Raw genomic sequence first — 72,089 nt, forward strand, 5'->3', positions numbered from 1 at the left:
TCTCTTTCTTGTCCGTTTTACTAGATTCTTCTAGGGAGACTTGAGGCTATATTTGATATAGGATGGCAAAAGATAAAAAAATAAAAAATAAAATAAATTCCTTTTGTGTTTTCCTGTTCATTGGCCTCTCTGTGCCATTGGAGGGCCTAGCCGGTTATAAAATGTTTGCATGGACATTAGTGCCAGAGGACATTCTACAACCAGAGCAAAGCCTGAGGCGTAATTTTAGGTGAGTCTTCATTTGGTCTCTCTCATTTAACCTTGTTTGAAATGAAGTCATCTTGCCATAATGCTCCTTTTGCTAATTTCTCATCAATTACTAACATTTTATATCTGTAACCTCTGAAACATGAGATGAGCTTTGGACACAGATACATGTATCACAAATACACCAATTCCTGCCTCTAGTGCTCGGGGATGTCTGGACTTCTGATGAGAGAAGTGTGAACCAAGGATAAAAGTCTGATTGAGGGGCACCTGGGTGGCTCAGTTGGTTAAACCTCTGCCTTCGGCTCAGGTCATGATCTCAGGGTCCTGGGATCGAGCCCCGCATTGGGCTCTCTGCTCAGCAGGGATCCTGCTTCCCTTCCTCTCTCTCTGCCTCCTTGTGATCTATGTCTGTCAAACAAATAAATAAAATCCTTTAAAAAAAAGGGCTGATTGAGCTCAGATTTTTTTTTTGGACAACTGAAAAAGGCTGACTTCCTCTTTTTATTCTGGGAAGAGAGCTAATTGATAAGTCCAGAATACTTGGACAAAAACTTATAATTTGTATTTTTACTTTGTGTTTTATTTGCAGTTGGGCATGAATACTTTTACTGGATGCTTAGAGTACCGATCTTGCCATAAATAAAACTGTAGAGAATTGTTTATTTTAAAAATTTGAGTTTCAAAATAGCAAATTGACTCCATTTAAATTTTAAAATTATTTTTAAAGGTGGACTATTGTATTGTACTTTAAAATTATAAATATATTATATATATATGTGGTATATCTATCTATATATATAAATGTGGTAGACAACTATGCTATCTTCAGATTTTTTAATTAATTATTTTTATTAACATATAATGTATTATTTGCCCCGAGGGTACACGTTTGAATCATCAGGCTTACACACTTCACAGCAATCACCATATCACATATCCTCCCCAATGTCCATAACCCAACCACCTTATCCACAAAATTTTACTTTCATAGACATTTTTTTAAGAGTGAGTGAATGCGTGTGTGTGTCTATGTCTATCTGTCTGTCTGCTCAGAGGGCTGTGTATTCAGATATTAATAAGGCATAAGCCCAAGACCTATGCCTCTTGGAAAGGTCATCAGAGCTTCCTGAATGAGATGCAGCCTGAGGTGAGTTTGGAATGATGAATATGGGGCTTTCCAGGGAGACAAGTTGGGGAGGAGGGGACTGCACAGAGAGGAGCTTATCTGAAGGTAAAGGTGTGGGCACCATGGAGTTAAGTGTCCAGTAGCTTTTATCCTGTGGTGTGGGTAGTTTTTGGGAACCAGGAAGACCAAAGTAGAGGGCAGGGGCCATATCTGGTTTTGCCCCCTTGGTGATTGGCCTGAGAGTCTCAGACTTTCTGAGATTTGAAAACATGAGTGCCAGGGGAGTGTGAGCTCCCACCTTTTGGATTGCAAACCCTGAGGGTGTAGAATGGGATGCCAGCATTCATCTTTCCCCAGCGTGGAGGGAACCTACCTCAAATGGAATCCATAATGAGAGGGAAGCGGGGCAGAGAGATGGAGGGTGAGAGGAGTGCAGCAGACCCTTTGTGAGCCAAGAGGTCTGGCTGTGTCTGTGCCATCTCCAACTCTGAGTTTCTTGGTTGCAGGTGCAGTAACACCCTGTTTTTGCTTCAGCTAGCTTGAGTCATAGTTCTGGGTCTTGAAATGGAAAGAATACAGATTCATATTCCAGAAAGAGAGGGAAGAAATCCCAGGTCAAGGATGGGTGGGTGGGTGGGTATGTGTGGGTGTGCTTTTTCTATTTTTTAAGAGCTGAGCTGATTTGAGTTTATATATATGTAGAAGAAGGAACTAATGAAAGAGCAAAATTGAAGAAGCAGTGCAGAGAAGAGGAATACAAATGGAGAAAGGTGGGGTCTTCAATGGGGTGAAGGGTGTGGGGCTGGGGATCAGGCTTGACAAGAGGGACATCACTTCCTCTAAGGCCACTTGGAGGAACTAAGAATGGGATCCTAGATGTGGAGGGAGATCTCATGCCATGGCTTATGTTTTCTTTGTGAAGGGGAACGCCCTCAAAATGCATTTAACTTATGCATTCAGTACTTGGAGAGAAGCCAGGAAATGCATATTTATAAAATGAGGACAGTTAGGGAGTGGGAGGAGATTTAAGAAGTGCTCACATTGTCTGGCCTTCTACTTGGTGACCATGTGCCCCAGAATAGCAGCAGGTGGTCCCAGGGAAGTGCTGTGCTCCCAGTGGTCATCTTTCCTTCATGCCTCTCATCTGTGGGACCATCTGTCCTACTGGGTGTGGCTGTAGTGGTTAGGGGTAATTTTGATCTCCATTTTTGCCTTGAATTCCACTTAAGCTCACATAGGATGTAGCATGACTGAACATATTCACGTGGCACCTTGCCCTTTTGTGATATGTTTTCTCATATTTTCATCAGATCAATATGCTGCCTTAAGCTACCAGTTCAGAAGGGATTTAGCTTTTAGATTCTTAGTCAAGCTTTGTTTCTTAGTTCTGAATGCCCATTTCAAGTTTTTATCTGTGATTTTTATAAAAGAGATATTTCATAACCATTTTTTAAAAGATTTTATTTGGTGAGTGCTGTGAAGTGTGTAAACCTGGTGATTCACAGACCTGTACCCCTGGGGATAAAAATATATGTTTATAAAAAATAAAAAGTTAAAAGATTTTATTTATTTATTTCACAGACAGAGATCACAAGTAGGCAGAGAGGCAGGCAGAGAGAGAGGAAGGGAAGTAAGCTCCCTGCTGCGCAGAGAGCCGATGTGGGGCTTGATCCCAGGACCCTGGCATCATGACCTGAGCCAAAGGCAGAGGCTTTAACCCTCTGAGCCACACAAGTGCCCCTCATGACCATTTTTATGTCTTTTATATTGTTTTAGAAATTGAAACCACATCTGAAAGATATTTTCAAAGTAGTTGTAATTTTCAACAGTAAATATGTCATTTTGCTGCTACAACTGCGGTTTAGGTTAAAAAGATAAGGGGCAAATATCTTCTCCCATTCTGTCAGTTGTCTTTTGATTTTGTTAACTGTTTCCTTTGCTGTGAAAAAGCTTTTGATCTTGATGAAATCCCAATAGTTCATTTTTTCCCTTGCTTCCCTAGTGTCCAGAATCTATAAAGAACTTAGCAAACTCAACACCCAAAGAACAAATAATCCAATCAAGAAATGGGCAGAGGACATGAACAGACATTTCTGCAAAGAAGACATCCAGATGGCCAACAGACACATGAAAAAGTGCTCCATATCACTCGGCATCAGGGAAATACAAATCAAAACCACAATGAGATATCACCTCACACCAGTCAGAATGGCTAAAATCAACAAGTCAGGAAATGACAGATGCTGGCGAGGATGCGGAGAAAGGGGAACCCTCCTACACTGTTGGTGGGAATGCAAGCTGGTGCAGCCACTCTGGAAAACAGCATGGAGGTTCCTCAGAATGTTGAAAATAGAACTGCCCTATGACCCAGCAATTGCACTATTGGGTACTTACCCTAAAGATACAAATGTAGTGATCCAAAGGGGCACATGCACCCGAATGTTTATAGCAGCAATGTCCACAATAGCCAAACTATGGAAAGAACCTAGATGTCCATCCACAGATGAATGGATCCAGAAGATGTGGTATATATACACAATGGAATACTATGCAGCCATCAAAAGAAATGAAATCTTGCCATTTGCGACAACATGGATGGAACTAGAGCGTATCATGCTTAGCGAAATAAGTCAAGCAGAGAAAGACAACTATCATATGATCTCCCTGATATGAGGAAGTGGTGATGCAACATGGAGGCTTAAGTGGGTAGGAGAAGAATAAATGAAACAAGATGGGATTGGGAGGGAGACAAACCATAAGTGACTCTTAATCTCACAAAACAAACTGAGGGTTGCTGGGGGGAGGGGGTTTGGGAGAAGGGGGTGGGATTATGGACATTGGGGAGGGTATGTGCTTTGGTGAGTGCTGTGAAGTGTGTAAACCTGGTGATTCACAGACCTGTACCCCTGGGGATAAAAATATATGTCTATAAAAAATAAAAAGTTAAAAAAAAAAAAAAGATAAGGGGCTCTTTGATATTGTCTTGCGTTTGATTTTCAGTGATGGCACATATTTACTGAGGACACATAGGTACTAGTGACACTGTGCCCCACTGTGGGAGCCATGAGAATGTGCCACTCAGGCCTCTGCTGTGGGGGTCATGACTGACTGATGGCCCCAGCTGCTGCCCTCCGGATTCACCACCACTTCTTAACCAAAGCTGAGCTTCCCTTGGGCTACTTGCTGAGCAAGTGGGGATACTACTGTGGTCCACTCATGCAAGATCCAGATGCCTCTGAAGAGTGACTTTGGCTTGAGGACTCCCCATGGGTTGGTCAAGACCTTCTTAGGACTGAGTTGGGAGTCTGAGACCCTTCCTTCCCTGTCTCCTTCACGGAGGGTCAGACCTGCATTGTGGTTCGGTCTCTCCCCATCTTCTCAGGTCTCTCCCCATCTTCTCAGGTCTCTCCCCTTTACCCTTCACAGACAGTTCCCCCAATAAATTTCCTACATGTGTCATCCTGCCTTGGATTACACAGGGAGCCCAAACTGACACATCATCCCTTTTCCCCAGAAGGTGTTGTATATCCTACCATCTAAAACTCTTCCAGAAGGCAGCATGAGCACACTACATTTTCCACATAAACTTTCTTTATCCCTCTGCCCTGAAATGATATTTCCTCAGAATGCCCATGGCATTTTGAACTTCACATTTGTCATTTATGGCCTTTGGCTTTGTATCTGCTGGATCTCCCCTCCTGGATGATAAATACATTGAGAACATGAAGAGCTTATTGTTCATCTTGATTCGTTTTGGTAACATACTTCCTTAGTTATAATCATAATAATTAGCATTTGGTCAGCACTTTCCATGTGCCAAACACTGAAATACTTTTATGTGAATTAACTCATGTAGTCTTCTCAAATAGGATAGATAATATTATTCTCCTCATTTTATGGATGAGATCCAGAGAGGTTAAGAATCTTGTTCAAGATTACGCAGCTGGAAGTGACAGAGGCAGGATTTGAACCCAGGCAGCTGGCTCCCATTGTTCATTTAGCAGTTATTTTTTTGTTCAGACAGAATATGTTCCAGGCACTAAACACAGTGTTGGGGTTGCCAAAGCTTGCAATCCAAGTCTAGAATTAACAGCTATTTAAAAAGCAAACCCCGAAATGTGATTTCCAAATAGATTAAGTCCCTGGGGTAGTAACAGCACCCGATGTTTTCAAAAATTTCCAAAAACCTTCCTGCCCCAAAAATGATTCTCACTAGCCAGATGTTCCTAGCATGAAAGTAATGATTTGAGACTAAGAATTAAGGTCTCCTGAAAGAGTATCTCCCTTGTGTACATGCACTCATTATCACACCCACCCCTCTGATCCCAAGGAGAGTAGCTGTAAGAAGGACTATTTGTGTGGACAAAGGGAGAAGAGGTTGGGCAAAGAGGTTGGGGGAGAGGGGCAGCCGGACCAGAGGGCATTGGGAAGGATAGGCTTGGGAAGCTTCTTTCATGGAAACAAAATTTCAGATACGCTACTGTAAAATTTTGAATATACAGAAAGCAAAACTGAGTCAGTATATCCCCAAAAGGACTGGCACTAACTAGTAAAAACTCTTTCAATGAGATCTTTGATAGTATTTTTAACTCAGCCTGGAAGAGAGAGGAATAGATGACATATGTTGCTTCTTTACAACTTTTGAAGGGGATTAACGTGTTTTATTTCTGTACGGTCATATTTCTGGGACAAACAGTGTAGACCTATATTTTCCATGGACTTTATGTCTGGTAAGAGAAGAAGGATCTGTTTGGGTTGATTAGGCTTGATGTAGGAGAACTTATGCTGAATTTTGGGGTAGAAGCAAAATATCACCGTGTGTGTGTGTGTGTGTGTGCATGCACGCATGTGTCATATTACAGCTCTTTATTTTGGAGAGAATTGTTCCATTCCTCTCTTCCTGCCCCTCATATAAATATGTACACAAGCAGACACATCATTTTGACTGAAGTAAAATGTAAATAGTGGACTGGAAAAATATTTGAAATTTATAGGACAAGATAAAGTCATATTCTCAGTACATAAAGGGCCCCTATATTTTAACAGGAAAAATCAGAACACATGTTTAAACTATACATATACATATCACAAATGAAAAAATGACAAGAACCAGTGTCTTAAATGTCACTTCAGTTATCTAGGATATATAAACTTACAAATAAAAATGTGTTTACCTCTTATTTTAGCAAAGTTGCTGTTGTGTTTGATTTTTTTTTTTCCCAGAATGATTCCTCCTGGTTATCTGTGTTTGCTTTCCAATACACCTCTGATAGGATTCTAATTTAGTATGATCTCTCTGGAAAGTAATTTGTTGGTGTGTGCTAATGGTCTTAAAAATGTATATATCACTTGACTCAATTTCCTTTTCTCAGAAATGATGATAGGTATACTAAAAGCCAATTAAGAAAGGCATTGCAGCATTGTTTTCACATTTGAAATGTTGTTTATTGAGGTAAATTTCACATAATATAAAATTAATTATTTTAAAGTGAACAATTCAGTGGTGTCTAGAACATTTACAGTGCTGTGCAATCATCACATTTATCTAGTTCCAGAACATTTTCATCACTCCCAGCAGAAAACCCTACCCATGAAGCAGTCTCTAGTTCTCTCCTCCCTCCTGCCCTGGAAACTCCCTGTGTGTGTCTGTTTAACCAGCTGGGGGCTTTTTTTTTTTTCCTTTGTAAATAAAACCTCTTTATTTTTTTAAATTAATTTATTTATTTTCAGAAAAAACAGTATTAATTATTTTTTCACCACACCCAGTGCTCCATGCAATCCGTGCCCTCTATAATACCCACCACCTGGTACCCCAACCTCCCACCCACCCCCTGCCACTTCAAACCCCTCAGATTGTTTTTCAGAGTCCATGGTCTCTCATGTTTCAAGCTGGGGGCTTTTTAAAATTTAATTTAATTTCTTTTTTTGCTTTGCTTTTTAGAATCATTCTGCTCCACCAGAGTAATAGTACAGTTGACCCTTGAAAAAATGGGTTTGAACTACATGGGTTCACTTACATGTGTACTTTTTTTTTCTTTCATAATAACAGTATAGGATTGTAAATATATTTTCTCTTCCTTATGATTTTCTTAATAGCATGTTCTTTTCTCTAGCTTACTTTATTATAAGAATACAGTGTATCATGTGCATATTATATATATATACAACATATGTGTTGTTTATGTTATTGGTGAGGCTTGAGCATATTTGTACGAGTCAAGACTCTTGGTTGCCAGTGGCAGAAAGTCTAACTTCAAAGGGGGGGGGGTTAATGATGCACACAACTATTCTAGGGGTACATTTGGCTTTAAGTATGCATGACTGTTGACAGGGATGTAAGTGGAGTCTAGGACACCCACCCATTCTCATGTCCACTCTCTTTTTTGACCTCCATCTTGGTGAAAAAATACTCCTTTCCACTCTTGGTTCTGTGTTTGTATCTTTTCTGTGCTTCTGCGTCATTGTCAGGCTGACTCTTCCAGGTGCAGGAGAGATGGTCCCTGAATGCTAGTGACCCTTGAGAAGAGTGTGGCCCCTACTAGGGCCCCAGGTCTTGAGACCTTGCTGATTGGCTTTCCATGGGTCATGAACTCATTCCTGTAGGAAATGGGGTACTCTGATTAACTGGCCTGGTTATCATTTGTCCTGTTCCTAGAGACTGATCTCATTCCAGCTCATATATTTCTGAGAAAGTAGTTCTAGAAAGCCATTCTGATACCTTCCCACACAAAACAGTACTGCTCATATCTCTGTTCATGCCCATGTGTATCACGAGAGCATTGACTTTTGTGTTGATAATCCTAGGTCATTGATAAAAATATTCAAGACTGTGGGAGTTATAGTGGAGGATTTATCTAATTTGAGAGAAGTAAGGGTTTCCCTTTTAATAAATGGATTTCCCACTCTTTGAGTTTATGTTAAACAGTATACGTTTTTGGGAAGTCATTCCACAAGTAGATACTGAGGGCTTGCTGTGGGCCAAACGAAGCTCCAGTTTCATGAGGTTTTCATTCTATTAGGGCAAATGGACAATAAACAAATGACAAGTAAATGTATAGTTTCATATAATGATTATAGAAAAATGAAGCTTGATTGGGTGTGTATATGCTAGTCTAGACAACAGGGTCAGGGAAGGCCTCTCTGAAAAGGGATTTAGAGTCAAGATCTGGGTTAAGCAGGGAACAGTTTGGTGATTATTTATGGAAGTACTGTTCCAAACAGAGGGAACAATAAGTCAAAGACTTTGAATCATCAATAGGCCTGAGAATCTAATGGAGGTTAATAGAGTTGGAGGAGTTGGGGGTGGGGGAGGAAAGGGTAGGACCAGGTGGGGCTTTTAGGTCTCACTGAGGACTTGGGATTTTTTTTTTCCTAAGGTGAGATGGGGAGCCCCAGAGGGAGGATGAGCAGGGGTGTGAACCAAGTTTTTCAGGACCTTTCTTTGTAAAGAAAGCCTCTCTTATCTTTTGGCTTGCTTTATAAAAAGTCTGATTCTTGACCCCAATATTGAGCAGTGACTAGAGACAGAAAAAGAAAGAGGTAAGGAGAAGGAGTGGCTGTGAAAACCATGGCAGGAGCAGGTTTTACGGAGGGTGGGCACACATGGCCTGTGTCTGTCCTTATTGTGACAGTAAGGAGTGATGAGAAGACAGGTTCAGAACACTGCAGCCCATGGGACAGGAAAGCTAGACTGCCATGGGCCATGTAAAGGGGCCCACACAGCAGCCCAGGCTTGTAACAGTATGGAGGCAGGCTTGCTATGTTACCCCAAATATCAATAAGAGGCAAGAAGAAGATATATTAGACAATACCCTTGGCATGCCTGGGTGACTCAGTCGGTTAAGCATCTGACTTTTGGCTTAGGTCATGATCTTAGGGTCATGGGACTGAGTCCTATGTCAGGCTCTGTGCTGGACATGGAACCAGCATAAGTTTCTTTCACTCCCTCTACTCCTCCCACTCTCCTCTCCCTCTTAAAAAAAAAAAAGTTCCCCCGGGTGTTGACCAAAAATGGAGATAGATCTGCCAGCTGCTAAAAAAGAATGAGCACGGAAAGCATTGAATCATCAGGTTAGTATTAATTCAATTATATAAATGATTGCAAAGAGAAGCCAATGGTTGGCTTCATTTCAGGAACCCACTAAATTAGGACCCATTTGTACTTTATATTGTGTTTCTTAATGGAAAGACCTGAGGGAGTCTTGATCTCTGGTTCAGTAACCTGAAAGATCTGATTTTTTTAAACCGTTGTTGCTAGCTGAGAGTGTGCCAATTCAGATTCTGTTCTGGTGGCTGCTTGTTGGTGCCAGGTTTACACAGAATGAAGAAATGTGACTGAATGTATGTGAAGGCCACCAAGTCTTATAAATGAACCTTATCATTATTGGTGATGTCATCACCTTTTCCATGCAGGGGTGTCACACATGTGCTTGTTCCTAAGTCAGTGCCAGTTATTGAGTGGCTGGGCAGAGATCATTTCTTTCTGCCTGACTCTATTCTACACTTTCTGGTGAATGACAATTAGAGAAACACAGCTTTCCCTAAAGGCAGCAAAAGTCCTCAGTAATGAGGTCATTATAAGGCATTATCTACAACATACATGTTATTATATAATAAGGTATATAAAGCACATTTGATTTAAACATTGTATATCATTGGTGTACATTTATGTTTTGTTATATAGGTACTTCATATTGGATAAAAAGAAAGTCTTAGGATCCTATACTTGAGGATTGTATTTCAAAATATTTAAATAACTATACTTTTTAAAATGTTAGTGCTAGATAATTGGGTTACATCTTTATGTAGAATTACTTTTACATGGGGATTATCAGTCAATAACAAAATGTTAATATCTTCTAATTTGTACGAATTTTACTTTCTACATCTAGTTTACCTTCTAAATATAAAGAAATGAAAATAGGGCGCCTGGGTGGCTGAGTGGGTTAAGCCGCTGCCTTCGGCTCAGGTCATGATCTCAGAGTCCTGGGATCGAGTCCCGCATCGGGCTCTCTGCTCAGCAAGGAGCCTGCTTCCCTCTCTCTCTCTCTCTGCCTGCCTCTCTATCTACTTGTGATTTCTCTCTGTCAAATAAATAAATAAAATCTTTAAAAAAAAAAAAAAAGAAAAAAAAAAGAAATGAAAATAATCCATTTGAGTAGGATGGATATCTTTTACACCCTCTTCATTCATACTGATAATTGTTTCCTGTTCAACTGTCAGATTTTATTTTGGTATTTACAAGGGTGTTTCTGGATGCAGATAACAGAAAACCCAAATACAAATAATAAGGATTTTTTTTTCCTCCTATAAAGCAGCCCCAAGGCAGGATGAGCCTGAAACCAGTTAATTCATTCAGCAGTTCTGTGATGTTGACAGTCCAGACCCTCTCTGCCTCCCTGTCTTGCCATCCTTAGTGTCCTCAGTGTGGCAGGCTTGTCTTCAAGGTGACAAAATGCCTGCAGCCCTTACCAGCATTGCACTCAGATAGAACAACATCCAGAGGCAGGAAAAGAGGAAATGCTTTGTGTCTCTTAAAAACAATGAATATTTTCCAGATATCTCCATCAGAATTCCTCCCATTTCTTATGGAACAGTGTTGGTTCACAGGTTTGAGCCTAAACCTGTCACCGGCAAGGGGCGTGTTGCAGTGTAACTGGCTCAGCAGCATCAGGTCTTCCCCTGCTAGGGCCAGGGATAGGCCAGCCTCTCTGAAGTACATGACTTTGTGGGGGGAGAATGAGCCCTAAACAGATAAGGAGTATGATAGGAAGAGGAAAGGTCTGACTGTGGGGTGGGGGACTGGAGGGAAACCAACAGTTTCTCTCTAGGACACTCTTACTTTTTTGTTTAAATGCTGTGGAGAGTATCTATGGAAGTAAATCATTAATCATGGTAAAATTTTGGGTATGTGTATATTTTTAGGGAAGAATTTAAAATTTTTCCCTCTAACATGGCTATAATGTACACAAGAAACAAAACTATGAGCAAAGCTAAAATATGAGTTTCGTTCAGTTTTGCAAGTAGGAATATATATAGTTTAGGACCCAGTATGCTTCCAAAATCATTATGCCAGGGCTCTAGGGGCCTTTTCCTTCTCTTGGGCTGGCCTGGTGGTGTTTGGGCATACAGGCACAAGTGTATCTACTGTTGGCCCTGGAGAGGACTGAAAATTGGATGAACAGTGCGGATGAGGCTCACTTGAATGGCTGGGCAAAGGCCTGATTCACTTTGATGCTTGGTTGGGTGGATGGGTTTAAAGTGATTTTAGTTTTATTATCTATTACAAGTTACATATTTATGAAACTTATTCTAACATATGTATTCCAAATTTAAAACAGTTTAAAAAATCCTTTATTATGTCTAGCATATGGCCTGTATGCACATAAATACATTAAATTGATTGAAGGTCTAAACTGAGACTGGGATTCTCTTGAGGAAATATGGAAAGGGGAAAGGGAGGGCATTGGGGGTCAATATACAAGGGCTGATTAAAAAGATGGGCTGTGGAAACCAAAGAGATGAAAAAAAAAGTGAAGACTTAAGGAGCATTTCTAGATAATAACCAGATGGTGGGGTCTTTGGGTTTAAGGACCTGGTAGGATTGAAGAGTTGCTAGAATTAGCTTTCTAGCAAGGCGAGCAGAGACAAGGATACATGGTAGGTGACAGGGGAGAGAAACGAAACTGGGACCCCAGATGTGGAGAGGTGACAAGCAGTGCCTGGATATAGACTATGCTGTGGGCATGCACGGTGGGAGAGGGGTGGAGGTCAGCATTGTTGGGGTGTGGAAGTCAGGCATGACCTTTGTAGATGCTGAAATCAGTGCTAGTCACAAGAGAAAGAGTGAGCCAGACACTGAAATCTTCTGAGAGCATGCTGGGGTGAGTGAAAAACCCTATGCAGCTCAGGTGAGTAGGCTAGCTGGCATGCAGACTGGTTGTGTGAATAGCAAATAAGTGTTGGTGTGCATGAGGGGAGCACTGCCATGGTCTGGATATTGCAGTGGGGAGCAGGGGGGATGCCGACCTCATCTTAGGCACAACAGTATGTGCTGTAGGAATAATGAAAGGCTTACCTGGCAGTCTATAGGGAAAAAGTCCCCCCTAGGGACTCCAGGTTGTAGGTGGAGCCAGAAGAGATGTGGTGCAGGAGAGGGGATTTGGGAAGATTTTTTGGATCTAGACCATGGAAGTATTGTGGTTAGGAAGCTGGGGTGATATTAGGTGATGCCCAGAGCCATATGGAAGTGACAGTCAGAGATAAGGATCATGTGGGAAGCTTGGATTTCTAGGGACATGGGTGAAAACCAGGGTGGAAGACCAGAAGGGACATCCCTGGCATGTGCCTCATCTAATGGTTGTTTATTTATTGAGTCTGGTGTCAGGCATCTTGTGGGGAGGTGAGGAATAGGGGCTGGGTATTGGGCAGCAGGAAGGGGAGCATTTCCTTATATTGGCGTGGGGTGGAGTAAGAGTTCTCTTCAGTACCTTATTGCTTAACTTCTGGATGACTCCAGGAGTAATTCCATGTCAGATATGTCCAATGATGTATATTACTAAAGGCAGATGTGAATTGAAAACATGGCACTTGAGAGAGTTTCTCTGAAATTTGAAATCTCCATGGCATCAGAAAAAGTGTGCTTTCAGAATGGACTTTTCTCTTTAAGATCTTATAGCTTTCCAGAATTTCTAGAAATAATTTTGCAATGGTGGGGTATTGGATGGGTGTGGTGTCACACCAGGTGTCCTTACTTGCCGCCTGACTTTGGGGGATTACTAGGCTGATTCATCGTTTTCCACCAGACTTCTCACACCATGTCCTTGAGCACATCTCCTTTCAAAGCCCTGATGGAGTGGGGCTGAGCCTTTCATCTACCAGGTAGTTAGTATTTCATCCACACCAGGATGTTGCATTTGCATATAATTGGTACAAGTGACATTTTTAGGTCTGAAAATAAATGCATTTTTCAGATGAGTATTTCTCTTTCATAATAATGATGATGATAAAAGTGTTGATATATGATTGAAGCACAATCATGCTGTCTTGTGGGGTCTTATGACCTGATTACTTGCTGAGTCTCGACAGGGCTCCTCGACGGGCTCCATTGTGTGGATTTTACCTCCTTACCAGGTACAAAGCTCCAGGTTGTTCATCTGCCCTTGGCACAGTATACTGCACACACAGGAGGTTCTAAGATCTGCTGGCCAATTTCAGGAAAAGGAGTCTTGCTTGCACCCTGGTTAGCATGGATTACCATTGACAGAAAGTTTGTATCAGTTGGCAGCATCTTACTCCGATCCATTTTTTCTGCTTTTCCTTATAATGTTATCCTTGGGGGCATCTCTTCAAGGGCTTGCTGACCTTCATGGCCATTGAAGGTGCTTGGTGATGAGTTTCTTCTTCCCTATCAACATTTCCACAATAATGTTGAAAAAAACAGCCCCTCCTAAACCTCATGGCTTATGTAGATCTTACGGCAACAAGTGTCTACTTTTCTTCCTCACCAGTCTGCATTGGTTGGTGTGGTTCTGCCTCTGGCTGCCAGTTGCTTGGCGCTGTCTCCACTGTGGGCTGGGTCCAGCTCTGCTCCAGGAGTTTCCTTGTATCCATTAGAGCAGAGACTGCCTGAGGTTCTCCAGCCACCACTGGGTCATATTTCTAAGGACTGGTTGCCCCAAATCATTTGTAGGTGTGCATCAACTAAAGGTGTGGCTTCAGCTAAAGAAGAATTTATGGCATTTTTACAGACTACCACAAGAGGGAAAGAGGACAGGGTCCAAGGCAGTTATTAAAAGGTGAAATCACCAGAGTCATATTAGCTTTTAAGTAACAGTGCCTCACTAATGACATTTATGCTTGTCAGTGTTTTCTGTCTTATGTCTGACTAGTTTATTTTCCTTGTTCTCACTGTTCTAAATTGTGCTTTATTTAAGTTGTCAAATTCACCTTGTATGTTTATTTCCCCTTTTTCTGTATAACAGTCTGTAATCTTGAGCATCATGGTTTCATGATTTCATGTCATTGTCTAGGGAATTTGAGTCAACTAGTAAAGGATACTATCTTCATTTACACATGGTTGTATAGGCAGGGCTGGGAAGGCTCTTAGTTCTCTGGGAAGGGGCAGCAGGAGGGATGGAGCTAAATAAAGTACTGGGTATCCTTTCCCACTAGGGAAGAACTGAATTGAGCTCCTTATTCCTCTTGAGGGTTTCCACTGGGGATCCCCAATGGGGTAAGGATCCTTCCCCTTCCTTTGGTGCTTCCTGGAGACTCATGAAGCAGGTTTCATGAAGCTCTGTTATGATCCTCTCAATTGAAAAGGAGTAGAGGGGCACCTGGCCGGTTCAGTCATTAAGTGTCTGCCTTCAGCTCAGGTCCTGATTCCAGGGTCCTGGGATTCAGCCCCACATCAGGCTCCCTGCTGGGTGGAAAGCCTGCTTCTCCCTCTCCCAACTCCCCTGCTTGTGTTCCCTCTCTTGCTGTGTCTCTGTCAAATAAATAAATCTTTTTTAAAAAGAGAGAGAGTAGACATGGTATTGAAAGGGATTATATGCGAAGGGAAGTGGAGGGATAATCCCATTGTTTTCATAGGTTTGTTTCTTGGTAGTGCTTATTGCTGTACTGGGATCAAGTACCATTTAATAAAGCCAGTCTGAACATTACTGAATTGTACCTGTGAAAAGGAAGTTGGAGTCTGCAGTGGCTGGACCAAGAAAGAGGTGAGCCCGGAGGACCTAAAGCAGTGTTAGAGGAGTCTGATACTGTCCCTTATGGAGAAACCCATTGTACATTATTCTAATTGGGGTGTCAGGGCCTGATAATACAGTTAAGTGGGTTTGGGTCGACTAGCAAGCTTCACACTCTGCAGAGGCCAGAGTTAGGTAGGCGTTACTTGAGAAGCACAAACGTTCACTCATGAGAACATACCCTTCACAGAACATGCAGATTTTTCAGAGAAGGTTCTCAAGATTTCAATGGGAATACTGCACATGGGAGATAGAGACTCTCAGGGGGCAGTTGTGTAAACATTCTTCCCTTCCACTGTGTCCAGCTCCATGTCTCACTCCCCACCTCCACCAGACTTGGCCATTCCAAGGCCAAAGCCTCTGGAGTCCTGGCAACCAGTCTGGCCCCCACGAAAAGACAGAGATGGTAGGTCATTTGTTTTTAATTGAGAAAGGGCTACCAAGTGATTAAGTAAAGGACATGAGTGAATGTTCATGAATATGACTACTTACTTATATCATTACTTATGAGGGAGAGGAAAGCAAGCAGACAAATTAATAAACACCTTTGAATTTGCAAATTTCCCAGCAGATAGCACTATTAAAAACTTAGCTCGATGAAAATATTTTAATGCACTTGACATCTCAAACATGGACTTGATTTCTGAGCTACAGCAACTCATTAAACCTGATGGTTATGCTTCCCACCTGTTAATTAGGTTAATGGTACTTCTGAATGTGATATGAATTTCAATTACAGAGATTGTTTCCAAAGAATTATTGAATAGTTATTATATGTAAAGCCCTAACTTAGAACCTAACAAATTAAAAAGAGGGATACAAGCAAAGAGAGATTGGTAGAGACTGAATCCTATCACTAATGTCAAATATGCCTAGTTTGAATAAAGATAGGTTACATCAGTTGGCTGATAAAAATTGTGAAGAATAATAATAGTGAAATGAAAAATCAGCCAAATGTCAATATAACATCACTAAAAGTTTGCCTCATGTTTTCATCCTATTTTAAAATCTAACCTCATCATTGTGTTAGTGAAGCACTTAAAGGAAAAAAGAAAAAAAAAAAAACTCAGGATACCTGAGTGACTGAACTGGTTAAGTGTCTGCCTTTGGCTCATTGAGTCCTGCATCCGGGTCCTTGCTCAGAGTGGAACCTGCTTCTCCAACTGCCTGCCACCCCCCCTGCTTATGCTTGCTCTCTGTTTTCTCTGTCTCTGACAAATAAAATCTTTAAAGCAATCCTATTCAAGTGTAACTACCATGTAGTGTTATAGTAGTTTCAGGTGTACAATATAGTGATTCAATAGTTCTGTACATTATTCCACACTCATTACAAGTGTAGTCTTAATCCTCTTTCACCTATTAATTATCCAACTGAATACCTTCTTGCATTTCGCTTTTCTTAGACAATAGAGCACTGCAGACATTCACCTAGAGTGCTGAGTCACCCACAGACCCACTTTTCTTTAAAAGAGCTTTTGTCTATTTCATAAGGGTTTTTCATAGCAGGTGGAAGCTCAGATAGATTAAGGTCAGCAGGGACATCCTGACTTCTGTGACCAGGGGCTCTGGGAGGAGTCGTTCCAATCATGACATTGTTTGTGAAAGATCTTTCTCTTCTTGCAAACTGAGAGAACATTTTCAAATGATCACATCTTTAAAATAAAGGTCCATATACCTGGAAGGAAACCGACAAGTCCACCGCATCCAAGGGCTCCTGGTGACTGTGCCCACTAATGGAGTAAGGGCGTGACCTGCCGGGTGCCCAGAAGCAGCTAAGGCCAGAACCCACTTCATGCCCCTGAACAGGGCCCGCCTACCTCTCCTGATTCCTGATATATATACTCTGAAGATCATTAAAAAGCTTTTTAAAATCCACCAAATGAAAAATAGATCAGTGGCCCTTGTTTATCTGTTCTTGTGTTAGGGCAAATTAAGAAAATGAGTCTGAATATTCAAAAATGCAATAAGGGGCACCTAGGTGGCTCAGTGGGTTAAGCCTCTGCCTTCAGCTCTAGTCATGATATCAAGGTCCTGGATCAAGCCCCGTGTTGGGCTCTCTGCTCAGTGGGGAGTCTGCTTCCCCCTCTCTCTCTGCCTGCCTTTTGCCTACTTGTGATCTCTCTGTCAAATAAATAAAATCTCAAAAAAAAAAAAAAGTGTAGGAAGTTGGATGACTACTTCAGCAAGACCAGAGTGGATAAACTACCCATGTTAACAAGAAAATTATAGGCCAGCATCTATGAAAGCATTTGAGTTTGGGTTCTCATACCAGTTCCTGGAAGATTTTTAAGGCATTTATAACCATGTATGCTGTTGGGCTGAAACAAACATTTAAAAATTAAAGGGCTCCAAATGTTACCAACTATTTAAGGAGAAATAGAACTCCTCTATAAACTCTATCAGAAATTAGGGAAGAAGGTGGGACAGGAACAAGTGACCTAGAAAAACAGATTACTTTGGGTACATGTGACTAGATTTTGTATCAGTGGTCTATAAGAAATATGTAGTATTTATTTGATTTGTGAATTTATTCTTAGTTTTATCATTTAAGTATCACTCTGCTTTGTTTTAAAAATACACTATTGTAAATTTTATCAAATAAAAAAGTTTAAAAACCAAGAAAAAAAAAATTAAAGAGCTCCCTTTTTTTCTCCTATCATTTCCAGATCTTAATAAATCATCAGTCTCCACTTTATGGAAAAGAAGCTCAAGCAGAGAAATGGAGTGTGTCTCCTAAAATTTTTTTCAAGCAGAGTTCCAGTGTCTCATGGATTCAGGTCCAGCTGGATGCAGGCGCTCTATTAGTCCATCAGGGTTCTATCTTAACAGTACTTTTTTTCCTCTCTGGCCACTACTTCTTTGTCAGTATCATTCTTGACCAGGCTGTTTCCCCAGGGAACAAGTGCTTCCAGGCATTGTTGGTAGCATGCCAAATGGTACAGTCCTCAGGGAGATGGAATGACATGTGCATTTACCCTTTGACCCAGAAAGCCCATCTCTGAGAAGCTCAACCACCGATGCAATGGGAAACATATAGAATATGTGTGCACAGGACTATTCACAATAACAAAGGATTAAAAATCATCAAACATCCATGAACAGAGACTGATTTAATTAACTAAGTCACATCCTTAATTGGGGCTGCTGAAAGAAATTAAGACTATTAGGATGGCTAATTTTATGTGTCAACTTGATTGGGTCATGGGGTACCCTAATATTTTGGTCAAATATTGTTCTGGCTGTGTCTGTGGAGGGTGTCTCTGAGTGAGAGTAACATTGAAGTTGTTAAACAGTGAAGCAGATTACCCTCTCCAATGTGGGTGGGCCATCTCCAATCAGTTGAAGACCAGAACAGAGCAAAAAGATTTCTGACTTAGAGAGAATCCCTCCTGCCTCATGGCCTTTGAACTAGAACATTGCTCTTTTCCCCTGCCTTTGAACTGGAATGTTTGACATTGAGACAGTGTAAGTAAATATTGGGGCTTTGTGTTTGCTGAGCCCCCTAATATTGGTCACCAGATACTTTCAACACTACTTCCCAAAATAAATGAATGTGTTGATCAAGCATCCTATGTGTGAATGTTGATACTTTTGGGGCTCTTCAGCCTGGAAAGCAAGAAGTTACTCAGATTGGTATCCATCTATACAACAGATTGAATGTGTGACTGGTGATAATTAACACAATCTTTTGAGATAGTGAAAATCTGAAAGGCAGAAAATGTGGGTGCAGAAACATTTAATCAGAGTCTGGGAGAGAATCTGTGGATCAGAAGCAGTGACTTGTCACAACATTTGTTCATTTTTTGAGCACAGCAAGCTCAGAAGCGACTTTATGCAAGTTTTTTTTAAATTTTTTCAGTTTATTTATTTTCAGAAAAACAGTATTCATTATTTTTTCACCACACCCAGTGCTCCATTCAATCCATGCCCTCTATAATACCCGCCACCTGGTACCCTAACCTCCCACACCCCCGCCACTTCAAACCCCTCAGATTGTTTTTCAGAGTCCATAGTCTCTCATGAGAGACTTTATGCAAGTTTTAACACAATGTCTTCTGAGAAATTAGGCTGTTTTAGACTCTTCCTACTGTTAAGCTTGCTTGTATCTGACTGCTTTAATTCTTTCTTGGACTTTCAAGTCATGAGGCCTCAGGAATTCCTCTAATGTTCTGCAGTAACCTATCATCTCATGTAACAAAGCATTTCATGATAAGTCATGAATATCTGCTGCTTCATTAAAAGCAGATTTCTGTTTGGTGATGCATGCACAAGATGATGGAGTGGCGGCTTCTGAAGGTCATTCCATCCTGCTGATCCACAGCAAAGCTGCAACAGGTGCAGCCAATGCACTACTGGCACACCAGAACCCTTAAATGCAGAAATCTAGCCCTCTTGGTCTCTCAAAAGTGGCTTTAGATGATTATGCTGTGAAGGAAAACAGGTGAGATTTATTTCTGGTATTGTTTGGCTTCATTTGCATTTTGTGATTACCCATCAGAGCTCTTAACATGTCAGATATTTCCTACTTGTAGTGGACTTAAAATAGGTCAATGGGAACTTAGCCCACAAGACTAGACCCAATCTCCAGGGCCAGCAATTCCTTTGCAGCAAAACCCTGAGGGCGAAAGCTCAGAGTCAAAGCCCTGATTAAGGAGGGAAGAGGCTCGCATAACTCACCAGATGCTTCTCAGCCTCAGAAAAGGTTCCCTTTTTTGTCCCATGGATGGGACCATCTGGAGGCACAACCCCAGTAGCCTTGTGTCCCAGTTTCCCACAGTGGTAGCTTCTTCATTAACACAGACACTGCAATTGGCTGCCCCTCTACCTTCCTTTCCATCTCCACTTCTCCACTTCCTGGAATGAGCTACTTAGACTCAAATGTTTTTCTCAGGGTCTGCCTCTCAAAGAACGGAATGAATTCAGTCCTGGAGCACATGCCCAGCAGTACATGAGAGGGATCCTGGAGCCTGCTGGAAACCATGTCACTACTACAATGCAGTGAACTGAAATCATAGGGACAGAAACAGCAGCTTAATGGTAATATGGGACCTGAATTCTGTTGAACCACTTACAAATAGAGAGACTGAGATGACATAGGACTGCAGATATGTCCACGAGCCCACCTGAGATCAGTTGGGCCTGTCTCCTATCAGCAGAACTATAGTCTTCTGAGCAAAAATGAAGGGTGTTTATTTAGACAAAATTTGGGTCATTTGTTATGCAGCTATACGAACTGCTACAGGATGGTTCATTTTTTGAATAGAGCTATTACTGACAAAATTCTATGTATCTAAAGCATATAATGTACTAATCTGATATATGGGTTAAAAATTGCTCCTATGTGTTACCACACAAGGATGAAAAGTGTGGAAGTATGGCACCATTGCTTCAATGAGGTAGAGGGTGGGCAGTGGAGGCCAGAGCTGACCTGCAGTTTTTAAGTGATGGTGACCTGATGTTTCCATGTCACTGTGATGAGAGAGGATTGGAGAAAGGTCTGGAAGCAGAAGCAGGTACTAAAGTACCAGAAATCTAGAATGAAACACACCAGCCTGGGAGTACTTTCTACCTCCCCAGCTGTAACTTCTTGAATCTCAAAAGTCCTCCATGAGGCATAAAGTGGGAAAACATATTTAGAAAACATGTATCTGAATAAGATTGTATCTAGAATATATAAGCAATTCTTTCAACTCTATATTAACACAATCCACTTTTTTTTAAGGGCAAAAGATCTGAAGAACCACTTCATCAAATATTAAATCATTACCAAATCCTGTTTTGTGAGGCTGATGAAGATGATGTCTATTAAGCTCCAACTTGAGAGATGAAAAAGGGTCATTGGTGGAGGCAGGCAGCAGCATGAACTGAAGAAGCACAGGCCCCATGATGGGGCCCTGACAATGTGCAATGGCATGATGGTAGGAATACGGACAGTGGGCCAGCAGGAGGTGTGTACTGGAAATGGTACCTGTCCATTTTGGGCACCACTTGTGTGGATGATGGGATCAGTGAGACATATAAATTTACATGTCCCCAAGCTCAGCCCTTCTTCAAATTGAGCCTTTTATTGCACTCTGAGGCATGACCAGAAGCTTTGGAATAGAGGGCTGAGCCAAAGTCTACAATTACAATAACGTCTCTTCCATCTGGGCTTTCTTGTGCCTGGTGTCCCTAAACCTATGAATACAACCACAGAACGTCTTGTTCTCTGGAATGTTTCCAATCAAGTGAGCTGGAGAGCAGGTTGGTTTTTGATAGTGGCTGCCTAGTTACCAGAGTTCTAAGTTCAGTTGGGGCCTATCACAAAGAATGTGAGGTCAATCTTTCAGGATTCTAATACATGGGCCCCTTCATTCAGTCACACCTCTTCAAGCCCCTTCTTGTCAGTTGACTACCTTTCTTCCTCATGTCATCTCCATGACTGTACACACAAGCCAACAATGCCATAGGCACAACTCTCTGGAAATGTAACTAGGTTCCAACCTTTTAGGAGACAGAGAATTCAGAGCTTTGTTCTGTTTTCTTTCCCAGTTCTGTGTCCTAAGTCATTGTGGTCTCCCACAGTCCCCACTTTCCCAACCTGAATAGTGGGGACCAGGCTAGAATTGACTTCCTTGGGATATCTTTGGGTGTATGTGGATACTATTTATAATGTGTGTGGGATGGTATCATGTGTATCTGAGGCACAAGTTGAAGGATGGTACAGTTACAAGAAGGGGTGGGACGTGGCCTGGAGGACCCCTCAAAGGAGGCAGGTTCCAGCCATGTAAGGTTGGAACCGTCAGTTTCCTTCTTGATGTCATTATAATGTGGCACCATGAAGGGTTGGAAAGGCACAAAGATGCGTACTTTGTCATCCTCTCTAGTGAAACTCTTCAGTTGTTTCCCATCCTGACTTAGAATGAGACCCCTTTGCCTTTTTGGTCTATGAGGGGAGCAGTCTTCACAATGGCTCCCAGGGATCCAGACCTATGGTATAGGCATCACTCTATAAGGTGGTAAGGGACTAGCTTCTGAGCTATAGGATACAGTCAACATGATGAAATATCATGTCTAGAGTTTCTCTAGAAGTCATGAAAAGAGTTTCTCACTTTCTAGTTACTTTGCTCCTGTTCTGTGTTTCCCTCTTTTCCTTTTTATTCTCTAGCTCTGAACCAAAAATAAGCACAGATGTTTTGAGCTGCCATCCATAGAGGTTCACAGGGCAAGAGAACTGAGGCAGTGCCAAGGCCCAAAGACACACAGGAACTCAGATTCTGAGTCCAAAGGCTTCCCGAATTCTGTGAGCTAACTTGGGAAAAATCCTCTGCCAAGTCTAGCCTCTGTCACAGCCCCAGGCTCTGAGGTATCTGGAGGTTGGGTAAACACTACACATTATATACCTGCATTCCTCTTCCACAAAAGCTGTGGGAAATTCAATTCCGGTGTTTGGAGATGCAGGGTACTGGCGCGATGCAGTCACAGAGGAACAATATATAACTGTTTCCCAGGCCTCAGCCTCTCTCCCTGCCTTTCTCCCTCCCCTCTGCTCTGCTCCCAGTTTCTCTCCAGCTATGCTGGAAGCCTTTTCCATGTCCTCTGGCCCATCCAGCTTCTAGTCATGAGGATCTGCAGCAGAGGTCCCTTCTTCCTGACATACTGGAGGGCTAGCTCCCTTTTTTTCATTCTTTTCTCAGCAACGTCACCCTCAGTGAGGCCTTTCAGGCCTCCTGTCCAATGCCTCTGCAGCCTTCCTTCGGAGCACACTTCATTTGTCCTATAGAGCCCTTGGTCTTTTCTTTCACATGTCTTTGTTTTGTGCTGTGGCCCATGTCTAGACTGTGGGCTCCTAAAGGCAAGGAGCCCTAGATATGTTCAGCGGTGTGCATGGGCCCACCTGGCATAGGGGAGTGCTTAAGCGTAGAGTTTGTGAATGAATAATTGAGAAGGTCTTGGAGCTCACCTCCCCTTTTAAGCACCTAGACTTCAGGGAGAAGTGGCACTCCAAGTTTCAAGCTGTTTCTGGGCAGGGCAACAACCATTATGGGCTGGGCCAGGCTCTTCCAGCTTCAGTTCCTCCAACAGATCTCCCTAGGTACCATGGACAGGGAAGTGCCCTATATCCTGTTCTCCAGCTCTCCTGCGACAGCCCCAGGCAGGCAGACCAGCCAAAAAAGAGATGCCTTTTTGGGGGGTGTCCTCAAGGTACTGGCTTTCTAGAGTCATAGAGCCAAAGGAGCAGGATCTCCAGGCCCCAACGGCAGAGGAAAGGGTCTCTGAACCTTCCCTTTCCTCCTTTCCTGTCTACTTGTAGGGTGTCCTCTTCACTATTCCACACCCTCACCTCAGCCAGAAGAGTGCTTCTGCACCCACCCCTGTATGTCCAAAGTACGACCCTGAAGATCTCATGGAGACAAGTCTTGTCACTGGGCCACAGACACAGTGTCCGGCATCTGGTATTTCCAGAACAACATAAACACATGAGAAACATGTAGGAAAAAATGTCCTGAACATGACTAACCATCAGAAAAAATGCAATGGAGAGCATAATGAGGTATCATATCACATCAGTTGGAATTTAGCTGTCATTAAGAAGACAAGAGCTAACTAATGCTGCTGAGGATATGGAGAAAAGGGACCCCTGGGCACCATTGATGGGAATGCACATTGGGACAGTCACTATGCAAAACAGTATAGATGCTCCTTGACAAAATACAAATAGATCTACCATAGGATCCCACAGTTCCATGTTTTGTTCCATAGCCATAGAAAACTAAGGAATGTGTCCAAGAAATCCCTGCACCCACCACCAAATCAAGAAGAATTATTTTCAATAGCCAAGACCCCAAAAACATCAGTGCCCATTCATGGTGACTGGAAAAAAAAAGTGTTTACCTATATAATGGGATATTAATCAACCATAAGGAAAGGAAATTCTGCTAGGTGTGACAACAGTAATGGACTTTTAAAGCATTATGCTGAGTCAGGTAAGTGAGACAGAGGAAGGCCTATATATATCTATATATCTATATATAGAGATATATATACACACATACAGGTATATACATGTGCATACAGAGATGATAGATGATAGATATATAGATAGATAGATAATAGAAATATATTTTTCCCTTCTACATGGAATCAGAAACAAGGGAGAGAAAAGGAGTCAAACGAATTCAGATAAACAGGTCACACTGAAGGAACCAGAAGCAGAGGGCAGAGGGTGAGGCAGGGATGGAGTGAATGGTGAAAAGGTACAAATTTCCAGTTTTATGAGAAATAAGTAATAGAGTTGTAGTGTACAACCTGATGACTACAGTTCATACTGCTCTATAGTGTATTTGAGAGGTGTTAAAGGAAAGCCAATTCAGAAAGTCTCATTCCACAAAGAAAAAGATGTCCTTTCTTTTCTCTTTCCTTTCTTTTTGTATCTCTAAGAGATGATGGTGGTGAACTCAACTTATTCTGGTTATCTTCTTAGGGTCAATGAAAGTGAAATCATTGTGTTGTGTGCCTGAAATATGCACAGTGCTCTATGTCAATGATATCAATAAAACTGGGGCAAAAAAATTTTACTATTCATAATGACCCCCAAGAAAGTTGACTTGGTAAAAAGAATGGCAGGTAAACAAAACTAAAATCGGCAGAACCTAAAATCAGTAGATTATGATAGGGATAAAAACATCCAAGCCACTTGCATAAACAATGGATTCTGAGTTCAAAAATCAGTGAATTACAATGAAAGGAGATGAATCAAATTTTAAATTTGTGTTCTATTTTAAAGAGTTGGTCAAGGAAAAAAATATCTTCATAAAATAACTCTGAAAATTACCTTCCTAAATAAAGTTTTCATGTTTTGGAAACTCTTATTTTAAGCTTTGAAATGGGCACAGAATGACATTTGGTTTGATCCAAGTTGTCTCAGGGAAAATGGATGAAGTAAAATGCCTGAGACTGGACCTACATGGAAAGGTATAAATGGCCCAATAAAATTCATTTCTCTCTCTTTGCCGTGTTTCAATATAATTTATTTTTATGTCATTAAGTACATGAAGTTCATGGATATGTTCTAAATCTTTTAAAGGCCCTAATATCTTTGTACCACCTCCCTGTACCCTGTCTTCACATCTCATTGCATCTAGTGAAACTAAACCTCTATACCATGAATCAGAATTTTCCTATGACCACCTCCTTCCAGCCCTTGACAAATAGCATTCTACTTTCTGTCTTTAGGAATCTACTTTAGGTAGGTCCCAAGAGTGAAGTTAAAGTGTGTATTTTTATGAATGCTCATATCACTTAGCATAATATCCTCAACGTTCACCCATGTTGTGGCACATGTCAATGTTTTCCTTTTCTTTTAAGAAAGAATACTATTCCAGTCTCTGTGTATGCAACTACTGCTCCTTCTTGGACAGAGTCTTGGATTGTGTTCATCATTCATGGCTCTTATGAAAATGGTGCCATGAAAAGGTGTGTTCAGATACATCTTCAGATACATCTTCAAGACCATGCTGTCAATTAAGTTGGGTATCTACCCCAGAAGAGGAACTACTAGAATACATGGTAATTCTAATGTTGATTGTTTTGAAGAACTGCCATGCTTATTTCACAGCAATTCCATTAACATTCCTACCACACACAGTGTACAAGGTTCCAACCTCTCTGCATCTTTGCGAACACTTGATCTTCTCTTTTCTTTTAAGTCTTTCTTTCTTTTTCTGGGGTGAGTCATCTTAATGGATGTGAAATGGTATCTCATTGATTTCCATAATTTGGATTTCCTGAAAAATTAGTGATGGGAGGTATCTTTTCAAATTTCTTTCCATGTGCCTATCCCTGAGGATAATAGGTCTGTTCCCCACTTGTACAGTCACACATAACATTTAATTTGTTCATTGTTGTTGAGTTTATGTGATCTCTATGTATTGTAGATATTGAGGTGTTAGATACATGGCTTGAAAATATGTTCTCCCATCCTGTGGACTGTGCTTTTCCTTCATTGATCAGGACTTTTAAAGTCACAAAGATTTTAAGTATTCTGAATGTCCAGTATGTGAATTTATTTTTCTTTTCCATCCTATGCCTTGCAGATCCTATCCATTAACTTACTGCCAGATCCTGTTTTATGAAGCTGATGAAAATGATGGCTACTGACTTCCAACTTGAGAGATGAAAAAGGTTCATTGGTGGAGGCAGGCAGCATCATGAACTAGAAAAGCACAGGCCTGAGGTTGGGGTCCTGACAATATGTGATGGCATGATGATTGGAATACATACGGTGGGCCAGCACCACATGTGTGGATGATGGGAGCAGTGAGACATACGACTGGACATTCCCCAAGCTCAGTCCTTCTTCAAAGTGAGCCTTTTATTGCACTCCACTCCATCGATGTTTGAAGAGCTTTTTTTTTTTTTTAAATATTTTATTTATTTATTTGTCAGAGAGAGAGAGAGCACAAGCAAGAGGAGAAGCAGACAGAGCAGGCAGAGAAAGAAGCCGGCCTCCCACTGAGCAAGGAGGCAGATTTGGGACTCGATCCCTGGACCGTGAGATCATGACCTGAAATGAAGGCAGCCGCATAAACAACTGAGCCAGCCAGTTGTCGCAATGTTTGAAGAATTTCTTAATCAGATGAGGAACATAATCTCACAGGACAAAGGGTGATGAATGGGTTGTGGGTCACCTGCTTTCAAGGCACTTTTTATTCCCCTATCTTGGGGAGTTACTATCTCAAGTCAATTGCAAAGAAGGTTACAATGACTCAAGAACACTGGGATCAAATCCCAAGAGGCACCCATCTCTAATTCCCATGCTGAGCTGAATTCATGTAAGACTTTTATACATTTGCTCTGTGTTCCCAGTGCATGGTCACTATGTTCTATGGGACAGAGCAGAGGGACATGTTTGAAGGTGAGCTAGAGAGCTATTGTCATCTTCATGAGTGAGAGGAAGGCCCTACCTCTAGTCATAGCACAAATGAACAAAAGGGATTGATGTCATCAAAGATAAAGAACCATCAGCTACCAGTATTCATGCCAGCTGTACGAAAACTTGTGGTGAGGCCTCCTGTGGCAAGTACGGATGTTAGGTGCTTGAGGTGACTCACCTTAAAGAGAAAAAAGATTTTGCCACCCTGTCAAGAATGCTCAGAATTGACTTCAAGAGCAAGAGGACAAGAACTGAAGAAAGCATGTTTGAAAACCTTTTCAGGGCTGAAATAAAAAAGGTAGCATGCACTGAGAATTGCTTCATCATGAATAGGCCATCTCATTTCATTGCTTGAGGGCAGAAAAGAAATCATCCTGTATTTTCCACGTTGAAAAGAAGAAAACAGAACCTTGGATTGTATTTTTTTAATTTAATGTCAGTTAGCCAACAGGCAGTACATCCCGCACTTCAGATGTAGTGCCTAGTACCCCAGTGCTCATGACATGGCCTGCCTTCCTTAATACTCTTCACCCAATTACCCCATACCCCACTCAGCAGCCCTCAGTTTGTTTTCTAGTTAAGAGCCTCTCATCATTTTTTCTCCCTCTCTGGTGGCTTCCCATTTAGTTTTTCCTCCCTTCCTCTACGATTATCATATGGCTTCATTCCTATATGGAACCTAAGAAACAGTGTAGTGGATCATAGTGGATTTTCTTTAAATGATGTTATTTTTATACCATTCCATGTTTGACTGAATTTCACTTTTCCCGAAAAATGACCCATTCCAGTGAGGTGTCCATTTGCCCTGAAGGGACGGGATTCTTCACTCTTGTTCAGTGAGTTAGGATCCTGAAGCAGGTGTCAGGAGAACCTCAGCATGGTTATTGTTCCATAGGTGCCCTTGCTTGGCCTCAGTTTCTTTATCTGTAAAATGATGAGAGATACAAATGCTAACTATTTTTCCAGACGGGTTTCTAGCTCCACACTTCAGTGGCTACAGAAAGCTAAATGTGGTTTAATCTATGAAACAAGGGGTAAAAATATTTACTTCAACTACTTCATGAAGACACATAACCAAATAGAATGGAAAAAGCAGAGGATTAGAGCTCCAGTAGGACTTGAGTGAAATGCTTTATAATGGCAAATATCATAGGAAGTTATCTTTTCTATGAACACAGAGGTGAGGGCTGGCCTTTTCATATCCACAAACTTCACTTTTGTCTTTGGATATTTTCATTAATCTTTAATATAGATTTACATTCAGGCTGCCTGATAAGACCTGATTATAAAATTCCGAGAGCATATTCTAATCCTTGATCTCATAATACGCTATCATTTTTTTATTTTGAAATTACATTCTAATTGACATATGATGTTATCTTCATTGCAGGTGAACAGTAGTGATTCAGGAGTTCTGTATGTGACACAGTGCTCAACACAGTAAGTGTACTCTTTTTTTTTTTAATTTTTTATTTTTTATAAACATATATTTTTATCCCCAGGGGTACAGGTCTGTGAATCACCAGGTTTACACACTTCACAGCACTCACCAAAGCACATACCCTCCCCAATGTCCATAATCCCCCACTTCTCCCAACCCCCCTCCCAGCAACCCTCAGTTTGTTTTGTGAGAGTAAGTGTACTCTTAACCCTTATCCCCTATTTCAAACATCCCCCCACCTGGATCCCTCCAGTTTGTTCTCTATATTTGAGGCTTTTTTTTTTTTCTTTTTTCCCTTTGTTCTTTGTCTCTGTTTCTTCAATGCCACACCTGAATCAAATCATATGTTAACGTAACACACACTAGCTTTAAGTCTTACCTCAGTTTCTTGGTCAGGGTGAGTTGTGGTGCATAGACCACCAGGTTCAGTCCACAGTGGCTCCCAGGGATCCCCACCCCTGCTATATACCTACCAGTCTATAAACCGAGTGGCTGCTAATGGATTTCTGACCATGAGAATACAGTCCAAGAGATACTCTTTAACCCCTTTAAGCATTCATGACCAAACATTGTCATTTTCCTGTTACTGTCTTGTGTTCCCTCCCTTTCTCTCAAGTATCCCCCAGACTGGGAAAGCAAGCACTGGTGTTTAGAACCGCCTTACATAGAGGCCACAGAGAAAGCAGCCTAGCAAGTGACCAGGCTAATAGCAGAAAGGAACACAAGCTCCCAATTTAGCTTAAACTCAACAAACTGAGTTTCCTTCCCCACTACTCCCATGTAATCCAGAAGGGAACACGAGGAGAGGCCTCCAGGTGTGAACAAAGCCCTGCCCTGGCTGTTTCACTTCCTGACAATCAAAACATCTCTTTGTTGCTGCCAAATTGTTGCTGATAAATCTCTTTTGAGTGGCAAAAGAGATGAACTTTTGTCCACTGGTCTGCTGACATCTTGTGGGGTTTTTGGACAAGGGGCCTCAACATCAGCTGGGAGCATGTTGGAAGTGCAGACTCTCAGGTCCATTCCAGGCTTACTTAGTCAGAATCTGCATTTTTCCAAGATATGCAGGGGATCAGAGCCTGAGAGGATCTGCCCAAAAAAACCACTGTGAAATGTTCCACAAAGAGGAAAGCTAATTGGCCACCTTGATACATCAATGGGGAAGCGGCAGTTATTTCCTGGGCCTTTTTGGCCATTGCTGTCATTCTAGAATCCCCTGAAGGGTTGATTTCCCAGTGGCCCCAGTGGGAACTGTCATGGAAGAAAGGGACACCCTCCAGGCTGGGACTTAGAGCAGCCATGGAACCTAAGCATGGGCCCAACAGCAGAAACTTCAACTCGCCAAGGCTGAGAGATTGCTCTGGAGCTCTATGTTGTTCTCTTGCTAGATCCTTTTGTGTCAGCTTATGTTATTGGGGATTTTTCTTGTATTGCTGGAACCTGCCCTCTTAGATTCACTGTGGCTATATCTCTAAGTTGTGGCATCCTTGGCTTGTCATTATGCTTCCATGTAATTTTAGACTTCCTCTTTGACTTCTTGGTTGACCCAGTCCTTATTCGGTAGCATGTTCTTTAACCTCCATGGATTCATGATCTTTCCAGGTTTTTTCTTGGGATTGATTTCTAGTTCCATAGCATTGTGGTCAGAAAAAGATGCATGGTACGATGTCCATCTTTTTGAATTTGTTGGGACTTGTTTTGTGTTCTAACCTGTGATCTGTTCTGGAGGATGTTCCATGTGCCCTTGCAAAGAGGGAATATTCTGCTGCTTTAGGGTGGAATGTTCTGTCTCTATCTGTTCAAGCCAGTGTATCACTCAAAGCCATTGATTCCTTGTTGATTTTCAGTTTCGACCATGTCTTCATGAATAGAAGTGGGGTGTTAGATTCCCCACCATATGGTATCACTGTCAAAGAGTTCCTTTAAATGTGTTATTAACTGTTATATGCATTCGGGTGCTCCTATGTTGGGTGTCTAAATACTTAAAATGGTTCTATCTTATTGCGTGGTCTCCATTATTATGATGTAATGTCCTTCCTTGAGTCTTACTATATATATATATATATATATATATATATTTACAGTCTGATTTGTCTGCTAGAAGTATTCCTTGCATTGTTTTGGCATCCATTTGCCTGATAGTTCTCATCTGCTCCCTTTCAATCAGTGCCTAGGTCTATGGGGTCACGGGAGTTCTCCATTTCAGATAAGTCAGTGCAACTGTGTCAATTGAGACTGAGTGTATAAACTGGTGAGTGAGACCACAGACATCAGAATAACATGGACCTAACAACAGTCCTCATGGCCAGCAAGGGGAGTGTGGGGATTCTCTGAGCAAGGATATGGACCATTATCCTGGCCAAAGAGAACCAGTCCCTTCTCCCTCATGCCCCAGCCAGGGAACAGTGGCTACCATGGATCTTACTAAGAGGATGGGCACCTGGAGGGCATTTCTGCCAATGGACTGCTTAAGGAAATGGAGGAGTGCTGGAAATCCTAGCTCCTAGGTCAGCAAAGATGTGAATGGAACCAGGCCCAGCTGTGGTCTTCAAGTGACACCTCCCCATTTTATCCCCCACACTCAAAACAAGCAAGGAAAGGAATCCAGAGATCATGGACAAAGATACCAGGAGGATTCCAGTCTTGGTAAAGGGTGTACCTAGAGAGTCTAGAGGGAGACTGAGGATGGAAAGTCCGGACTGCCCTTCATCCATTTACACACTGTCTTCTTCTTCTTCTTTTTTTTTTTTTAAGATTTTATTTATTTATTTGACAGAGATTACAAGTAGGCAGAGAGTCAGGCAGAGAGAGAGGGAGGAGGAAGCAGGCTCCCTGCTGAGCAAGAGAGCCCGATGCAGAGCTCGATCCCAGAACCCTGAGATCATGACCTGAGCCGAAGGCAGAGGCTTTAACCCACTGAGCCACCCAGGCACCCCTACACACTGTCTTCTTCTGGCTTTGTCCCTTCCACAGGCAGGATTGGATCTCTTTACATGTTTTTCCCCACTTAGTCTTGATGCAGTTCCAGAGACTGAACTAGAAAATGGTCAGTTCTAAATACTGGGTCCAAATAAGCAAAAACCCCAACACACAAACAAAAACCCCATGTCACAAATGAAGCAAGGCATAGTCCTCTTTGCTTTAGAGCGAAGAAAGGCAGCCCCTCTCCTGGGCAGGACATAGTTCTGGAGAGTGTAAGGAACTGTTAAAGCCTCACCAGTTCAGTGCTTGTTGCTGCTGTTCCTGGGAAAGTACCTGCCACCTCTCCATCTCAGGAGTCCTGAGGGCTGTCTCTGCTGTTTGCCCAAATTGCGTACAGTGAAATGAACCTGTCCTCTGGGAAATGGGACTTGGGGGTGCCACTGGTAGCTAGTGAGGAAGGCTGGCTTCCTCCCACATAGAATAGGTGATGACTCTAAGATCTCTTAGCTCAGGGATGAATAGGACAGTCTGTGCATCTTTTCCATTACTGCAGGAAGTAAAAGAATCAAACCACACTCCTGAGCTAGAAAAGTTTTTAAAAAAAGGAATTTAATATAATACTATTTTAACCTATGAAAAACTATGCAATGCCATTAACTACTATCCCCCCAAATAAGGAAATAGGTGAGAGGAAGAGGTGTTAAGTAGATGGGGTGCACACACCACAAGTACCCCACCTGCTGAGGAAGAATCCTTGCACAGCCACTAGTGACACAGGTTTAGTCATGATGGTGGCTGAGGCCAGTTCTCCTGGTGCTGGAGTTCTGCTGGCAGCTAGGACCGGGGCTCCAGCTGGCAGGACAGGATGTAGCTAAGGACAAAGGGACACCTGTGAGCTGACCAGCAACTTCACATCAGGAGTCCCTTCCTGGGTTTACCCACATCTGGAGTCTGGCACCCCAGCAACAAGGCCGGGGGCTGCCCAGGGAGCCATAGAAGAAGGATTCCTGGAGGCAGGAAGAGTCCACCCTGACCCTCACCCAGCTCCTCCTCTCCTGTCATCCTCGCTGAGCCATTCCACAGTTGGAACTAGGCCCTGAATGGATCCTGGGGCTCTAGGGTATACTTCTCAGCAGCCATCTGGAGCAGCATGATGTCCCTGAGGTCTCGGTATTCGTGGGCCAAGATAGAAACACAGGATGCAGACAAAGCATGGGTGGGGAAGCTGCAGGGCCTGGTGAGGGCTGAGCAGCAGGACAGAGGGCCCTTCCTGTGTCTTGACACACATGGCCACCCTCCTGCCTGCAATTCATCCAGTCCCAACCTCTTCTCAGAGGCAAGTAGAAATAGGCCCTCCTCTGGGAAACTCTCCATGATGCCTTTTCTCCATCCCTACTGATTAACTAGATGGGTCTTGTACTTCTTGCTTGACAACCAATCCCAGTAAATGTGAGAGGGAGGAGGTAGAGCCAAGGAACGTTCTTCCCAGAGACATCTCTGATTCCACTGCCTCCCCTTCCCTACAGGAAGTGCCACATATGCTCACCTTATTCTTTTTTTGGCAGTTGATCTCATTCCCTTGGAAAGTGGACAAGCAATGCCCCTCAGAAGGAGTCCCCTGGTTAGTACTAGCACCTTACAGCCACCCCTTCTTAGGCTGCACTTAGGCCAGGACACAGGAGGGGCCCGCTCAGATGCAGACAATGGGGCTGGGGTCTAGGCAAGGCCCTGGGTTCCAGAGAAAGGAGGATGTGGGGGAAGATGAACCAGCTCCAGGTAGGGACACTGCAACACAACCCTTGTGATGACAGAAGGGGGCAGCTGAAGCCTCAGGCAGGCAGGGGCTGCTGGGCTACTCAAGTGTTGCTGATGTGCAGCATCCTTCCTTCATTCTCCTCCCACAGGCAAGCTCTGGGGGAGAGCCTGCAGACCATTCAGACAGACCTCATGCAGCTTTGCCTTCAGGAAGCTCTGCTGCTTCACCAGTCTTGGACACCAGTCTAGGTGCAGCCTCACTTCCCTCAACACTGAGATGAGTAAGAGATCCCAGCTCACAGGGGTAGCTGTGAGGCTGTAACGAGAGGAGGTTTGCCAAGTACAGAGAGCTCAGGGATCAGTATGGGGGCTCTCTGCTCCCAAACCTCAATTGCTCCACAATTCTCAGGCTCCCCTACCTCCGATAGTCCTCCACTGCAGTATCCAATGTCACCAGGTCAGTGAGGAAAGTGCCAGGATAGGGTATGACACCCAGTGTCATGAGGGGCAGGGTTGGATGAGTCCCTGCACTCTGGTGCCACAAGGACCTTCCCCTGAAAAGGCTTCAGCCTCCTGGCCCCCGTGCTTCCCACATGGGGAGCAGCAAGGACCCTTAGTAGTTTGCCTTCAGTTTCCTTTCTCCTTGCCAGACCAGAACATCAGACTCCTACTGATCGCCCCCAGGACCTCCTTGGTGAAAATCAGGGTATGGAGCCCTGGGCCCCTCCACGGCCACAAATGCATTCTGTATGCAGCTTTCTAGACCCTCCTCCTGGTCATTGGGAAATAAGAAATTTAGGAAATGTGGCAACAGGAGGTGGAGCTGGAGTTGCAGTTCTCACCTTTCCTGATTTGGAGGCTTCCAGCTCTCAGGGCAGAGCCCCTCTCCTCTGACCTTGGAGGCCCTGTACCTTAAGCACACTCAACTCTTTGGCAGCCTCCTCAGGGTTCTCTGCAGGTTCCTCACCAGGGCCACTCCTGTAGGGCCAAGGACAAGTTCCTTGAGGCCAGAATACCCTCCATCCACTTGCTCCCACTGTCTTTGACGTCAGACCCTCCAGACCCTAGACATCTGTCCTAAGCCCACTGATATTGATGCTCCATTATCCTGAAGCATGCCTTGAGCCCTTCCAGAACAACAATATCAGCTACCACATTTAGTGGTAGACATAAGGTGGACATGCTACCTTGATGGTAGACATAAGGCAGACATGCTACCTTGATGAGTAGTTTCTTGCAGTGTGGGTTGTCTTGAGCACACAGCTTTTATTTTTTTTTTAAGATTTTATTTATTTATTTGAGAGAGAGACAGTGAAAGAAAGCATGAGAGGTGAGAAGGTCAGAGAAAGAAGCAGACTCTCCATGGAGCCAGGAGCTCACCTCGAGACTTGATCCTGGGACTCCAGGATCCTGACCGGAGCCGAAGATAGTTGCCCAACCAACCGAGCCACAGATTTTTAACAATTTGAAAGCTCTTCCTGAATAGAGGGAAAGAAGGTAGGATCAGTGTAGGAATAATGGGACAGGGGAGAGTGCAAGGCCCTTTTCCTTGGGAAGCCCTACATGTCAAAATGCATGAATGAGGGTTTTCTCTGGGCTCCTCTGAGCACTAAGATCTCTGTAGGACAGAGGAGGGAGTTCTCCTGGGGGTCATCCTGGGCATCCCTTCCTGGATTAATTGAGCAACTCTGTTTGGGGGATTTTGGTTTCCCATGGGCAGAGAGTTCAGTGGCTGTCAAGTGAACACGTGAGAATGTTGAATTCAGCTCAGCACAGGGTGGGACATGAGGAAAATTGATTAGTAAAGCAGGAGCCTCCTGGCCTATTCCCCAGGAGGCTGAGAGAACTGGCCCCACGCCTAGGTCCTTTGGTTAGGGTTGGCGGCCTCCCAGGAGGTCCAAGCTGACTGAGGGGGTAAAGGGCAGGCTTATGGGAGATCCCTCACCTATCCTGGTCTCTCCATGGAGAGAAGCCTCCTCACCTTTAAACTTTCTCCCATGTCCTGTTCAGGTGGTGAATGGAGACACTCTGCAGAGCTGCGAGGATGGCATGCAGGGAGGAGTAGTTCCCCAGGATCTGACAGACCTGAGGGAAGGAAGAGAAGGAGCTGCCAGGGGGAGAGCAGGAGCCCCATCTGCTCTAGAGCTTCAGTCTCCCCTCAGTTTACAGCTCCCCTCTTAGATGAAGCAGGTATCCAGGAACCTGCAGAAGGGGACAGGTAAGCCCTAAAGAGTAATACTGCTGGGGAGAGGGAGGATTTTCCCATTGCACCATGCAAGTTAAGGTCAGCCTGCCCCCAGGAGAAAGAGCCTAGGGACTGCATGGTCCCTAGATCTTAGACCAGGGATTTCAGCCCTAAGAAATGATAAAGACAGAAGAGCTATTCTGGAGGCTCAAGAGAGCAACTCAGCTGGGCCTCTCATAGCAAAACTTGGCTACCTTGATTCAGTGCTCCACCACCACAGCCTTGTCCCAGGTGTCATGCTTGGTTTGCCAAAGCAGGTGGTATGACACAGTTGGCCATATCATTAAAGTGGGCAAATGTGGCCTGGACTGTGGATGTCAGTTGCTCATTGCCAGGCTTGTTCCTCCTGGACCAGTCAGAGCCCAGGGACTGATGGGGCAGCACTTTCTTGAACAGCCCCTAGAGGACAGGGGCAGGAGAGCTGGGTCTAGGACAAGTAGAGTGAGCAGTCTGCATAAGATTTAAGAGGGCACCAAAATCTCAGTAATTAAAATAAGTAATATTTTAATATGATAGGCTTCTCAAAGGCAAAATTAATGCTAAATAAATCCATGGTGAACATTATTAAAGTTTTAAATAATTACCAGTGTTCAGCTGAGCCTTATTGGAGCCTAAGGTAAAAGGAAAAATGTGTACCACTATAGATATGTTTTTATGGATTTTTAAAGGTTAATTTTTTCAATAACATTTAAGCTTTGAAAAAAGAGCATCTCAATATCAAACAATCAAAAAGTTTTAAAACTCACTATTAGCTTAAATATTTTTGCTTAAAACACAGAATGCATTTTATTTTTATTTTATTTTTCTGCTTTAACGGAACAAATTCAGCATTTTCAAAATCTTCTTTGCTTATCTCATTTTCAATTGTGAGAACTGCAGTGCTTGACAATTTCTCTTGACAAAGTAACAATCTTTTAGATATATTTTTAAGGCCACTAGTTCACAAATACAGTTCTAATCTAACTTTAACACTATAAAATGGATTCTTACCTGGTTTTCCATTTTAAGGAACTCTCTCTGTATCATGTCTCAAACCAATTAGTAAGCAAAGGTAGTATACTACCAGGAAAGGTACAAGAACACAGAGAAACAGACTTTGGGGTGCATGGCTTGCAAGGTGTGCTGAAAGTTGCCAGTCAATCAGGAGCACAGAACTTTCTGGCACGATGCAGTATCTATGTTAAGCACTCAGGAGCAACAGTACACTGAAGCAATTTTATTTTATTTTTTTTTTAACTTTTTATTTTTTATAAACATATATTTTTATCCCCAGGGGTACAGGTCTGTGAATCACCAGGTTTACACACTTCACAGCACTCACCAAAGCACATACCCTCCCCAATGTCCATAATCCCACCCCCTTCTCCCAAACCCCCTCCCCCCAGCAACCCTCAGTTTGTTTTGTGAGATTAAGAGTCTTTTAAATTAATCTCAGAAGGAATCAATGACCTAAATGTGAAGCATATGTACTATAGAATTTTTAGAAGGAAGACAGAAAATCTTTGTGATTTTGGCTTAAGCAAAGATTCTTTAGACAGGACACCAAAAGCACAATCCATAATAAAAAAAATTATACACTGGACTCTATAAAAACTAAAAATTTTTTCTTTTTGAAGAACAGAAGGGAAAAAGACAAGTCAGAGATGGGGAGAGAATATTTCCAAGTCACATGAATGATAAAGCATTTAAATCTGGAATATACAAAGAACTTTGAAAATTCAATATTAAGGAAACAAACAACCGAATTAAAAATATGGTCAATCAATTCAAACATACAGACTGCCAAAGACGTACGGATGGCAAATAGCACATGAAAGATGTTCAAGATCATTAGTCGTGAGTGAAATGCAAATTAAAACCACAGTAAGATACCACTACTACTGAAATGAAAGGACTGATCATACTAAGTGTTAGTGAGAATGTAAAGTAACTACAACTGTCATACTGCTGGTGAGAATGTCAACCATTACGGGAAGCAGTCTGGCCATTAAACATAGAACTTTACACGATTCAGCCATCCCATTCTCAAGAGACAGGAAAGCACCTTCACATATGAAGACTTGTACACAAATGTTTACAGTAGCTTTGTTTATAGCCAAACACTAGAAGCAACCCAAATGCCCATCAACAACTGACTGGATAGACAAAACTATGGTGTACCTATACAATGGAATGCTATACTACTCAGAAATGAACTATTAATAGGTGTGCCAACACAGAAGAATCTCAAAATAATTAAATAGCGTGGAAGAAGCCAAACAAAGAATCATGCAGTGTATACTCTTCTATTTCTGTAAGATTCCAGAAAATCAAACTAATCTAAATGACAAAAAGCAGATCGGTGGTGACCTAGGGACTAGGCAGGGGGTGGGAAAAGGGCATAAGAAAACCATTGGGAATGATGGTTATGTTCATTACCTTGATTGTCATAATGATTTCACAGGTAGACACCTATGTCAAAACTTCTCACAGTGAACATAATCTACATATAACAATTATTGTATGCCAGTTATACTCCCCAAAAAAAGCTTCCTTTTTTAAAAAGGAAAACACAGAGCAGGTGGTCTGGAAGTGACTAAGTGAAAGATCAGGAGGACAGAGGTTGTGTTCAGATAAAGGTCTGTATGGTGACAAGGGTGCAAAAGATGAAGTCAGGAAACCATGGAGGATGAGGGGTCAAGTTGCTGATGGGTAACTTGGCAAGAATGGAAAGGACTCAGAAACAACTAAGCCATTAAAAAAATAAAATAAAATAAAATAAAATAAAATAAAATAAAATAAAATAAATAAGACAAGTAAGCAGATCAGAAGGCATGGCAGTAATGAGGACAGACAAGAGTTAGTCAGGGGAGAGGTTTCCACAGAGAGGGTGGTAGATGAGGTCTGGAATGGGCCTTGGAGAAAAGACAGACCATGATCTCACTCCCACAAACCTGGGGGAAACAAAGAAGCCTGTGAGAAAAGCCAGGTTTCAAAGAACCAAGGAGGTGGGTCCAAGAGGCTGAGGCTCTAGGGTTGTTACTTAGCCCAGTAAGAGGATTTCCAGAGGTCAGGGACAAAGTGGGAAGGAGGGTAAGAAATGCAAGGCAATGATTTTGAAAGCACCCCAGAGATGACCCTGGGAAGACACCTAGTGGATCAAAGGGGCATTAGGCCCAGCTACCACCTGGTGGACACCAAGGCAGGCAGGGACCCTATAGTTCGGCCTGGATGTGATGCATCTCTGAGGGACCCTTACTTTAAAGTGCACAGGAGACCCTGCTCCCTCAGGAACACGGGCTTGTGCTGTGTCCTCACTATGGGTAACCCAAGAAGGGCTGTCGGGCTCAGGGTTCCAAGAGTAGTTAGAGCCCAGTGAGCTGTAGAAACTTTGATAAGAGCCTACTCAGAATCTGTGTTCACATCCCAAGCACTGTCAGGCCAATGGGCAGCCAAACCTGGTGATTCACAGACCTGTACCCCTGGGGATAAAAATATATGTTTATAAAAAATAAAAAATTATATTTAAAAAAAAAAGTCATAAACAAATCTGCAGCTTAATTATCCACTGGCTTTTATATTATAATTAAGAACCTGGTGGAGCAAACTAGATTAAAAATGACTCCTATAAACACCCCATATGAGGTACTGTGTGTATTTTCCATTTGAGCCCAACCGTTTAAAACCAAGGGCTATTTATTTAGAAGATTTTTGATATTAAACATCTCCGGTACAAAATAAATCCTTTCACCCCCAGCAAACATTTATTGCACTACAGGCACAGCACTGTTCCCTGAATGGGACAGGACCTCTGCTTCCTAGAGGCTCACGAGCAGTAAACCCTCTTCAAACAAACACAGAGAACTTGAATCTACACTGATGAGGCGTGGGCACATGGAAGGGGGCCACAGCCTGCCCCTGCACCAGACAGCCTTGGCTGACTGATGTGCTGCTCCTATCATCTCTTCACATGCTGGCAGCTCTCATTATTACAGAGGTAAGACTTCAAGTGCCCATTCTTGTCCCCCATGATGTGCTGGCCTAAAATTGACTTTCAGAAAATCTCCCCATTCATAATTAGTCACGGGAATTTATGAACAGCTGAGTAGCACGTTTGCAGACATCATGGCTGGTGAGTGTTCTGTTGGCCGCTTCCCTCGTCTTATTCTCTAAACCTCACTTGAAGCTGTATGTCTAGATGCCTGGAATCATGAAGGGTGTTCATTTCACGTTACAACACTACAACTCCCAACAGGCTTCCACATTCAGAGGCTTATATATAGCAAGCAGCCAGGCTTAAAACCCTTAAGCACAGAGAAACTTATAGACTATATTCTCCCTCTAAAAAGAGTTTAGAGAGAAACAGAACCTCTCTCCTTGCTCTGGACAAAACAAGACAGCAGGATAAGAAACTGACTTCAAACACTGCCACTTGATGTTTTAAATTAACTTCTTCTGTGTCTGTATAAAACCTGGCTATCCAGTAGGTCTGACAACTTTTAAGTCTTGCAGGATATAGCAGTTGCTTTTATTTTAGATTTCTATACTTAGGAACAATATTTGTAGTGTTGGGAAGAAGCATACCGAATCAGTGGTGTGTCAACCCAGCTTCAAGTTTCTAACCCAGTATTCCAGAGCATCCTGGCCACTATCAGCCACAGTGACATTTTTTTTTTAAAGATTTTTTATTTATTTATTTGACAGAGAGAGAGATCACAAGTAGGCGGAGAGTCAGGCAAAGAGAGAGAGAGAGAGAAGCAGGCTCCCGCTGAGCAAAGAGCCCGATGTGGGGCTCGATCCCAGGACACTGAGACCATGACCTGAGCCGAAGGCAGTGGCTTAATCCACTGAGCCACCCAGGCGCCCCCAGCCACAGTGACATTTAATCAAGAAGTTTATACAGTAGTGTTCTTCAGATCAGATCATAACTATTAGATAGCTAGAATATAAAAGATCTAAAATAAGGAATATTAGATACTTAGAATGTCTGGAACTGACTAGCAAAAAGCTTCCTGTCCTAGCCTCAAGAGGTTTCACGGAAGTCAAGAAGATACCGAAGCTATGGTAATATTTAAGGCACATTCCTTTCCCTTTGAAATCTGCTGTTTCCTTATAGTTTCTTAGTTTCTATAGCAAAACTTGGTCAAGACCCTGATGATATGTAGATGCCATTTTTTTTTATAGATGAGAATTCTATTTTTTTTCATTTATTTATTTTCAGCATAGCAGTATCATTATTTTTTCACCACAACCAGTGCTCCATGCAGTCCGTGCCCTCTATAATACCCACCACCTGGTACCCCAACCTCCCACCCCCCCGCCACATCAAACCCCTCAGATTGTTTTTCAGAGTCCATAGTCTCTCATGATTCACATCCCCTTCCAATTTACCCCAACCCCCTTCTCTCTAACTCCCCATGTCCTCCATGTTTTTTGTTATGCTCCACAAATAAGTGAAACCATATGATAATTGACTCTCTCTGCTTGTCAGCATAATCTCTTCCAGTCCCATCCATGTTGCTACAAAAGTTGGGTATTCGTCCTTTCTGATGGAGGCATAATACTCCATAGTGTATATGGACCACATCTTCCTTATCCATTCATCCGTTGAAGAGCATCTTGGTTCTTTCCACAGTTTGGTGACCATGGCCATTGCTGCTATAAACATTGGGGTACAGATGGCCCTTCTTTTCACTACATCTGTATCTTTGGGATAAATACCCAGGAGTGCAATGACAGGGTCATAGGGAAGTTTTATTTTTAATTTCTTGAGGAATCTCCACACTGTTCTCCAAAGAGGCTGCAACAACTTGCATTCCCACCAACAGTGTAGAGGGTTCCCCTTTCTCCACATCCTCTCCAACACATGGATGTCATTTTAACAAATCTAAATAAACTGGGAAGAATGGAAGAACGTGAGGTCAAGAAAATGGATAGAATTGCTAATCCACAGTCTCTTTTTGGCAATTTAAAAATCCAATGCGCTATGATAACTAAAGCATTTTGTGTGGAATTTCCTAGTGGGCAGGACCTGACTGAATCTAAACTCCTGTGGTGGCAACACCCAACGAACCTGAGACTATTCTGGCTTCAGTTATCCCACCGGCGCTGAATATTCATCTCTTAGGCTACAGAAATAAGAATCCTCTTGGTTACAGGGTGTTGTCCAGTCCCCTGGGGTGTATTATATAGGCATCCACATCAGGTTAATGTTTGCTGAACATCAAATTCCACACTACCATTCTAAAAATCTGAAAAATTCTGATTCCAAAGGACACTTAACCTGATGATCATCATAAAAGGTATGTGGACTTGTCTAACCATCAACTTCTACCCAGATTGAAAAATCAGGCAAAGATACATGCATCTGGAAGGAGCCAGTCTGATTCAAGTACTAAGAATAAAAGCATCAAAACAAGGATGATTTTATATGCAAATGCTCAAACGTCAACATCCTGAAACATGACTCTGACCCTGTTATCCAGCCAGCTTGTTCTATGCACAAGATAAACTAGCTTCTTCTACACACCAGACTAGATAAACAGCACCTGCTCTTAGGCTGGCTCAGGAGACTAGCACTCCGCAGTCCTCATCCAAGAGTCACTGCTCTCGGTCAGACACTATTAAACTGGGTAAAAAGCTGCTTGTACCTGCACTCTTAACCAGTCATGTGGTAACAGTAGCCAGAGTTAAGGTAATCCCCTACACTACCTCCTACATGCATAAAGTCTCACAGCACAAATAGCAAATGAATTTCTACACCCAGTCCCACTAAGGTTATCCAAGCTGAGGGGAGCCTATTAATCTGCAGACATTTTACAGTACTCTCTGTAGCAAACGAGGATGGTTTTCATAGACAGGACATAAGCAGAATGGACAGATTATATCTAGCACAAATACACAATTCTGAATGCACTTATTCTCATTTTTATCCATTCCTGAAACACCATGGAGCATTAGAAGTTTCTACGATTCCTCTTCAGATTTACTTACTGTTTGATTTTTAAGTTTTTACCTTAAATACACAACATCAAATATCAATTAACAGAAATGTTATCCATAATGCTACAATTTAAAGGATTATTTGAAAGATTTAAAGACTAAGGCATTTACCTTCAAGTAATGATTTACTCATTCAGTTCAGTAGATGTGTTTATTATATATACTTCACCAAACGGTTCTGTTTATAGAAGGGTCCGTTGTATTTTTCACATAAGTAGGACTAAATAAAATTTGGGATTCTGAATTTTGAAATATCCACTGAACGTGCCATGTTCTTTCAGGTCCCAGGTCTTTCACAGATCAATCTCCCATCTAGGACACCCTTTCCACACTTCTATATCAAGGCTCGGGTAGAGATTACCTCTCTTGAAGCCTTCGTCAAGTCCTCTGAAGAGAACTGTTCAACTTTCTTCATTGCTACCACTAGTACATTTTTCATAGTGGCAATACTGTAAATTTTTTTCTCACTTATCCCCCACCCTGGCAATCAGCTTATACAAGTATGGTGAGATATTCTTTGTTTCTGTGCCAGAACTTTTGTTTCTTCCTCAATAGGTATTTGAATGAATGAATAATTAGAGAGTTAGGATTCCATTATGAGGTTACATTCTTCTCAATATGATCATCTGGCAAGGAGGAAAAGAGGGGGAACTGTCAGTCTTCAAAGGTGGAAAGACCAAACCAGACACTCTTTAAACAGAAAGCAGGAGTCACAGTCAATAGCACAAATTACATGAGTTGTGCCATGAATATTACATTGAGAGGAAACATGGTTAAATGTCAACAGCTGCACAGAAAGGACAGCGGTGCTAATGTGGCTATATTTCAAGTTCCCTCCTGCTGCCACACCCAAAACTTTCAAACAGAGGAACTCTGCATCAGTGAGAAAGTCTTGGAGACCAAGATATTTTTGTAAGGGAAAAAAAAAAGAAAAGTTACTTAAATATACTCTGGATCAAATATTTCTGAAACAATTTGGTGCACAGGAATCCCTGGAGCTCTTGTTAAAAATGCAGACTGATTTGGTAGGTCTGGCTGGGGCCTGACATTCTGCATTTTCAAACAAGTTATGAAGCTGTTGATGTTGGTCTATAAACTATCCTTTTTAAGGAGTACTTGTGGCACAAGGATAGATATTCTGTTTTCCTCCAAAACCCAGGTGGGACTTGTCTTACATTTAACCAGCATGCCCTTGTTACCATTCCTTGTTGTAACCTAATCTTGGTGGTGCTAATTATATAAAACATCACTGAAAAGTCAACTGGAAAAAATCTATGATTTTAGAAATCTTTAAATTTTCTTACCTATACTCTGGTAATACCATTGAAAGAAAATTTACGCAGGTAGAAATTGCCTTATTTTCTATGAAACAAATGTAAAAAATTGTTAAGATACACAGACAAAATAAACTACACACTTCGTAGTAGTACTCTGTGTGTGTGTGTGTGTGTGTGTGTGTGTTTCAGAAAAGAAAAAAGCTATTTCTAATAACATAAACGCACACGTGACACTGTAGCACATGCGACAGTGTCTTACTAGCCCCAAACAACTTTCCTTCCCCGAGTGCCTTAAAAGCATCACTGTTCCAAGATTAAGCCCTCCTCAAAGGAAAAAAAAAAAAAAAAAACTAGAATGATCATTTTCTCATAATTAAATCTTAGCCATTGCTTAAGTTTGTATTAAAAGAATAATTTCTCATAGGCCACATTCCCCAGGTTTCTACTTTTCACCTTCTACTTTCTCTTCCATTATCATCATTATTAGTCTCTGGACAAGGACCATTATCAAGAAGAAAGATGAATGACCAGGAGGATAAGGAATGACAAAATGAAATTGCTGTCAAGAATTTCTTGAAATTTGTAGCTAAAATAAGTTTAGGATTGCAATTAGGAATTCCATGCCCTTGACCCCACACATTGGACGATACAATAAGGAATGAATGTATGATATACAAGAGTATTTGGCAAATAAAAGCAACTTTAAAAAAATGAACTTTTTTCTTTTTTTCCCCCACTCTGCAATAAGTTTTGACAAGTTACTCTCGGGTCATAAGATTCTTTGTACTTTCTCTGCAACCACCTTTTTAAGAAATGTAGAAATCCAAAAATTCATCAAAATATACTTCTTGGTACTGATAACACATCTCTATTTGACCATAACAAATCCCCGTTCTAGGTTTATCCAAGCTAACAGCCTAACATTGTGAAAGATGAAGGAAAAACATGTATACCCAGATCTCTTGAATAAGCATATTTCCTGGAAGCTCATCAACTGCCTCCTCTATCTGGGCCAGCCTGAGGTTTTGTTTTGTTTTCATTTTCTTGTCTTAACTTTCCCCTGGTCAGTAACATATCCTTGTCTTACTTCATTTGTTCTCCTTTGAGAACCATGAACATGAACTGTGAAAATCTCCTGAGAAAAGTCATGAGAGGTAAATTTCTGTTAGATGCGGGGGCTTAAAATGGCACAGACTCCTTGCTCTGCCTTGAGGCTTTTCCATCCTCAGCCTTGTGCCCATGGTGCCGCCTCACCATCCCTCCCATGGCAGGCACCACCTCTTCACAGGAGCCTTTCTGGGCCTGCTTTCTACTTTTTCTGGGCCACCTCACCACTGCTCTGATGCTCTCTCTACCACATGTTCTGTCGTCTTCCCAGCCCTTGCCTGTGGCTAAAGTCATCTTCACCTTTGCTCATTTAAAGGCGGTATTCCCTCCACCAGAGCGTCAGCTCCATAAGAAAAAGAACACTTCTGTCTTTTCTCTGCATCCTCAGCACCAAGAGAATCACTGGCACACAGCATGTGCTCAAATAAATACTCAGGAGAAGAATTATGCAGGCTTTTTCCTCGGACAACTGTTTTGAGTATTGCAAGTATCCTAATATTTGCTATGGTCCTCTGTTCGTGTTAACATAAAGTGGACCTGGTCTTTCTTAACATGTCATTTATGTAACAATATTTACATTAAAATACATTAAAATGTGTGGGCACTTTTTAAAACCCTAGGCCCGGTGAGTCCTTCCAGTTATTTTCTTGCCTTGTGGGTTCACGCTTCCTGAGTGAACGGCACACCAGTGACTCAGTATCCTACTTTCTCATGCATTCTCCACCAAGGGCACCAGGCACCCCAGCTGCATTCTGCGATCATCTTTTGATCCCATCCTGCCATTGGGCTTTAAAACATTGAACAGAAGATGCTGAGAGAATCACTCCACACATTCAGAACAGATCTTATATGGACTAGATGAATGTTTGCCATGCCATTCTTCAGACCTTAACTTTAATCAGGAAACTAGTGTGGCACTGAATCATGTTTCTCAGCATTCCAAAATACTTCTCTGTCTCCTTGACTTGGGTTTATTTTCTTAATATGCAACAGAGAAAAATGTCTTTTTAATATAAAGAAAACTAAAGAACACAGCAAGATAACCTGTATATATCTAGACACGTGGATGCTGTCAGTGGCCACTAGTAGTCTCCAACTTGTTCTGAGGTCAGGCCTATCATCATCACCACTTCTGGATAAAAGTTTTCAGGTTTATAAAATGGATGGACTTTAAAGACACTAAAAAATAAACTCAGTAAGCTTTGGCTATGACACACCATGCCCAAAGTCTGAGCTATTAAAACATTCCCAAATGGACAGACTCTTATACAACAACTCAAAGGCTACATCACCCATGCTGATGCTTCTTTTTGTACCAAATATTGCAAGGACCACTGTGTATGCATTAAACTCTCTGAAGTCAAGAAAAGTAAAGCCCCACATGACCATCTGTGTCAAATGTTAAGCCTGTCCCTCAGAAAGTCCCACATGAAGCCTACCCTTGCTGAGGCAAATACATTATGGCATTTCCACTGCAGCTGATACTCTAAGCTACACTACTGGGAATGCCACATAAGTGATTGACATCTTGTTTGTACTTCCACTGGAGAGTAAAATAAAATTTTTTTTCAAGAAAGCTACACAGTGTGAATAAATATTACTGTTCTGAGAAATACATGGCTCTCTTGAATGCTCAGTGCTCAGCTGCATCTAAATGGTAATCCATTATAGCACACTTGAAATCGAAATTAGGTATTACTACTGATCGGCACATCAGGGAATCTGTCATTCTTTTAACTGATTATCCATAGTGCTTTTTTCTTCAGAACCTACTGCATGACCAGGAATACTGCAAAACATAAGCTGCACTTTATACAAGATGCCTCAGTGTACTTTAAAACTGCTGATCTTTCTCTAATTTGTGTAGGAAACCTTTTTTCCCCACATTATTACCAGATGATTGCAACATATCCTAGTTGATTCACACTTGATTTCAATTCCACTTAGAAAGGTAGGATGATGAAGAATGAGGGCAAGATCATATCCTAACTCATGTGAGGTAATCTACCAAAACAATGGCCAAAGAAACTTGTTCTATCCAGAAGTAGGGAGCACGGGGTGCAACTCTCCCTGACTAGCCACATGACACAGGGTATGAGATAAATGAAGTGTTGACTAGGGAAAAAATAGGGAGCTTGGTTTAAAAGAACAATAAGTCATAATTACTTGATCTTTTGAGTAATAAAATGTCAGAAACATTCTGACAACTGGGCAGTGGGTTAAAGGGAATGCTAGGAGAACCTGGCCATAAGGACAGTCTGGTTTTAGGCAGACTCACAGCAGGAGGAGGCTGGAAACATGGATGCTTCCAATAAGGCTGACAGAGAGGGCACCTTGTTCTTCAGCTGTCATGGGCCTAACAACACATCTCTTACTAACCATGACTCCATCTTCCAGTTTGGACAAAATACCTGCATTGAACTCTGGGTGTCAACACTTGTTTCACAACCTAAAATTTCACAGAAATGAGCTAACAGAATGACCTGCATCATGTTAAACATAAGATGACTATGTTTTTAGCTAAAAAGGGAGTAAGTACTTCTCTTCATTTATGGCAACACCTTCCAGAAGAGTACATATCTATCTGATTACTAGTCATGCTGTTCCTGAGCAAGGAAAGCACAGCTCCATGTTGTTACATCTTCTTCAGTTTTTAAGACCCAACTGAACCATTACCTCTTCAGAAGGGCCCACTTCAACCATACCTCTCACCACACCCCTCTAAGTTTAGTTCACATGTATAGGCAGACACACAAGGAAATGCCTCAGCTGAAGAAAGGTGCCCACACTCTAACATGGTGGAAAAACAGAACCTGGTAAGTAGGTACATGATAAAGATAACTGAATGTGGAATTGTGCTTCTAAATTACAGTAAAACTTAATGCTTGATTACATCATCACTTGAGAGGCAATACTTTTCTCATTTAAGGTAAAAATGAATGAAGGAAAATATTTCAAAAGAGAGACTAAAATACAAGACAAAGACACCTAAAGGAAATATGGAATGTAATAAAAATGGAGGGACACCTAATTTCTCCCTCCTATATTTTAGGGTCAACCAATACTAAAATGTTGTAAACTACATTAAGCAATTAAAATCCAGAAAGGGCAAAGGGTCCCATCTACAACCAAAACACTTACAGAAATTACTTCCTAAAGCACATATAGAATTGCAAGGAGTCATGGGTTTGGTTGGGGTGGGGTGGGGTGGGGGAGTAGTGCTCCTCCCATGAAAGCAGAACATATCCAGAATATGTAGGAAAGGAGGGAAGCGTCCTAGACAAACATGGAGATTCCACCTTCTGAAAGAGATTTGCTGAAATAGGGTAATTTTTTTTAATTTATTTTTTTATTTTCAGCATAACAGTATTCATTATTTTTGCACCACACCCAGTACTCCATGCAATCCGTGCCCTCTATAATACCCACCACCTGGTACCCCGACCTCCCACCCCCCGCCCCTTCAAAACCCTCAGATTGTTTTCCAGAGTTCATAGTCTCTCATGGTTCATCTCCCCAGAATTTCTGAGTCATGTTCTTAAAAGATTCAGTAGGACAATGAATCTTTTTTAAGGTCTAGGAAAATAAAATGGTGATGCACAAATAAGTAACAGGTGGAAATCAGAAAATATTACATGGAGATGAAACATGGAAAGCATGAATCTAGAGTCGACCACAGAGTCCTCCACTGTAACCCTGTGTGTCACAAGACCTCCTTGGAACTAGATAGGTTGAACAGAGAAAAATATCTACATAGAGCATGCTTAAAGTTGTAAATTCTGTATCTAAATAAAAATCCTACACAACCCTATAAAAGCAGAATATGAAGAAACAAAAATCAGGCCCATAGTCTTTTTCTCTGAAACATTAAGCTCCAGAAGACACTGTGGCCAATGGCTCACTGTAGGCCAAGCCAAGTAGGATGGGCAATGGAATACCACCTATATGGAGAAGAGAAATTCTGAAGTAGACCAGGTGCTTATGTAAGAATCCAGTACGTCATAAAGTTAGCTAACAAAATTTAGAATTTTAAGGGAAAAAAGATAATGATTCAGAAATAGTCAGATATATTTGTTTGAAGGTAAAAGAAAGATATTCTAGAGTTGGAGTTATACCAGCCACCTATCTCCCTTCCTCAACATATGAAGCAAATTCATATTCAGGCAAATACAGAGATAACTTAATCCAAAATTAAAGATGCAGAGGCATAACCACTGTAACAGTAAGCTATACTTATAGAATAGGAGTTACTATGGTTATAAAAACCAGAGTAAATTCTGAAAATTATTAACCTAAGATAAATAACATTCTAAAAATATTATACTAAAACAATCTGGATACAAAATACTTAAAATAGCTGAAATGTGGGAAGTACAAAAGAGATAGGATTAAGGTAAAGTTTTCATCAAGTACTGCTTTACTCTTGATATGAACAATTACAAGAAAAAAAGTTTTGAAGAGTATTATGCTAATTTAAAAATAATTATTAGTAGCACAGAGGATGATAGGGGAAGGGAGAGAAAACTGCATGGGAAGAAATCAGAGAAGGAGACAAACCATGAAAGACTGGACTCTGGGAAACAAACTGAGGATTATGGAAAGGGACAGGGGTGAGGAGATGGGGCAACTGGGTGATGGGAATTAAGAAGGGCACATGATGTGATGAACACTGGGTTTCATATGCAGCTAATGAATCGCTGAATTCTACATCAAGAACTAATAATGTCCATGTCTGGTCTCTCTACTCTGTTCCACGGGTCTATGTGTCTGTTTTTGTGCCAGTACCATGCTATCTTGGTGATCACAGCTTTGTAGTAAAGCTTAAAATCAGACAACGTGATGCCCCCAGTGTTGTTTTTCTTTTTCAACATTTGCTTAGCAATTTGGGGTCTCTTCTGGTTCCTGACAAAATGCCAGTGGAATTTTTATTGGAATGGTATTGAAAGTATAGATTGCTCTAGGGGTGCCTGGGTGCTCAGTGCATTAAGCCTCTGCCTTTGGCTCAGGTCGTGGTCCTGGGGTCCTGGGATCGAGCCCCACATCAGGCTCTCTATTCTTCAGTGAGCCTGCTTCCCCCTCCCCCTCTGTCTGCCTCTCTGCTTACTTGTGATCTCTCTCTCTCTCTGTGTCAAATAAATAAATAAAATCTTTTAAAAAAAAAAAAGAAAGTATAGATTGCTCTAGGCAGTATAGACATTTTAACAATGTTTATTCTTTTGACCCATGAGCATGGAATGGTCTTCCATCTTTTTGTGTCTTCTTCAATTTCTTTCATGAGTGTTTTGTAATTCTTTGAGTACAGATCCTTTACCTCTTTGGTTAGGTTTATTCCCAGGTATCTTATGGTTCTTGGTGCTATAGTAAATGGAATCAATCCTCTAATTTCCCTTTCTGTATTTTCATTGCTGGTGTACGAGAAAGCAACTGACTTCTGACATCGATTTTGTATCCTGCCACAGTATTGAATTGCTGTATGTGTTCTAGTAGTTTTTTTTTTGGAGGGGGAGGGATTCCATATAAAGTCTTTTGGGTTTTCATATAAAGTATCATGTCATCTGCAAAGAGAGAGAGTTTGACATCTTAATTGCCCATTTGAATACCTTTTATTTCTCTTTCTTGTCTGATTGCTGTTGCTAAGACTTCTAATACTATGTTGAACAAGAGTGGCGAGAGTGGGCATCCTTGTTGTGTTCCTGATTTCAAAAGGAAGACCCCTCAACTTTATAGTCAAATAATCTTCAACAAAGCAGAAAAAAATACACAGTGGTAAAAAGACAGTATCTTCAATAAATTGCTGGGAAAATTGGACAGCTATGTGTAGAAAAATGAAACTCGACCATTCTCTTACATCATACACAAAGATAAACTCAAAATGGATAAAAGACCTCAACATGAGACAGGAATCCATCGGAATCCTAGAGGAGAACATAGGCAATAACCTCTTTGACTTCAGTCACAGCAACTTCTTTTTTTTGTTGTTAATTATTTATTTGACAGAGAGAGATCACAAGTAGGAAGAGAGACAGAGAGAGAGAGGAGGAAGCAGGCTCCCTGCTGAGCAGAGAGCCTGATGCGGTACTCGATCTAAGAACCCTGAGATCATGACCTGAGCCAAAGGCAGCGGCTTAACCCACTGAGCCACCCAGGTGCCCAGTCATAGCAACTTCTTTCAAGATATGTCTCCAAAGGCAAAGGAAACAAAAGCAAAAATGAACTTTTGGGACTTCGTCAAGATCAAAAGCTTCTGCACAGCAAAGGAAACTGTCAACAAAACAAAGAGGCAACCCATGGAATGGGAGAAGATATTCACAAGTGACACTACAGACAAAGGGCTGATATCCAAGATCTATAACACTCAACATACACAAAACAGATGTCACGTCAAAAAATGGGTAGAAGACATGAACAGACACTTCTTCAAAGAAGACATACAAATGGCTAACAGACACATGAAAAAGTGCTCTACATCACTTGGCATTAGGGAAATATAAATCAAAACCACAGTGAGATACCACCTCACACCAGTCAGAATGGCTAGAGTCTTTATTTTTAATGAGTGACAATCCAGAGACCTTCACAAATCCCCAAATTAGTAGCAAATAATTCTACCTACAATATATGGTTTTTCTCTGAACAAAGCACTTGCTAAAACAAATTCAAGAGGAGTCTTCTTTTCACACAAGGATCTTACATGGGAAAGTCACAAGCAAACTTGCCATACTTTTCTTCATTTCATACATGCTTCTGCGTTCTGGTTAAAAACTGTATTTCTTAGGTCTCTTCAATTTTGATATGAGCACACCCAGTTAATGGTCTTTTTTCCACCTCTTTATTTTTTTTTAAACAAAACAAACAAATCACTTCCAGAGAGTTTCCAACTAAGTAATGAGTAGAGAATTAACACATGCTCAGTGAGATGCCACCTCGTGGTTCCTGCCATCCCAGAAACTTAGAGGATTTAAATGTTTGTCTCAACACAATTAGAAAATGTTGCAGAGGGGCAGTCAGTTAAGGCTCTGCCTTCAGTTCAGATCATGATCCTGGGGTCCTGAGATTGAACCCTCATGTGGCTCCCTGCTCAGCTGAAAGCCTGCTTGTCCCTCTGCCTCCCTACCTGCCTCTGCCTCATCTGCCTCATGTTACTTTTCTGCCTTTCTCTCCCAAATAAATAAATAAATAAATAAATAAATAAATAAATAAAATCTTTTAAAAAGAAGGCAAAAATGTCACAGATCTGCAGTCTACTCAGGACAGGCCACACCACCACATTCACTCAGCAAATGCCCAAGATCTGCAAGAACAGCTGGTACACTGCATGCAGACTTCAAGCCAGACTCTCCTTCCAATCTGGCCTGTGTCACAAGCACATCAAACTCTAGGTGTCACTCTGTAACAGACACCACACTACACATTCAAACAAAACAAGCCAGAGAAAATTTATAACACACGTTTGTACAACTCTCTCCTGAATTTATAGAAAAAAGAAACCAACTCGTCCAAATCATGTGAACACACTAGTGCACAAATCAATCTGAAAGGAGAGAAAAAGCTTTTCACAACTCTCCTGCCTTCTAACAATAAATACTACATGCTAGTGTGAATTTTCCACATGTGTAGCCCTGATGACCTTTCTACTGTCTGCCCTTTAATGGTTCCTGGAATCTTAGGGCACCTGGGCCACAACAGAAGTTACACCAGAATGTAACTTCACACTTCCACAAACATGTCTCTAGTTTCCCTTCCCCCAAGGTGAATTGAGTAATTCAGTATATCCTCTTACGTCAATCCCAAGTTTTTCACCTAGAAGTTTCAAGGCATAAAGAAAACTATACTCTTAAATAGTAAATTTAGAGGTTAAAACATCCATTGAAAATGGCTCCTTTTAACTTAGACACTTGTAGTATAATCCAAATTATTAACGTGCTATAATCAAATTTTAACCACAAGCAATCCATTCTAAGAATCCCCAGAAAGTACTGGATGTTGATATTTATTTCCATCTCCCATTTGCAGAGATCATAAACATTTCATGATTCAAAGCAGACACATGATTCAAAGTATCACCATAGGCTATAGAAATGAAAGGCCTGGGCCCTATGTTTGATTATTATCCCAGTATCCATTATAGAGCACAGAACAGAGAAGTGATTTCTGAGCTAACTCCCCACCAATGGGAACATGTGAGACAATTGAGGAAAGGGAGCAATGGGCCATCAGGACCTCTACTGTGGTCCCTGCGCAGGGGCCTCAAGGTTTATCAAGGAGCAGATCACACTATACCGCAACAACACTGCTGTCACCGGGAGTTCTTCCCAACCAAGGGCTCGGTCGACATTACTAAAAACAAGTATGACTAATGCTGTGAAGCCAGAACAATTATATACATGCCTCTCTTGTAAAATACATATAACATTTTAAAATATACATTAAATATAATAAATATAATACATTAAAATATACCTCTGATGTTATAAAAAAGTGACCTAACATTCTGGTCAGGACAAGCAGTGGCACTGATTTTACTCACCACCTGGAATTCAGGACAGCTTTGGGGATTGGAGCTGGGTGTCTCTACTGGCTCAGTTCTTTTAAAAATGAAGCATTCTCCAGAGAATGTGAACTAACACTAGGTTTGTTTCTTTTTTCCAGTTAAAATCAGTCATTCAGAATTATTGCAGTGACCCAGGAGCTGCATTCATGGTCGGCATCATTCTTTGAAAAGAAAAAAAAAAATCCATGGAAGCATCTAAGTATTTGAAATTCTCAATAAGAACTTAAAATCCAAGGATTTAAGAAGAATCTGTTTTACTTGTTCATTTTGTTTGTTCTTGTCCCTCCTCCACCCCATAACAGTAAAGTGGTCCTTGTGGAAAAAAGATTAAAAAGCAGTAAGAACATGAGAGGTTGGCGGAAGGAAGTCCTTCACTCAGCATGAAAAGGAGGGAGTAGCGTGGAAGTATGTTTGCACACTGGACCATCTGAAAGAAGTCCTGACAAACACAGCAAAGGACAAATAAAGCAGGAGCTGTGGAAACCAGTTATTGCAAAGCCACAATTCTGCTGTCTTGCTATGTGGCATTTGCTCCTAACATAGGGTGTTAACCATTACATAAAGAAAGTAAAAGGATTGTGACTTAATCCTGCTGGATACCTGCCCTCAATGTGCTAGTCTGTCTAGGATTCAGCCCAAACTATTCCACTGAATGCTTGCATGGGCTTCAGACTCATTTTCATCTGCAAAGAGTTTTAAGATATGCAGTTCCACCAACAGAAGAACAAAGAAGGTGGGGGAAGAAAAATGAAGTGGGGGGGAAATGGTGGGGGGGTACAGATGGAAGCAAACATCTCAGAATTGTTTATAATCCTATTATATTCATAATTCTAGTTTTTCTTCAGGAAATGCTTCTCTCTTATTAATATCTGAGGTAGAGTGATGCTATTAAGGCTGAAAAGTTATAAATGCTCCCCATCTATACTGGAAAAAATATCAAAACTCCAATTACTGATAGCAAATACAATGCAACTATACAGAGAGTGAAAACCAGCCATTCATTTCACCTTCTTTTGCACAACTCTGGGTGCAGCACTGGGTCTGGTTGTGTTCGTAGTATCAGAAAAGCTAGTAAAAATCCCTTCCCCCTACTTTGAGGAAAAGAATTAGAGGCTAAACCCACTATCTCCACAAGCTCACTTGGAGCAATAAAGAACAAGAGAACCAGTATTGAATTCCACTAAAGTAAGACAGCTTCCACTGCAGCCCTAGAACCATTGCCGCTCAACTGGGACTCCCAAACTAACTACACCCAGCAAGACTCCATATGCACAAGAACTGCCTCCACTCCAGCATTACCTCCACACCACAGAGGGCAGGAAGATGGTAAGTGGGAGGTGTACGGTAAATTTCACACAACCAAACTTCATCTTCAGTAATAAGGGAGAAACAAACACTAGTGACCATAGCCTACTCCCCTTCCTCTGTGTGCCCCTGAAGAAGCCCACAGGTCATCGGCACTCACCTGCTGTCGTCTGCCTCTAGCACCCACACCTCTCTGACCTGCATCTCCCCACTGAAGCAAGGGAGAAAATGACATTCGAAGTGTTTTCTTTCTCTTTGGGTGAGGGGACTGAGTGCAGGGAAAATGGGAGTGTGATGGAGACATGAAGTACTGCTTCATTTAGCCATTATATAAAGTATTCTTTTCATCCTAAAACAAGCATGAGATGAGTAGAATGGATTTGTGTGTGGCTTTTCCACTTTATGTTTGCATTAGACCACTTTAGAACCATGCTTCCATCCAGCCAAGGGCACTGTGGTCACAAAGCCTGAGAAGCCCAGGGAAACCGCTTCAGTAAACCCTGAACTTTAAGTTCCCTGCTCTACAAGAACACGAATGTGCTGATGATTTAGTCTAGTTTTTCACAACGAGAAGTAAGTCTTTCTAATGAGGTATCAAGCTCTATTGATACTATCGAGCTTCTCTGTCCAATCAGTAGCCACTACGCACATGAGGCTATTTAATTTTAAAATTTAAATCAAATGAAATGACTTAAAATTAAAACTTTAGTCACAGCAGCCATATTTCAAGCACTGAACAGCACATGTGGCTAATGCTTATTTAACTGGATAGCACCGACACAGAATATTCCCATTATCACAGAGTTCTACTACACAGAGCTGCCCTAGAGAAAAAGCAACTGAAAATTTTAGATCTGAAAAGGCTATTCAGAATCAAGTGATTTAACATTGAAAACTAAATGGAAGCATGAATTTCATGCTAACAGACTTTCCTGTGAACTCCTGATTTATAGCATCATGGGATTGTAGAGCTGCAAGAGACTTCAGGGCTAGCCAGCCCCAGTCCTTCACCTTATACACATGGAAGCCAAGGTAAAGAAAGGGCAAGTACCTACCTCAAGGACACACAGCTCAGCAGGATCAACAGGATCTAAAGCTTATCTTCTTCCTATTTCCTTTATCCATAGACTTTTTGGTGAAGAAGGAAAATATTTTTAAAATAAAAAAGAACAAATAACCCCACTGGAGACAAGATGAGAATTTAAGAGGTCTTAATCCAGCAATAAAGAGAACAGGTGCAAATCACTTTGGGGGTTACAAAGGAGTATACCTAGTGGTTTCTGGCCTCAGGAACTCTACAGTCTCATTAGGAAGCTAAGGTACAGCCACCTTCAGGGAAAACTGAGAACATCCAGCTATAATGAAATGGTCACACGGGAGTGTATCAAACAAGTCCACGGGGGACGGGGGGGGATGGGCACCTCTAATTGGAGTTTCCAGAAGAAATCAGTGGGTCTGAACAGAGCTGGTAAGCATAGGCCAGATGACTAGGAGAGCAAACGGCAGGCCCCCAAAAGAGAATTGCATAAACCACAAGGCAGGACTCAGACTCTGCAACAAGAGGTGAAGGGGCAGTAGGCAAAGCAGTCTATGTGTGAGAGAGCACTTCCACAGAACAACACCCTCAGCAACATGTGAAAGAAAACATGCGGGGCCCTTCAGGGGCTCAGAGTGTTAGCCCAGCTCGGGCCATGATGTAAGAACTCACAACCCATGCAGGTCTCTAGGAAGGAAAAACAAACAAACAAACAAAAACCAGGGCTTATTTAATTTGGTGAGGTAATTTGGATAAATCTAAACCTAAGGAAACTAGAAGTCAAATGTCCTGTTTATCTGTGGTGTCAACTCTGTAATCATTGAAAAATAGATAAATGAGTAGCATTGTGAGGTCAGGACACGTGTAAGCCTTAAAATTAAACCTCTCCTGTCAATGTGTATTTCAACTCGTGTGAGAAGAAAAGGGGATGTCTTGCTGTCAAATTCTAGATTTTTCTTAACCATAAATGAATAACTCCAATGGCTGCATTTCTGTACCAAAGGAAATGGCATACACATGGCAGGCAGCTTGGAACAACATCTCTGTATTAACTATATGCTCTCATTTTCTGTATTCTTGATGCTCTGACATCTGGGACCTTGCTGATCTCAGAGGGACTGCCCCTCCCAGGGTAAGTCAAGTTGAACACACAGCACCTTTGACAGGCAAGCCAACCAATCCAAAATCCATTCCTGAAACCACCTCCTTTTATGGGTTCTCAGACTTGGGACACTATCCTCCTGCTCAAATCACCTGGGGGCCAGGTACTAGACCACTAGGGGCCTTCTCTATAGCCCAGAACCTGCCCAGCTATCCAATCTATCCAATCCTAAAACTATTCAAACTATCCAATCCTAAACCTGCTTAGCTTGCTTCCCTTGCCTTGCCCATTTCTTCCTTCAGAAACCACAATGAAGACTCCCACCCTCAGTTCCCCCGTCTCTGCCTGCTCTCTGTGTGCTCTCTGGCCATGCCTCCTGTTTCTACGGTAGTCATGGGAGTACAATAAACATCTCTCCCTTCATGGCAACCATTTTCATGTCTGTGTGTCTGTCTTACCACAGCTGCAGAAAACAAATCCCATATGCCATTAAAACAACCTCTTATCTACTGACTTTACTGGGTTCTCAAAGTTATTTGACCTTGAAGCCCATTCACCAGGCATTTCTACAACAGCCTTCCTTTTCCCCTGTGCAGGGAATTACCTCAAGGGCTTCCACCAAAGTATCACTTCTACAAGCGGCCATTAGGAATTTTCTGGGACTCACATTATTACTGGAATTCTGGTTGAAGTCCATTGTTACTGGTGGGTGCTTCTAGTAGTAGGAAATGGAACATGCTCAATGAAGGCAGGGGGTTCTGTCTGACTGGCCAACCGCCATATCTCCAGTACCTAGAAAGGTGCCTGAAACATGTAGCTGGCATCCAGTAAATGTGTGTAATAAATGAGTGAACTAGACAAGAACAGATACATACTGGTAGACGTGGCCTGTGGAGTACAGCTTCAAAAGCAGGAGAGTATTGAGACTCCTACATGATAGGTTGCATGGCACTGAGTTAAAGAAAATGGGTCCTACAATCAGACCAAAGGTTAAACCTTGAAAGCTGTGCGATCTTGGACAAGTCACCTACAACAACAAAGACCTTGGTCTTTCATTGATAATAGCTGGGAAGAGAGAATCTATTTCAGAAGGAAAGGGGACACAGGATGGCTGTGTACGACACTTATATTGTGGTCAAGATGGCAGTGTAAATTCATTTTATGGGATCCCACACCATCATCCCCCAATACCATTTGAAATACATGGTTGGGGAGGAGTCAAGATGGCGGAGAAGTAGCAAGCTGAGACTGCTTCAGCTAGCCGGAGATCAGCTAGATAGCTTATATAAAGACTGCAAACACCTGAAAATCCATCGGCAGATCGAAGAGAAGAAGAACAGCAATTCTGGAAACAGAAAAACAACCACTTTCTGCAAGGTAGGACCGGCGGAGAAGTGAATCCAAAGCGACGGGAAGATAGACCCCGGGGGGAGGGGCCGGCTCCCGGCAAGCAGTGGAGCAACCGGGCACAAAATCAGGACTTTTAAAAGTCTGTTCCGCTGAGGGACATCGCTCCAGAGGCTAAACCGGGGCAAAGCCCACGCGGGGTCAGCGTGGCCTCAGGTCCCGCAGGGTCACAGAAGGATCGGGGGTGTCTGAGTGTCGCAGAGCTTGCGGGTATTGGAACGGGAAAGACGGCTACAGAGACAGAGCCGACAGTAAGCTCACAGCTCGGTGTTACCTTGAACCGGTCGCAGGCTCGGTGAGCTCGGAGCACGGCCGGAGGTCAGGCAGACGGGAGTAACTGGGCGCTATTCTCTGAGGGCGCACTGAGGAGTGGGGCCCTGGGCTCTCGGCTCCTCCGGGCCGGAGACCAGGAGGCCGCCATTTGTATTCCCGTCCTCCGGAACTCTACGGAAAGCGCTCAGGGAACAAAAGCTCCTGAAAGCAAACCCGAGCGGATTACTCACCCCGGCCCCGGGTAAGGGCGGTGTAATTCCGCCTGGGGCAAAGACACTTGAGAATCACTACAACAGGCCCCTCCCCCAGAAGATCAACAAGAAATCCAGCCTAGACCAAGTTCACCTACCAAGGAGTGCGGTTTCAATACCAAGGAGAGCAGCAGAATTCCAGAGGAGGAGAAAGCCAAGCACGGAACTCATGGCTTTTTTCCTGTGATTTTTTTTAGTCTTGCAGTTAATTTAAATTTTTCTTTTTAATTTTTTTTTTCTCGCTTTCGGGTAAAATTTTTTTTTTTAACTGTTACCTTTTTCTTTTTTAACGATTTTTTACTAGTTTATCTAATATATATATTTTTTTCTTTTTTACATTTTTCTTAGGTGTTTTCTTTTTTTAAAAAATTCTTTTCTCTTCTTTTTTTTTTCTTTTTGCTTTTTTTTTCCTTTCTTCCCTTTTGAACCTCTTTTTATCCCCTTTCTACCCACTCACAATTTTGGATCTCTTCTAATTTGGTTAAAGCATATTTTCCTGGGGTTGTTGCCACCCTTTTAGTATTTTACTTGCCCCTTCATTTACTCTTATCTGGACAAAATGACAAGACGTAAAAATTCAACACAAAAAAAGAACAAGAGGCAGTACCAAAGGCTAGGGACCTAATCAATACAGACATCGGTAACATGTCAGATCTAGAGTTCAGAATGACAATTCTCAAGGTTCTAGCCAGGCTCAAAAAAGGCATGGAAGATATTAGAGAAACCCTCTCGAGAGATATAAAAGCCCTTTCTGGAGAAATAAAAGAACAAAAATCTAACCAAGTTGAAATCAAAAAAGCTATTAATGAGGTGCAATCAAAAATGGAGGCTCTAACTGCTAGGATAAATGAGGCAGAAGAAAGAATTAGTGATATAGAAGACCAAATGACAGAGAATAAAGAAGCTGAGCAAAAGAGGGACAAACAGCTACTGGACCACGAGGGGAGAATTCGAGAGATAAGTGACACCATAAGACGAAACAACATTAGAATAATTGGGATTCCAGAAGAAGAAGAAAGAGAGAGAGGAGCAGAAGGTATACTGGAGAGAATTATTGGGGAGAATTTCCTCAATATGGCAAAGGAAATGAGCATCAAAATTCAGGAGGTTCAGAGAACGCCCCTCAAAATCAATAAGAATAGGCCCACACCCCGTCACCTAATAGTAACATTGACAAGTCTCAGAGACAAAGAGAAAATCCAGAAAGCAGCCCGGGAAAAGAAGTCTGTAACATACAATGGTAAAAATATTAGATTGGCAGCTGACTTATCCACAGAGACCTGGCAGGCCAGAAAGAGCTGGCATGATATTTTCAGAGCACTAAACGAGAAAAACATGCAGCCAAGAATACTATATCCAGCTAGGCTATCATTGAAAATAGAAGGAGAGATTAAAAGCTTCCAGGACAAACAAAAACTGAAAGAATTTGCAAACACCAAACCATCTCTACAGAAGATATTAAAAGGGGTCCTCTAAGCAAAGAGAGAGCCTACAAATGGTAGATCAAAAAGGAACAGAGACCATATACAGTAACAGTCACTTACAGGCAATACAATGGCCCTAAATTCATATCTCTCAATAGTTACCCTGAATGTTAATGGGCTAAATGCCCCTGTCAAAAGACACAGGGTATCAGAATGGATAAAAAAACAAAACCCATCTATATGTTGCCTCCAAGAAACTCATTTTAAGCCCGAAGACACCTCCAGATTTAAAGTGAGGGGGTGGAAAAGAATTTACCATGCTAATGGACATTAGAAGAAAGCAGGAGTGGCAATCCTTATATCAGATCAATTAGATTTTAAGCCAAAGACTATAATAAGAGATGAGGAAGGACACGATATCATACTAAAAGGGTCTGTCCAACAAGAAGATTTAACAATTTTAAATATCTATGCCCCCAACGTGGGAGCAGCCAACTATATAAACCAATTAATAACAAAATCAAAGAAACAAATAAACAATAATACAATAATAGTAGAGGACTTTAACACTCCCCTCACTGAAATGGACAGATCATCCAAGCAAAAGATCAGCAAGGAAATAAAGGCCTTAAACGACACACTGGACCAGATGGACATCACAGATATATTCAGAATATTTCATCCCAAAGCAACAGAATACACATTCTTCTCTAGTGCACATGGAACATTCTCCAGAATAGATCACATCCTCGGTCCTAAATCAGGACTCAACCGGTATCAAAAGATTGGGATCATTCCCTGCATATTTTCAGACCACAATGCTCTAAAGCTAGAACTCAACCACAAAAGGAATTTTGGAAAGAACCCAAATACATGGAGACTAAACAGTATCCTTCTAAAGAATGAATGGGTCAACCGGGAAATTAAAGAAGAATTGAAAAAAATCATGGAAACAAATGATAATGAAAATACAACGGTTCAAAATCTGTGGGACACAACAAAGGCAGTCCTGAGAGGAAAATATATAGCGGTACAAACCTTTCTCAAGAAACAAGAAAGGTCTCAGGTACACAACCTAACCCTACACCTAAAGGAGCTGGAGAAAGAACAAGAAAGAAATCCTAAGCCCAGCAGGAGAAGAGAAATCATAAAGATCAGAGCAGAAATCAATAAAATAGAAACCAAAAAAACAATAGAACAAATCAACGAAACTAGGAGCTGGTTCTTTGAAAGAATTAATAAAATTGATAAACCCCTGGCCCGACTTATCAAAAAGAAAAGAGAAAGGACCCAAATAAATAAAATCATGATGAAAGAGGAGAGATCACAACTAACACCAAAGAAATACAAACTATTATAAGAACATACTATGAGCAACTCTACGGCAATAAATTTGACAATCTGGAAGAAATGGATGCATTCCTAGAAACATATAAACTACCACAACTGAACCAAGAAGAAATAGAAAGCCTGAACAGACCCATAACCAGTAAGGAGATTGAAACAGTCATTAAAAATCTCCAAACAAACAAAAGCCCAGGGCCAGACGGCTTCCCGGGGGAATTCTACCAAACATTTAAAGAAGAACTAATTCCTATTCTCCTGAAACTGTTCCAAAAAATAGAAATGGAAGGAAAACTTCCAAACTCATTTTATGAGGCCAGCATCACCTTGATCCCAAAACCAGACAAGGATCCCACCAAAAAAGAGAGCTATAGACTGATATCCTTGATGAACACAGATGCGAAAATACTCAACAAAATACTAGCCAATAGGATTCAACAGTACATTAAAAAGATTATTCACCACGACCAAGTGGGATTTATTCCAGGGCTTCAAGGTTGGTTCAACATCCGCAAATCAGTCAATGTGATACAACACATCAATAAAAGAAAGAACAAGAACCATATGATACTCTCAATAGATGCTGAAAAAGCATTTGACAAAGTACAGCATCCCTTCCTGATCAAAACTCTTCAAAGGGTAGGGATAGAGGGCACATACCTCAATATCATCAAAGCCATCTATGAAAAGCCCACCGCAAATATCATTCTCAATGGAGAAAAACTGAAAGGTTTTCCGCTAAGGTCAGGAACACAGCAGGGATGTCCATTATCACCACTGCTATTCAACATAGTACTAGAGGTCCTAGCCTCAGCCATCAGACAACAAAAGGAAATTAAAGGCATCCAAATCGGCAAAGAAGAAGTCAAATTATCACTCTTCGCAGATGATATGATACTATATGTGGAAAACCCAAAAGACTCCACTCCAAAACTGCTAGAACTTATACAGGAATTCAGTAAAGTGTCAGGATATAAAATCAATGCACAGAAATCAGTTGCATTTCTCTACACCAACAGCAAGACAGAAGAAAGAGATTTTAAGGAGTCAATCCCATTTATAATTGCATCCAAAACCATAAGATACCTAGGAATAAACCTAACCAAAGAGACACAGAATCTATACTCAGAAAACTATAAAGTACTCATGAAAGAAATTGAGGAAGACACAAAGAAATGGAAAAATGTTCCATGCTCCTGGATTGGAAGAATAAATATTGTGAAAATGTCTATGCTACCTAAAGCAATCTACACATTTAATGCAATTCCTATCAAAGTACCATCCATCCTTTTCAAAGAAATGGAACAAATAATGCTAAAATTTATATGGAACCAGAAAAGACCTTGAATAGCCAAAGGGATATTGAAAAAGAAAGCCAACGTTGGTGGCATCACAATTCCGGACTTCAAGCTCTATTACAAAGCTGTAATCATCAAGAGAACATGGTGCTGGCACAAAAACAGACACATAGATCAATGGAACAGAATAGAGAGCCCAGAAATAGATCCTCAAATCTTTGGTCAACTAATCTTCGACAAAGCAGGAAAGAATGTCCAATGGAAAAAAGACAGCCTCTTCAATAAATGGTGCTGGGAAAATTGGACAGCCACATGCAGAAAAATGAAATTGGACCATTTCCTTACACCACACACAAAAATAGACTCAAAATGGATGAAGGACCTCAATGTTCGAAAGGAATCCATCAAAATCCTTGAGGAGAACATGGGCAGCAACCTCTTCGACCTCTGCCACAGCAACATCTTCCTAGGAACAACGCAAAAGGCAAGGGAAGCAAGGGAAAAAATGAACTATTGGGATTTCATCAAAATCAAAAGCTTTTGCACAGCAAAGGAAACAGTGAACAAAATCAAAGACAACTGACAGAATGGGAGAAGATATTTGCAAACGACATATCAGATAAAGGACTAGTGTCCAGAATCTATAAAGAACTTAGCAAACTCAACACCCAAAGAACAAATAATCCAATCAAGAAATGGGCAGAGGACATGAACAGACATTTCTGCAAAGAAGACATCCAGATGGCCAACAGACACATGAAAAAGTGCTCCATATCACTCGGCATCAGGGAAATACAAATCAAAACTACAATGTGATATCACCTCACACCAGTCAGAATGGCTAAAATCAACAAGTCAGGAAATGACAGATGCTGGCGAGGATGCGGAGAAAGGGGAACCCTCCTACACTGTTGGTGGGAATGCAAGCTGGTGCAGCCACTCTGGAAAACAGCATGGAGGTTCCTCAAAATGTTGAAAATAGAACTGCCCTATGACCCAGCAATTGCACTATTGGGTATTTACCCTAAAGATACAAATGTAGTGATCCAAAGGGGCACGTGCACCCGAATGTTTATAGCAGCAATGTCCACAATAGCCAAACTATGGAAAGAACCTAGATGTCCATCAACAGATGAATGGATCAACAAGATGTGGTATATATACACAATGGAATACTATGCAGCCATCAAAAGAAATCAAATCTTGCCATTTGCGACAACATGGATGGAACTAGAGCGTATCATGATTAGCGAAATAAGTCAAGCAGAGAAAGACAACTATCATATGATCTCCCTGATATGAGGAAGTGGTGATGCAACATGGAGGCTTAAGTGGGTAGGAGAAGAATCAATGAAACAAGATGGGATTGGGAGGGAGACAAACCATAAGTGACTCTTAATCTCACAAAACAAACTGAGGGTTGCTGGGGGGAGGGGGTTTGGGAGAAGGGGGTGGGATTATGGACATTGGGGAGGGTATGTGCTTTGGTGAGTGCTGTGAAGTGTGTAAACCTGGTGATTCACAGACCTGTACCCCTGGGGATAAAAATATATGTTTATGAAATACATGGTTGGGGCATCTGGGTGGCTCAGTGGGTTAAAACCTCTGTCTTCGGCTCAGGTCATGATCCCAGAGTCCTGGGATCAAGCCCCACATTGGGATCTCTGCTCAGCAGGAAGCCTGCTTCCCTTCCTCTCTCTCTGCCTGCCTCTCTGCCTACTTGTGATCTCTGTCTGTCAAATAAATAAATTTTAAAAAAAAGAAATACATGGCAATGATAGATGAAATATATTTTTAAGAGAAGAGTAAAATTAACAAATGAACCTCGGTAACAACAACAACAAAGTGACAAACATCCCCATGAAGCGGCAACCTCAGAAACTCTCAGTGATGCACAGATTTGTAGCCACAGGCAAAGGTGTCTGGAGGCCAACTTCAAGGAGGACAAGTGCTCCCACTGGAGATAAAGGCCAACAGAAAGGCCTTCTCACTTGCTGCCTGAAGCCGCAACTTCAACTGGGCTGGCAGCCTTGATTGCACACCACGTGCTTCATCAGAGCACTGTGTGGTCTCCAGCAGCTCATTACATCTAAACACTACTGCCTCCCTTAACAAACAAGGCTTTCCTTCCAGATCACCCCTGACTTGCAGGGACAGGGAGCAGTTCTTCCAAACTCTCATCTCTTTGCTTTCTTCCAATCTGCTTTTTATTTATAGGCTATTTTTTTAAAAGATTTTATTTATTTATTTGACAGAGAGAAATCACAAGTAGATGGAGAGGCAGGCAGAGAGAGAGAGAGAGGGAAGCAGGCTCTCTGCTGAGCAGAGAGCCCGATGCGGGACTCGATCCAGGACTCTGGGATCATGATCTGAGCCGAAGGCAGCGGCTTAACCCACTGAGCCACCCAGGCGCCCTTTATAGGCTATTTTTACACAATATTCCTTCTGGGATATAACAAGTCTTAATAATTCTACTTCTTGTAAAGGAATCCTTCCCCAATTATTTACACCTTGATAAGTATTTACCTCCAAATCCTCATAAACCATTGCTTTATATGGCACTAACTTGTAGAAAGTAGCAATGAAGTTACTTAATTTTCAGAATGAACCATACAAATTATAACCTATATATGGCACTAACTTGTAGAAAGTAGCAATGAAGTTACTTAATTTTCAGAATGAACCATACAAATTATAACCTACCTTCTAAAGCCAGAGACAGAAAGAGAACATAAGCATAAACAAAAGTAATGCTGGTTCATTATTCATTTATAGTTACTATACAAAATGAAAGTTTTAGGAAGCCTGAAATGATATATATTTCTTCTATTATATAGGCAACTAATCCTCTGTAGATCACAATGTATCTGTAATAACTCTCTCCCTAATCTAGAAGTTCTGACATGAGGAAAGAGTATTAAAATCTCCTCTGTGGGAGGCAGAGGACTACAGTGTCTGTTTCTGGCCTTCCTACTGCAGGATGAGACTTGAAGCAATATTCCTGGGCTTTAGAGGCCATCAGGAAACTAACATAAAGGACTTTAAAAATGGTAGGAAAGGAAGTAAGAAGGAGGAAGTTGGCAGAAACAAAGTGAGCCAAAACCTGATCTGTAAGCAACAAGCTCAAGAGGGTGCCAGAGAACAAATGCCAATTTCACTGCAGGATCTCTAGAGGTCTGTGCCCTCCAGACCTCAGTTCCCACCACATGGTAAGCTGGAGGAACTGAACCTGAGATTTCCTTAATAAATCAGGACCCTCAAATGGAGCCAAAGTGGTTGCAACCAAGAACACTCCCAGCCTCCTGGCAAAAGAAAGACAAACCCTCAAAAAAAAAAAAAAAATCCAGGATTAAAAGATTAAATCTATGTTCTAATAAATCTGGTCTCAAAATCCTGTCACAGAGCATGCAAGAAAAGAAGCCATGTGAGAGACAGCATATTGAGGGAAATTGAAGACTTTAGATACTGGAATGATCAGATACAGAATAGGAGACATGACACATTAAATGTTTAAGAACACAAAGAGGTAAAAAATGAAGAAGGATCAAGAGCCTATCAAAAGCAACAAGCCAAGTGTAAGCGCGGAACTGAAGGAAGTCAAAACAGGGACCAAAAATCACTGAGACATAAAACACAACAGAATGGCAGGGCAGCAGATGACCCCTAAATGAAGGACCTCACACACTGCACAGAAGAAGTGAAGACATTCCCCAGAATGCAACACAAGGAGGCAGGAGAAGAGGGTGAAAGCCAGCTCGAGAGGCATGGAGAACAGATACAGGTTTAAATAAGAATCCTGGGAAGTACAGCAGAAGAAAGAAAGCGTCAAAATTTGAGAAGAAAGCAGCTGAGCATTTTACAGAAATGATAAAGGATCTGAATCCAGAAATACAGGAAATGCACAGATAACAAGCAAGACAAGAAATCTTCAACTAGATATTTTGTGGTAAAGCTACAGAACACCAAAGACTAAGAAAAAATTTTAAGGAAAGCCAGAGAGAGTAGGCAATTAAAGAAACGAACAGGTGGGGAACAGGATTTAAAGCTGCTACAGTGGTAAGGAGACGCTAGTAAAATGGTACCTGTGGAGGGTGACAGGAGTATTTTTACTGCCACTACTGCTAATACTGTGTCTAACGCACATAACAACCAAAGACCGTGAAGATTAATCTGGAGCAGAAAAAAATAAATGAATTACGACCCTCAAAAGAAGGATCATGCCAATGAATTTCACAACTTTTGTGATCACTTTCAAAGCATCTCCTCTTTTTATCATAGCATTTGCATCAGGCCTGGCATGGGATAATACAGCATAAATAATACAATATTTTAAAACAACAGACCATTTTACTCAAACTCCATGTTGAAAGCAAACAACTCTGTCAAACACTTTGAAGAAGGAAAAAGTCTTGGAAAAATGTTTGTCAAGAAAGCCCAGGGAGAAAAGCAGGGAGTAAAACCAAGTAGCAGTATGGAGAAAGGGCAGCCTCAGGAAGAAAATAAACACAATTTTCTTCAGCTTTGTTCTCTCTTTTGTTTTTCTGTTATTGGTACCTTTTCTTATTCTTTCCCCAAAATTACTTCATATATGCACATTTCAGTGAATGTTGGTAGGAAAGGGTACCAAAACTTTTGAATGGTTGCCTTCAGCTGAGTGCTTATTTTCTTCTTTAGGTTTTTCTGGGGTTTCTAACTGTTCCTCAATAAGCATGTGTTGCTTTCTGGCAGGGTAAAGCAAAATGCCTTTTTAAAAGAAGTAATGGCAGGTCTTCTGTCCATCCAGGCCAGGAGACAGCCCATGCCAGAGCAGGCAGAGGGGGTACTAGACTCCCCTCTGTGAGTTCCTGCTTTTCTTTCTTTCCCCAGCTCTTGCTCTCTGCTCTGTCTGTCCAATTGTGCCCAAACCCAGAACAGAAGGACTGTTCAAAACTTAAAGTCTGTGGGAATGGCCACACAGAGGCAGGGAGACCCCGTGGCCAAGCGAGGTGTCCATGGGGGCACTGCTGCCAAGCAGCACTTTGTGTCATGTGTGACCTGCCCCCCTTTTTTTATTACATTATATTTTTTTAATAAACATATAAAGTATTATTAGCCCCAGGGGTACAGGTCTGTGAATTTCCAGGTTTACACACTTCACAGCACTCATCATAGCACATACCCTCCCTGATGTCCATAACCAATCACCTTCTCCCTACCCCCCTCCCCACAGCAACCCTCAGTTTGTTTTGTGAGATTAAGAGTCTCTTATGGTTTGTCTCTCTCCCAATCCCATCTTGTTTCAGTTATTCTTTTCCTATACCCAACCCCCCCACTTTGCATCTCCACTTCCTCATATCAGGGAGATCATATGATAGTTGTTTTTTCTCTGATTGACTTATTTCGCTATGCATAATACCCTCTAGTTCCATCCACGTTGTCGCAAATGATAAGATTTCTAAGATTTCCTTTCTTTTGATGGAATATATATATATATACCACTTCTTCTTTATCCATTCATCTGTTGATGGACATCTAGGTTCTTTACATTGTTTGGTCATTGTGGACATTGCTGCCATAAACATTCGGGTGCATGTGCCCCTTTGGATACCTATGTTTGTATCTTTAGGTAGTCCAATTGCTGGGTCAGAGGGTAGCTCTATTTTCAACTTTTTGAGGAATCTACCTGCTGTTTTCCAGAGTGGTTGCACCAGCTTGCCTTCCCACCAACAGTGCATTCTGCTTTCTCTGCATCCTCACCAGCATCTGTCATATCCTGACTTGTTAATTTTAGCCACTCTTACTAGTGTGAGGTGATATCTCATTGTGGTTTTGATTTGTATTTCCCTGATGCCGAGTGATGTGGAGCACTTTTTCATGTGTCTGTTGGCCATCTGGATGTCTTCTTTGCAGAAATGTCTGTTCATGTCCTCTGCCCATTTCTTGATTGGATTATTTGTTCTTTGGGTGTTGAGTTTGCTAAACTCTTTATAGACTTGGGATACTAGCCCTTTATCTGATACGCCATTTGCAAATATCTTCTCCTATTCTGTCAGTTGTCTTTTGGTTTTGTTAACTGCTTCCTTTGCTGTGCAAAAGCTTTTGATCTTTATAAACTCCCAATAGTTCATTTTTGCCCTTGCTTCCCTTACCCTTGGTGATGTTCCTAGGAAGAAGTTGCTGTGGCTGAGGTTGAAGAGGTTGGTGCCTGTGTTCTCCTCAAGGATTTTGATGGATTCCTTTCTCACATTGAGGTACTTCATCCATTTTGAGTCTATTTTTGTGTGTAGTGGTCCAATTTCATTTTTCTGCATGTGGCTATCCAATTTTCCTAACACCATTTGTTGAAGAGACTGTTTTTTTTTTCCATTGGACATTCTTTCCTGCTTTGTCAAAGATTAGTTGACCATAGAATTGAAGGGTCTATTTCTGGGCTCTCTATTCTGTTCCATTGATCTATGTGTCTGTTTTTGTGCCAGTACAATACTGTTTTGATGATGATGACAGCTTTGAAATAGAGCTTGAAGTCTGGGCTTGTGATGCCACCAACTTTGGCTTTCTTTTTCAATATCCCTCTGGCTATTTGAGGTCTTTGCTGGTTCCATATAAATTTCAGGATTATTTGTACCATTTCTTTAAAAAAAATAGATGGGATTTTGATAGAGATTGCATTAAATGTATAGATTGCTTTAGGTAGCATAGACATTTTCACAATATTTGTTATTCCAACCCAGGAGCATGGAACATTTTTCCATTTCTTTGTGTCTTCCTCAATTTCTTTCATGAGTACTTTACAGATTTCTGAGTATTCTTTGCCTCTTTGGTTAGGTTTATTCCTAGGTATCTTATGGTTTGGGGTCCAATTTTAAATGGGATTGACTCCTTAATTTCTCTTTCTTCTGTCTTGTTGTTGGTGTAGAAAAATGCAACTGATTTCTGTGCATTGATTTTTTATATCCTGACACTTTACTGAATTCCTGTACATGTTCTAGAAGATTTGGAGTGGAGTCTCTGGGTTTTCCACATATAGTATCATATCATCTGCAAATAGTGATAGTTTGACTTCTTCTTTGCTGATTTGAATGCCTTTAATTTCTTTTTGTTGTCTGATTGCTGAGGCTAGTACTATGTTGAATGTAGTGATGATAATGGACATCCCTGCCGTGTTCCTGACCTTTTCTGAGAAGCTCTCAATTTTTCTCCTTTGAGAATGATATTTGCGGTGGGTTTTTCATAGATGGCTTTGATAATATTGAGGTATGTGCCCTCTATCCCTACACTTTGAAGAGTTTTGATCAGGAAAGGAAGCTGTACTTTGTCAAATGTTTTTTCAGTATCTATTGAGAGTATCATATGGTTCTTGTTCTTTCTTTTATTAATGTATTGTATCACATTGATTGATTTGCAGATGTTGAACCAACTTGCAGCCCTGGAATAAATCCCACTTGGTCGTGATGAATAATCCTTTTAATGTACTGTTGAATCCTATTGGCCAGTATTTTCGTGAGAATTTTCACATCTGTGTTCATCAAGGATATTGGTCTGTAATTCTCTCTCTCTCTCTCTTTTTTTTTTTTTTTACATTGCACCTATTTTATTCTTTATGTCTCTTTTCATTTAGGACAGATCCTTTTTTTTTTTTAATTTTTTTATTTGTTATAAACATATATTTTTATCTCCAGGGGTTACAGGTCTGTGAATCACCAGGTTTACACACTTCACAGCACTCACCAAAGCACATACCCTCCCCAATGTCCATAATCCCACCCTCTTCTCCCAAACCCCCTCCCCCCAGCAACCCTCAGTTTGTTTTGTGAGATTAAGAGTCACTTATGGTTTGTCTTCCTCCCAATCCCATCTTGTTTCATTGATTCTTCTCCTACCCACTTAAGCCCCCATGTTGCATCACCACTTCCTCATATCAGGGAGATCATATGATAGTTGTCTTTCTCTGCTTGACTTATTTCTCTAAGCATGATTCGCTCTAGTTCCATCCATGTTTTCGCAAATGGCAAGATTTCATTTCTTTTGATGGCTGCATAGTATTCCATTGTGTATATATACCACATCTTGTTGATCCATTCATCTGTTGATGGACATCTAGGTTCTTTCCATAGTTTGGCTATTGTGGACATTGCTGCTATAAACATTCGGGTGCATGTGCCCCTTTGGATCACTACATTTGTATATTTAGGGTAAATACCCAATAGTGCAATTGCTGGGTCATAGGGCAGTTCTATTTTCAACATTCTGAGGAACCTCCATGCTGTTTTCCAGAGTGGCTGCACCAGCTTGCATTCCTTTTTTGATGGGATCCTTGTCTGGTTTGGAGATCAAGGTGATGCTGACCTCATAAAATGAGTTTGGAAGTTTTCCTTTGATTTCTATTTTTTGGAACAGTTTCAGGAGAATAGGAATTAGTTCTTCTTTAAATGTTTGATGGAATTCCTCTGGAAAACCGTCCCTGGGCTCTGGCTTGTTTGGGATGATGATGACTGTTTCAATTTCCTTAGTGGTTATGGGTCTGTTCAGGTTTTCTATTTCTTCCTGGTTCAGTTGTGGTAGTTTATATGTTTCTAGGAATGCATCCATTTCTTCCAGATTGTCAAATTTGTTGGTGTAGAGTTGCTCATAATATGTTCTTATAATTGTTTGTATTTCTCTGGTGTTGGTTGTGATCTCTCCTCTTTCATTCATGATTTTTTTAAATCTGGGTTCTCTCTCTCTCTCTCTCTCTCTCAATAAGATTAGCCAGGGGTTTATCAATCTTAATAATTATTTCAAAGAACCAGCTCCTAGTTTTGTTGATTTGTTCTATTGTTTTTTGGTTTTGGTTTTTGGTTTTTGGTTTCTATTTCATTGATTTCTGCTCTGATCTTTATGATTTCTCTTCTCCTGCTGGGTTTAGGCTTTCTTTGTTATTCTTTCTCCAGCTCCTTTAGGTGTAGGGCTAAGTTGTGCATTTGAGACCTTTCTTGTTTCTTGAGAAAGGCTTGCATCACTATATATTTTCCTCTCAGGACTGCCTTTGCTGTTTTGAACTGTTGTGTTTTCATTATCACTTGTTTCCATGAATTTTCTCAATTCTTTAATTTCCTGGTTGACCCATTAATTCTTTAGAAGGATGCTGTTTAGTCTCCTTGTATTTGTGTTCTTTCCAAATTTCCTCTTGTGATTGAGTTCTAGCCTCAGAGCATTGTGGTCTGGAAATATTCAGGAAATGATCCCAAACTTTTGATACTGGTTGAGACCTGATTTATGACCCAGGATGTGATCTATTCTGGAGAATGTTCCATGTGCACTAAAGAAGAATGTGTATTTTATTGCTTTAGGATGGAATGTTCTGAATATATCTGTGGTGTCCATCTGGTCCAGTGTGTCATTTAAGGCCTTTAT

The 72,089-nt window shown here is 41.5% G+C and overlaps 1 long non-coding RNA gene across 2 annotated transcripts; it reads right to left on the reverse strand.

Annotated features, from left to right (window-relative positions):
• Nucleotides 1–27,814: 27,814 nt before the first annotated feature.
• Nucleotides 27,815–54,816, reverse strand: LOC309870740. Of its 2 annotated transcripts, XR_014314788.1 has the most exons (4): nucleotides 54,743–54,816; nucleotides 53,254–53,438; nucleotides 35,098–35,192; nucleotides 27,815–27,922 (listed from the first exon to the last, which is right to left on the reverse strand). It is a non-coding gene; the product is annotated as an uncharacterized lncRNA (long non-coding RNA). The 2 variants fall into 2 exon arrangements; XR_014314787.1 differs by lacking the exon at nucleotides 53,254–53,438.
• Nucleotides 54,817–72,089: the final 17,273 nt, after the last annotated feature.

This window comes from Mustela nivalis (assembly GCF_964662115.1).
Source record: "Mustela nivalis genome assembly, chromosome: 8".
Taxonomy (NCBI): domain Eukaryota; kingdom Metazoa; phylum Chordata; class Mammalia; order Carnivora; family Mustelidae; genus Mustela; species Mustela nivalis.